Source organism: Miniopterus natalensis, chromosome 20 (assembly GCF_054644295.1).
Source record: "Miniopterus natalensis isolate mMinNat1 chromosome 20, mMinNat1.hap1, whole genome shotgun sequence".
NCBI lineage: Eukaryota > Metazoa > Chordata > Mammalia > Chiroptera > Miniopteridae > Miniopterus > Miniopterus natalensis.
In genome coordinates this window covers 19,438,452-19,496,331 of record NC_142100.1, presented here as the reverse complement: position 1 = coordinate 19,496,331, position 57,880 = coordinate 19,438,452, and the positions used below count along the sequence as shown (strand labels likewise).

Genomic DNA, 57,880 nt, shown 5'->3' with positions numbered 1-57,880 from the left:
CCGGGGCTCCTTTCATGAGTACAGATACCCCGCTTTCAGGAGGGAGCCTGGGTCGTTTTCATCTTTTTGGCGTGGAGAGGGCGGCCTCGGCCCGAAAGCGGCGTCAGGCCTCTGGCGGCGAACAGCGTTAGTTATTTCTGTCGTCAGAGTTGCTAAGGTCGCAGAGAGAGGGCCTTTACCGAGCGTGTGACACGGCCCATCTCTGACGGCATCAATAGAGAAACTATTTAAAAATAGCCATCAAATTTATCTTTTACTTGGGGGCATTGCTAAGCATGTCACATGCATTATTCATTCACAGTCGGTCTTCGGGCCAACCGTAACATTGTCTGCATTCTACATCCTCGGAAACCCAAGAACTTTAGAGAAGTAATGTCTTTTGACACAGCTTGTAATTGGAAACATGATCAGCAGTCAACAGTGCTGTTCAATAGAAATATAATGCGTGCGGGAGGCAACCAACTGATGTGTCTCACACGGGTGTTTCTCTGTCTCCCGCTCCCTCCCACTCTCTCTAAAAAATCAAGGGGAAAAATATCAAGTGAGGATTAACAACAACAAAAAGGAAGTTGGTTAAGGTAATTAAAGGATACGCTAAAGGATGCAGATGCTTCCCTGCAGTGTTTCCCTAAGTGTTTCCCTGGGCTCTAGGGAGTTTGCCTGAACAACTCTAGCAAATTAATCGAACTTGAGGAGAAGGCCATGGGAACCTCCAATTGGTAGTCGAATCAGAAGTTTTGGGTAACCTGAGGATCTCCTATTTGCAAGTGGCATCTGAAGTGAGGTGGGAGTGGTCTTGTGACGCTGAGCCCTTGGCCTATTGGATATGACACTATCTCCGGGTAGATAGTGTCAGTATTGACTTAAATTCTAGGACATCCAGCTGGTCGCAGAGGGAGTTGCTTAGTGAGGGGGGAAAGCCCACTCGTCTGGTGTCAGAAGTGTTGGTGCATGACACTCCAACCAACTGACCCACCTGGCAGGGATGCCTTGACATTTTTAAACAAGGGCTTAACCTCCTAGCCAAGCCTCGCCTTTCTGTTGGCTCCTGTGGTAAAGCTAAGAGGTACTTACACCTCCCAGCACAATGCCAGGGACCTGGGAGTGACTCCAGGTGGCAGTGCCATCCCTTGGGCATGGCTAGCAGAGCAGAAATCTACCACCAAAGTTTTAGTTTTCCCTTTCAGTCTTTTATCCAATGTCAATTCTCAAAATAAAAAAATAAAATCTCTATGAATTTAAATCCATGGGCTTGCCTTTTAAAATTAAGTGCCATTGCCTGGCTGGCGTGGCTCAGCAGTTAAACATCGACCTATTATCCAGAATCGCTGTTCGATTCCTGGTTGGGGCACATGCAAACGGGCTTGATCCCCAGTGGGGGCCATGCAGGAGGCAGCCAATCGATGACTCTCTCATCAGTGATGTTTCTATTTCTCTCTCCCCCTCTCCCTTTCTCTCTGTGAAATCAATAAAGACATTTTTTTTTAAAAAATAAGTGCCATTTTTATAACTAGTAGAATTTTGTCTTGATAAAAATAGGGTTTAAAACTCAGCTGATTGGAGAACCGCTTGTACGTAGCACATGCTTTTTACATTCAGTATTTCAGGCTCTATTCCAGCCTCTATTCTAATTTTTTAAAAATTCTCACCTGAGGATATGTTTTTTTATTGATTTGAGAGAGAGAGGAAGAGAGGTGGGGAGACTGAACCCACAACCTAGGAATGTGCCCTGACTGGGAATCAAACCCACAACCTTTTGGTGTATGGGACAATGCTCCAATCAACAGAGCCACCTGGTCAGGGTGCCAGCCTCTATTTTAAAATATTCACTTAAAAAAACACACACAAAAAGCTGATGGGGGAAATCATGGTGCATTACACCAACGTGAAATAAAACCCATCTGGCTTTTGGCATGCCCCCATTTCCCACACAGATGGGTAATGTGGTTAGCTGGAGGCAATGGCCTTTATAATATTCCATCTGCCCAAGGATGTCTCAAAGATCAGAGGTATAAAAATATGAGCCATGTTTTTCTTGGCTGATAATATCATCCAGATGCAACTTTAGAACAGGGATTCTCAATTCTCAGCAGCATCAGTATCACCTGGGACCCTATTAGAAATGCAAAAGCAGGTCTCACCCCAAACCTGCTGAATGAGAAACTCTGGGAGTGGGGCCCAGCTACCTCTGTGTTAACAAGTCCTCTGGGGGATGCTGACCCACCATTGCTTTAGGAAAATATAACCACATTTCTAAGAAAGAAGAAAAAACATTGTATTTTATAAATTTAAACAATACATATTAATTTAATCCTCTAAGATTTTTTCAATGCCTATTTTGTACTAAGTATTCTCCCAGTGTTCAAGGGGTGCACCTCAAAAGTCTCCAGAGAGCAGGCAGAAAAGAGAAACGTGCAAAGCTTGCTGCGGCCAGGCTATTTTGAGGCCCCAATTGCTAGTGGCCAGAGAGAAAGGAAGACCCAGCGGAGAAATGCTGCCCCCCTTTCCCAAGAAGCTAATAATCCAATTACATAAAAAGCTCTCTATTTAAATGTTGGAAAAATAATTTTTATAAAAGGAACAGCTTTATTGATATATAATTCACACGCCCTATAATTCACCTTTTTAAAGTGTCCCATCCGATGCTTTTTAGTATAATTCATATATGCGACTGTGGAACCTTTTTTAAATCTAATTTTGGAACACCTTTGTCCCCTGTAGAAGAAATCTCGCGTGCGTTCGCAGTGACTGCCCGCTGAACCCGATGGGGGGAATTCTGAGGGCAGGGATGCCCTGTCACTGGTCTCTGCTTCTCAGCGTCGGGGCTGTAAAAACCGCACAGTAAGGCTGTTGGATGAATGCATGAGCGATCTCTGGCCTTCTCATACTTAACCTTTTTTTCTTGGTTCCCTTCACTAGACTTTCAGCCCCGCGAGGACAGTGACATGTCTCACCCGCTCTGTGTCATACGCCCAGCGCCTAGGACATTGCCTGGCGCACAGCAGATGCTCAATACACAGTCACTTAAATGCATGACCACGTTCCAAAAAATACATATATTTTTTCATTCTCCGCATTCGTCATGGCAGCCCGCGTTTGCAGAATGTGACCCCCAGAACAGTAACGGACCCCTGCCGATCGGCGCTTGGAGAGGCGCCGTCAGCCGGAGCGCGCTCCCCGCGCGGCCCCCGCACCGGCGGCCGCGGCCCGGGCGCCGCCCCGACGCGCCACCAGCGGCGGCCCCGGGGAGCCTGTGGATCCCTCGGAGCAGGAGGGCTGTCCCCGCGCCCCGTCCCCGCGCGGCGCGCCCCGCCCCCTCCCGCCGCTTTGTCTCGCGGGCGGGCGCCCGGCTGCTGGGCGCGGACCCGGGGCCCGGGGAGCGCGCGGCGCGGGAGCTGTCCGGCGCCCGGTGCTGAAAGCGCGGCGCCCGCGCCCCGCCACCACCATGTGAGGGCCACGCACAGGGCTCGTCCCGGCGCAGCGCCGACATGGACCAGGACTTATTCCAGCTCAGGCAGCTGCCGTGAGTACCCGGGGGCGGGGGACAGGCGGGCAGGCTCCCCTTTGAAAAATGGAAACCCGCAGGGGCGCGGGGGGGTGGGGGGGGGAGGATCGCTGCGTGGCCGCCTGAATTGCAAGGGAACCGGTTCAGGGCAGACAGGCCTGCAGGAGAAGATGCAGGAGAAAAGCCATCTTCCTACCCCCCGAGCCCAGCCTCTGCCCCTCTGACTCAGTGCCATTTGTTTTCGGTACCGCCTGAATCTTGGGGGGTTGGGGGGCGGCCGGGCCTACAGGGCGTTATGTTTTCCCCTTCTCGTTGCTCTCGGTCCGAGAGGGATTTCTGAGATGTGCATTTTTTAGGAAAGCATCAGCCGCTGTCTGGAAATGTGGGCTGCGTTTAGGAGCCCGGGCAACGACACCGGCTATTTCCAGCCCTCACGCCTATCCCTAGTGCTGCGAAATTCCTAATTTTCCTGCAAGGTCTCTTGGAAGGGGATGGTGACGGATGTTGCCAGCTGGTTTCCAAACACGCTGAGAGAGATGCCTTCCTAGAGGGGAGGCTTGGGCTGAGTCCAGTTGTTTACGAAGAGTGTGAATGAGAGGGCTGTGCACCCTCCCCGAGCCTCTTGCCTTCTTCTGAATGGGAGGTTTTTGTAGCAGCTGGAGTGGGACTCGCTGTCAACAGCTTCCTTGGGAACATCGGGGATGCTCTGCCTCGAGGACGGGCATTTTAAAGCGATACCAAGTTTATTCTGAGAATCTTAAGGAAATAGAACCAAGCAATGGAAAGGACGGGGCCTTGCAGAGGGGCTTAAGGATTTCTCCTGCCACAAGCCAACGGGGATTTGTTAAGCAAATTCTGAGAGTATGAGATGGGGCATTAAAAAGAACACTAAGGGGACTGTTGTTTTAATTTTTAGAAGCACCAGCCATCCAGATGGGAGCAGTAGACATCATTTGGGTTTGTTGGGAAGGATATTATATTGTTGGTACGTGTGTATTTTCTTGACTTGAAGATTTTTTTTCTCTCTCTCTATGCCACTGAGGAATTCTCCCAAGTGACTTTTAGTGTGACTGACACAGCTCTCTGAGGCTCTGAGTACTGAAGGATATTGCAATATTTACTTCTCAATCAGTGTAAAATTAATTTTCATTTCAAGTGTTTAATTAATTCAGATTTTACTTTTAAGCTTTTATTAATTGATCCACAAATAGCATAGCTTATATAACACAGCATTATTTCACAAGTGCTAAAGGATGCTCAGTTATCATAGCCAGAGGTCGACGTACGAACACATCACAATGGACATAGCTGAGTGCAGATCTCTCAAGGAAAACACACCACTTCCATTGAAAATAAATATCATGTTAAAAAACCAACCTATTACCTCAAAATGAAAAAATAATTTAGAAACTGAAATATGAAATTTGGTACTCACGATAACAATACTATTCATATTAGAACTGCAGTTTTACTGGGATAAATTTTCGAATAATGTCAGAGCATGCGAACCTTGTAAATTACTCAAAGTGTATATTTAATTCACTAATATACAGGAATTGTGACAATTCCTTCCTTAATTAAAAAAGGTAAAATAATAAGAGGTGTTTACTTATTTAAATTTAAAAATTAATTCATTTTTATTAATATATAAGATAATGTACTATATCATCCAAATAGGGTAAAGGTAAAAAAGAAACATAAGAATGGAAAGTAAGTTTCTCTCTTCCCACAACCCAGTTTTATGTTTCTTAATTATTCTTTCTGATATTTTATGCACATAAATACATAGAACATCTATTAGAGAGGCCAAGTTGTGTACCTGTTAAGAGCATTGCCTGCTGAGTAGGACATATTTGGGTTCAGATCCTGACTCTGCCACTTCCTGGTTATGTGACTTTGAGCAAGTGACTTCTCCTTTCTGAGACTCAGTTTCCCTAGCCATGAAATGGGGGTTACAATTGTATTTGGTTCATAGGGTTATTGTGAAGCTCAAGTGAGACAGTGTGTGCTATATACCTGACAGATACAAAGCATTCAACCCACATTATTATTATTATTATTATTACATCTGGAAGATCATTGATAAAAACAGAATATATAGGCGCCTTACGTTGGACTTCCAAAAATTATTATCTGAAAACCCCACTCTACATTTGAATAAAGTCAAAATTAGCCCTGAAATGTGTTGACCTTGACTTATTTAAAAAATAATAAAGTAAAAGGAACAGCCACATGAATCCGAGTGGGTTACGAATCACGACTGAGATGATTTTAAACCACACCCTATGTTATCCACAGATCGCAGGTAGCAGATTTCCTGAGAGCAATATGGCTTTTAAAAATCAGAGTGCCTTGCGGAGGGTTGGCAAGAGTGGGGTTTGGAACAGGTTCAGTCCCGTGGGAGGCCAAGTGTTGCTAGATTAGAAGCCACTAAGTAGTTTACAGGGTCAGGGGAGGGGAAAAGGGGGTGAGGGTACTTAACAAGATAGTCCTTCCTGTACTGGGGGGCTCCTTCACATACAGGCATGGCAATTCCTTACTTAATTTAAAAAGGTAAAATAATAAGAAGCTTTTACTTATTTTTTACTCCTTAAAAGGATGGTTCATTTGAGACCATGAACAACCTCTGCTTTTTACCTGCTGTCCACTCAGGCACAGCACCAGGTACAGGAGATTCAGGAGGCTGAGATTTTGTATCTAGTTTTGCCTTATTGTGTGACCTTGTGCAAGTTAGAATTTTCTGAGTCTTGCCTTTCTAGGATGATTTCTTGAAAGCAAGTTTTGCAGACAACATTCATTCATTCATTCATTCATTCATTCATTTTACTTGGGTGCCTTCCTTGATGCAAGAGACTCTTCAACTGAGTAAGAGAGACATTATCCTGGCCCTCTAGAAGCTTGTAATCTAGAGCTGCCATGTCCAATACAGTAATCACTAGTGACATGTGGCTACCTACATTTAAACATGAATCATGTAATTCGTATTTGAAATAACTTTCATAATATAATATATAGTATAAATGTAATTTATAAATAAAATATGCCAAATCTGAAAAACCAATCCCTCGGTTGCACTAACATATTTCATTGCTCCAGAGCTCCATGTGGCTCGTGGCTGCTATATGAACAGCCTGGGTCTGAAACGTTTGCGTAACTGTGGAAAGTTTCGTGGGACAGCACCGGGCTAGTGGGAGAGGCGGACCCTGAACCCATAACTGCACAATAATTAGAATTGTCTTACAGGCTACAAAGGACAAGCTCAGGGTGCAATGAGGCTAGTTCTCGAAGGGGGAGGGAAAGGATCAGAAAGGCTTTCTTGAGGAAGTGACATTGGAGCTGAGTCCCCAGAGATGGGTAGGAGTCGTCCAGGAAAAGAGATGGGATGAGCAGCGTTCCAGACGCAGGGAGCCGTGCGGGGAAAAGCTCAGTCAGGCCGGTCAGCAGCAGGGGTCAAAGTGTGGGTTCTGGGTTAGACAGATCTGGGTTCAAATCCCAGCTCTGCCAGTTATTATCTGGGTGGCCTTGGGGCTTCTAAATGTCTGTGGCCACCATCAACATCTGGTAAAATTTCAGGCCTATTCTGCAGAGATGCAAAAGCATTAAGTGCAGAAATTGGCCCAGGAACCAGCATTTTAATGGGTTCGCTAGGGTGTTCATGGCCTCAGAGAAGCATCAGCGGATTGGTTAAGATCATGGGTGCTGGAGCCTCTCAGCCCAGGGACCTAGTACACTGCATACTGTCTAGGGGACCTGGACCAACTGGTGTAACCTCTCTGAGCATCAGTTTACTTGTGTATAAACAGAATATTAATACCACCTCCCTCCTAGGGTTGTTGAAGGGATCATATAAGAGTAAGTAGAGGCCCTGGCCGGGTAGCTCAGTTGGTTAGAATGTTGTCCCGATATACCAAGGTTGTGGGTTTGATCTCAGGTCAGGGCACATGCAAGAATCAACCAATGAATGCATCAATAAATGGAACTACAGCCCTGGCCAGTTTAGCTCAGTGGTTAAAGTGTCGGCCCTTGGACTGAAGGGTCTTGGGTTTGATTCCTGGTCAAGGGCATGTACCTCAGTTGCAGGCTCAATCCCCAGCTCCGGTCAGGGTGTGTGCAGGAGGCAACCAATTGATGTGTCTCTCTCACATGGATGTTTCTCTCTCTCTGTCTCTCCCCTTCCCTTCCACTCTCTCTAAAAAAAAAAAAAAATAGCAATAATAATAATAAGTGAAACAACATATCAATGTTTCCCTCTCTCTCCCCCCCCCCCTTCCTCAAAACTCAACTCTGATGATCTTTTACCCTCTCGCCCTGTTTGAAACATTTCAATGGCATTCTGTTGGCCTCAGGATAACACGAAACATCCTCACAGTGGTCTCCAGAGCTCTGCATGATCCAGCCTGAATCCCTGGCCTCTACTCCTTAATCCTACCCCCGGGCCTTTGCACTAGCTGTTCTCTCTACTCTTCCCCCCTCTGTGAGCGACTCTCCTTGTCCTCTTGACCTCAGCCTCCTTGGGGAGGTCTATCCTGATCGCTCCTCACTGCAGCTGTTCTTTATCTTAGCATCCTATTTGTTTTCTTCTCAAGACCGATTCATTTGCAAATTTGTTTACTTGTATATTAACCATCTCCTCAACTAGAGCGCCCACTTCTTCTTTTTTTTTTTTAATACATTTTTATTGATTTCAGAGAGAGGGAGGGAGGGACAGAGAAACATCAATGATGAGAGAGAATCATCGACCGCTGCCTCCTGCATGCCCCCCAGTGGGAATCGAGCCCGCAACCCAGGCATGTCCCTTGACCGGGAATCGAACCATGACCTCCAGGTTCTTGGGTTGATGCTCAACCACTGAGCCACGCCATCCGGGCTAGAGAGTCCACTTCTTGAGGACAGAGGCCAAGTCTCTTTTGTCTCCCTCTGTCCCCCAGCACTCGGCGCATACTTAGCACTCAGTAAACACTTAGTGAAATACTGAATGACTGTGCCAAGCTCTGCATGATGCTTTCTCTCTGTTGACTCCTTTCATCTCCATGGCAACCCTGTGAGATATGAAATTTTCATCTCCATTCTCCCAGGGAGGAAACAGACTCAGAGAAGTAAAGTAACCTTCCCAGGGTCACATAGCTTCTGGATAGCATGGGCATGGGACTGATTCGTATGCCAGGTCCATTTGTATGCTAGAGCTGGCCTTTTTCCTTACGGGGGACCACCTCTCCTCACGCGAGGCTGTAAATGGCACCCTGAGATCATCACGGTTAGATTTCAGCTCCCTCTTCAGTCTGATAGACTCATGAACTCAGGGGGATAAAAGTCCAGAAACTCAGATGAAAAGAGGGGAAAAAACACACCTTCCTTATCCAAAATACCCTAATCAAGTCTCAGACCCTAACTTAAGGTACGAGGTGAATGAATTTCATGATGGGACAAACAAGATCTTCATATTGACAGCTATTTCCTCACGCTCCTCTCTCCTTTGAATAGCAAAATTATGTAAAATAAATGTTCCCAGCTATTTTGGTGGATTATATGCTATCTATACCCTACAAATGACAAGGAGCTGTGCGCCAGCCTGTTCTGAAGCCCTCACATATTTAACATATGCCACCGCTATTTTCCTTCAGATTTCTTTTTTCTTTCCTTGGGAAAATCTTGGCTCGTGGGGTTGATACATACTTTGAGAAACCCAACCCATTCAAAACGGAGCCGGGCTCTCTGAATCTAATTTAATGTCAAAGGTCTCCTTTAATGTCTGTCTTCAAACAAATGTTCACAAATAAAGGCGCCCTGGCTCCTTGCGGTTTGCCAGCGAAGGAGTGTGAGCAGATCCTGGCTTATAACGGCAGGGAGCTAAGTTGCTTTCTCAAAGTCACATTCCCCGAAGGTCAACGTACTCTGTGCTCAGGGCAGAAAGGCGACCTGAGTGAAGCCAGGTGGGAGAGAAACTAATATCAACTCCATGCCCACAGTTGCCTGTTCATAAAGCTCATTTCATCTTCACGATGGTCCTGCAAGCCAGTCACTGTCCCTATTTCACAGGTGTGATGTGCTTAGCCGGTGCTGCCCACTGAACAAGAGCTCTGTAAATACTCGCTGTTGGTATGTGTATTTATTATCGAAGTATAGATGCCCAGGTTGAAAATTGCAAACATGACAGAAGGGCCCAAAATAAAAAGTAAAGAATGTTTCCCATCCCTCATAACACCTTGTTTCCATCCTCTCCTCCTTCCCACAAGCAGCCAGTCTTCAGCTCTTATGTATCCTTCCAGAATATCTGGGCTGTAGAAGCATAAATAATCTACGGCACTTCCCTGACCCGACGTGCACACATTGCCTGGGGACCTGATTAAAATGCAGATGCTGATTTAGTGGGTCTGGGTCGGGGCCCAAGACTGCATTTCTAAGAAGCCCTTAGGGGAAGCTGGGCCTCTGGTTTGAGACTGTATCTCAAGCCTTAGTAGCCAGGACCTCGATCACGGGATCATATTCTAACATATCTAATAATGAGCCCCCACTTTTTTTCTGTCGGCTCTTCCGTAAGATCAACGCGTGTGTGTGTTTATGTATGTGCGTGTGTTGTGATAAAATATACATGACATAAAATTTACCGTTTCGACCATTTTAAAAGTGTAAAGTTAGTTGCATTAAGTACATTCACACTGCTGTGCAACTATCACCACTACCCATCTCCAGAATTCTTTCATCTTCCCCGACTGAAACTCTAGACCCCTTAAACACTAACTTTCCATTCTTCTCTCCCCCAGCACCTACTTTCTATCTCTGTGAATGTGACTCTTTTGGGCCCCCTCATATAGATGGATAATATTTGTCCTTTTGTGTTAAGCTTATTTCACTTAGCGTAATGTCTTCGAAGCTCATCCGTGCTCTAGCATGTGTCAGAATGTCCCTCCTTTTTAAGGCAGAATAACACTGCATTGTATAGAGACCATACTTTGTTCATCCATTGACTCATTCATCCACTGATGGACACTTGGATTGTTTCCGTCTTTGGCTATTGCGATACAGATCAACTTAAAAAACATCTTTTAAAACATTTTCTTAAGTGAATGTGCCATAATCCCTATCATTACTCCTCTCCTGATGATGGTTCCTCGTTTCGTGAATACTTATCACATTTACTGAATAATTATCACATGCAGAGCTGCAAACAGCCTGCAAGCTTCAGAGGAGAACAGCACCAGCAGAGTGGCTGGGGGCTGGGACTCTGGGAGGGCAGGTGGCTTTGCCAGAGTCTGACTTATTAGACACCCACTGTGTGACCTTGGACAAGCTCCCAGCCCTTCTGTGCTTGACTGTCCTCATCTGGAACATGGGATAGTGAAAGTGAAGGTTAAATAAGATAATCAATGTAAAGTGCACACCCTGGACCTGACACGTGGCAAACTAAGAATCCATTCCAGCCGTTATTTGTGCGGTAAATCGTCACCTACTTGTGTCTATCCCTACGTTGATTTACCAGCACGACCATTCTAGGTGGGCGCACAGAGCATTTTACATTTTGAAAGATATCACAGATTACCTTCCAAAAAGGGTGCAGTGGTTGCTATCAGTCGCAGGAGGAGTATGGAGCCCTGGACAGTCCTTGAGGAGAGGATTTGATCGAAGCAGAAGTCAAGGAAGATTATCAGGTCACATAGTCATTTCCTTCTCTGATGTGACCCTCAGAGTCGAGGGTGATCCACTGGCCTTTCTTTCATCCCTGAAGATGAAGTGATAATATGCATAAATGTTCATGCCCTTCCTTTGCCTAATACTTATTTATGTTTTTATCTTGTACAAATATCTTGGGGGACTGTTTATGGGTGTGTTTTTTTCATTTTGGGGTTGCTTCTTGGGGACAGAGAGCCCCTTCCTGGAATAAGTTGCACACCATCCCTTACTCAGTGGGTTGCAGAGTTGAAATGTCCCATCTACAGGGACCACACTGCCCAGATCTAGCCATACTGTTCCCTTAGACTCTTAGAGGAATACGGGCCCCACATGGCCAGATAGTCTATGTTTTAAGAGACATCAGAAGTCTTGCTTTTTAAGTGAATTCTTTCAATTAAAAAAAAAATTGGCAACCACTTTAAAAAAATACCATGTAGGCAACTTTTTGTGGGCCTAACGTAACCTTTAGGCGACCAAATTGTTATCTCTGTTACAGAGAGATGAGCCTAAATTCTGAAACACGTGTGCTTCCAAACAGTATTCAAGTCTAGAATAGAGATATCTTCAATCCCATAGCCTACCATGTGAATAGAGTCCCTTTGGAGTTGTGCAGTGCCCAACCTGTACAACTGTAGGCCGCTGCCCTGACGCACAACTTTTGAAGTTGTCACCCCCCTACAGTCCAACTCAGTAGACATGCCAGCCTCCTACCCATTCAACTCCCTTGACCATGAGAAAAAAAGCCTTTCACCTGTCTTGGGCACAAGAGCTGTGCAGCAAGGCTGTTGAGGGGGAGCTGTAGCCTTCATGACCAGATCTGCTCTGTCCTCTAGGGTGGTGAAATTTCGTCGCACGGGCGAGAGTGCAAGGTCAGAGGACGACACGGCTTCGGGAGAGCATGAGGTCCAGATTGAAGGGGTCCGCACGGGCCTACAGGCGGTCGAGCTAGACGATGGGGCAGCTGTGCCCAAGGAGTTTGCCAATCCCACTGACGGTGAGAGGGCCCTGCGCTTGAGGCATCAGCCCAGCCACAGTCAGGGGCTCTGAGATGCCAGGGTTGCGTCCCCAGTTGGCACTCTCAGAGGGATCTCGTGAAGGGACAAGTAGGAGGGCTCAGAGGGCCCACTGGAAATGTGAGCTGAACCTACATGGCTTACTTCAGCAGGCAAGGTGACATCACAATCCCTGCCATCAGCATCACCGCATAACACTTGGCTGAGGCCAGCACAATAAATGATGATGATGATGATGATGTTGATGATGATGTAGTAGTGGCAATGATGGTGATGGTGATGATGGTGGTGGTGATGATGGTGATGATGATGATGATGATGGTAGTAGTGGCAATAATGATGATGGTGATGATGGTTGTGATGATGGTGGTGATGATGGTGATGATGGTGATGATGGTTGTGATGATAGTGATGATGATGGTGATGATGATGGTTGTGATGATAGTGGTGATGATGGTGATGATGATGGTTGTGATGATAGTGATGATGGTGATGATGATGGTTGTGGTGATAGTGATGATGATGATGGTGATGGTGAGGATGGTGGTGATGATGGTGATAGTAATGATGATGGTGGTGATGAGGATGGTGAGGATGGTGGTGATTTGATGAAGGTGAGGATGGTGGTGATGATGATGAAGGTTATGGTGGTGATGATGATGATAGTGATGGGAATGCCTGACATTAGCTGAGGATTTACTCTGTGCCGGCCACTGTTCCAAGCACTTTACTCATATCACCCACCTCATCTTCACAACATTTCTAACTGGAATTATTACAATCATCTTCCCCGTTTTACAGAAGAGGAAACTGAAGCCCAGACAGGTTAAACATCTTTCCCCAGGATTCCACAGCTAGAAATGAGCCAAGCTGGATTTACACCCAGGTGATCTGGCCTTGGAATCCACATTCTTACCCATGACCTTGTGCCGCCTCTGAGTGGAGCTGGTCAGGGACTAAATGAGATCATGCACATCGAGCCCCTAGCTCAGTGCCTGGCACATGGCGAACACTCCACAGTGCACCGTCATATCATTACTACTCCTTGAATTATTGATAGTTACAGGGCTCACTCTGCTTTCTCAATATTTTTGCTGGAAAAAAACCACAACCTGCTGGTGTGATAAACATGAGCTCACGCTTCTGGAGAACATTATGGTTGACGTTAGAGGCCCATGACTGAAATTCCGAAACGATGGAAATTGCCAGCAGGAACCATCGAGATCCTGAGAGGCAGCCCACAGAAGGGCCACCAGCAGGCTCCTTTAGTATTTTTATTGTTTAATTAACTTTTTATGTTGAAATCACTTTAGATTTATAGAAAAGTTGCAAAGATACTACCGAGAATGCCCATATAGCCTTCATGCAGTTTCACCCCGTGTTAACATCTTACCTACGTTTGTCACGGCTCAGCGATGAACTCTGGTGCGGTACTTTCTACTAAACCCCAGACTATTTTCCAATTTCACTAGTTTTTCCAGCAGTGCCGTTGCAGGATACAACCCCGCATTCCACGCTGTACTTAGTCTTTTTGTATTTTTCAAAAACACTCGTTCGCTTATAAATTCTCTCCTTGTTTTTTGAGCATACCAGTAACATGTGTTTATTTGGAAAGCATTCAGACGTTATAGAGATGTACGAAGTAGATGAATACTGTCCTCAGAGATAACCCGTGGACACTCAGGCTTACTTCCCCTGCATGGCACATGCACTCACACACATATCTAATTTTATCCCAAAGACAGTTCTTAGTAGGCACCTCTCCCCAAGTCTTCTTTTACTTAACAATAGAGTGTGGACATCCTTCCGTCTGAGTAAAGATGAAATTCTACTTTTACAAAGTACTTTGTTTTCCTGATTAGGGAAGTAATACATTTAAAGGGAAGAAAGCTAAAGTCTCAAAGGATTTCTCCCTTCTTCCCTCCAAAGACAACAAAAATAAAACCATAAAAGTTTTGTATGTACTCTATGCGTATGCACATATGCTACACAGACACATGCGTCCATTTCCAAGAAGAGAACCATACTAAATATTGTGTTCTCTACCTTGCTTTGTTTTTAAAAATTAATTAACAATATATTGTGTGCATCTTTCTACATCTGCACGTGCTTTTTAACAATTGGGTCATATTTCATAATGTGGCCACCTAAACATCTATAGAAAATTATAATGTATGTCATCCTTTATTTAACCAACCCCCTGTTACGTGTTTCCCTTTTGCAAACAATGTTGCAGTGGATTTTATAGCAAGATATCTTTTCACACTTGGAGGAATGTTTTTCTAAGATAAATTCTAGAAGCAGCATGTGCTCCCTTTAAAGAGCGTGGCTGGGGACCCCCCCGGACACCCCCACACTAGGACAACTGCAAGATGTCCTGACTCCGTCTTCCCCTCCCCCTTCTTTCCAGATACTTTCATGGTGGAAGATGCAGTGGAAGCCATTGGGTTTGGAAAATTCCAATGGAAGCTGTCTGTTCTCACCGGCTTGGCCTGGGCAAGTATTCCTGGGGCAGTGGCCTCCCGTTCAGGCTCCAAGAAACGCTTAACTTTGCTGCCCCAGTGGGTTTCCATGATCTGCGAGGAAGGATACAGGCCTCTACGTAGAGCCTTAGCTTGAATCAATGCGGGTTATATTGAGCGACCCTGGCGGTAATGAAGGTCGGTGCCTGGGGGGAGCTGGGTAATGTTGACAGTTGCCCTCAAGGAGGAGTTGAAGCTTCTGGCTAATTAAGTGGTTCTCAATCCTTTGGGGCTCAGGGCTACGATGAGATTATGATGTCCTGTGTGGAGCTCAGCCTAGAGAAACATGCACGGGTCAAAATGAGCCCTTCGCTTCGTGAGGCCCGTGACCTCTTGTCCAAATCCCCTCAGCTACCCATGGCAAATAAGGCGCCTAGACCGTTAATACAGCCGACATTGATTTTTGTGAATGGTGCAAGAGGGTGACCTAATTAAATGCTTTTCCAAATAGCTCTTCAGTTTCCCCATGTCGTCCACCTTCCCTCGGCCACATGGGTCTGCTTCTGGACTCTCGTTTCTGTCCCATTGTTCTATAAAGTCCTATAAAGGATGTTTTAATTACTGGGGCTTCCTAATACGTGTTAATATGTTAAAAGGTTACACTTGTTAAAGAGGCTGAGAATTCTACATGAGCAATGACCTCTAAACCAAAGATAAACTAGTCTTTAGTTGAACTAAAGAGAAAAGATCCTTGCGTCTCTACCTCTGTAAAAAAAAAAAAAAAAGCTTTTCTCAGATTTTTGAAATGTGAGGTTTTCCCATTTCATTGAAGAGAGTGCCTAGGTTTTTTTAAATACAGAAAAACACAGAGAAAGAATGTTGAATGTCTAGTTGTCCATTGCGGTATGGTAGGCCCCACACCGTTTTAACTACTAGGGGTTTCAGTGTTTCGATGGGTGGTAGGGCAGAGGAGGGGTTTCTACACGCTCTCAGGGGTCAGTGAGCGAGGGGTCAGCCATCCGGGCACCGGGCAGCATCCTGGCCTCACGACATCTGCTTCCTCCCTGCAGATGGCCGATGCCATGGAAATGATGATCCTGAGCATCCTCGCGCCCCAGCTGCACTGCGAGTGGCGGCTGCCCAGCTGGCAGGTGGCACTGCTGACCTCGGTAGGCAGCAGGCGGCTCTCTCTTGTTGTGTACAGTTCCGGTCCCCTGGGGTGGTCTGTGGGGGTGTCCCCCTCTTCCTGCTGCTGCCAAAGGCTCAGCAGAAAGGAATTAAACTGCATGGAAACACCATGACCTCAGCTTCCTTCACTCCCCAGGAGGTTGGCAGCCAACTGGACTGCACCCGGGGATCCACAAGTTCCTGCCCCCCCCCCCCCCCCCAGGCATCCTGCTCAATGGCTGGGAGGTTGGAAGCCACCTGGGTATATCACTTAGACCTTACACACCTCGCTCATTCAGAAAGGAGATGCCAGTACCTCCCACAGGAGGGTGATTTGAGGATTTTATTTTTTGATGGCAGTTTGTATGCCACTTGACTTCTTTTCAACAACTTCCAAGTTCTATGCCAAAGAGCACGTAGCAGTTGCTTCTGAAACATTATTTTTTTAGTGATCTGATTTGCTGACTGCTCGATGAGGCTCTTCTTCAATTTGGTAAAAAATAATAATAATAAAAAGGAATTGGAATCTGGATGACTTCCACAAGGATTTGTGGCAGGGTCATTGGTGTCCCTTTTGAGGCATCCTGGAGGGTTTAAGCTCAAAGCAATGCGATGTGAGGCGAGCTGCTGAGACTGGGGTGGAGAAGCGGAGGGAGGGCGGTTGAGAAGCGGGGACTGGAACAGGGAACAGGTGAAATCTCTAACCTGTGCTCGGGAAAGAGTCTGTAGGGAAGTTGAGGACCTGGGAAATTAATTCCTTTATTTACTTACTTATTTTAGTGTTTTCATTGATTTTAGAGAGAGAGGGAGGGAGAGAGAGAGAAACACCGACTGGCTGCCTCCTGCACGCACCGCGACTGGGGATCGAGCCACGAAAGCCAGGCGTGTGCCCTGACCAGGAATCGAACCTGTGGCCTTTCAGGGAATGTTGCCTCATTATTATTATTATTATTAGGGTGTGACATCACCGGTTCAATCGGTTGTCCCCTTTCTCCGTGTCGAGGTCTAACAAGTAACCCTCTTTCTACCCACAGGTGGTCTTTGTCGGCATGATGTCCAGCTCCACCCTCTGGGGAAACATCTCAGACCAGTACGGCAGGAAAACAGTAAGGCGACCTCTCCTACATGCATGTCCCCTAGGTCATCTCCGTGACAATGGCAATTCGTAGTAAAGCTCATGCTGCTCGAGCGCTTGGGAGGCCTAATTAGGAGCTATGTTGACGCGCTGTGAGGAGACATGGCCCCGAGGCCACTGTGGGTTCTTGGAATCACGCATTCCCTGGAGGGGGTGGGTAGGCGAGTGCATTTCATGGTAGAGAAGATGCTGTTGGCCCCACGCGGTCGCCGTGGCTCTTATTCACACAGCCGAGGGTTGGTAGAGAAAGACATCAGCTTTCAAACCCAGCAGGATTGAGCTCTGGGGCCACCAGGGGAACCTGTTCATTAAGGCACACTCGGAATTTTCCTCCTTCTGCACCCCTGCTGGCTGCATGACCTTGGGCAAGTCAATTGACCTCTCTGAGCATCAATGTCCTCATCTGTATAAAGAAGAAATAACAAGCTCTACATTGAAGGGTTAATTGAGGTCACCGGGGTGACTCGCTTTGCACAACGCCAGGCAGAGACCCACATGAGCCGGCTTTGCAAGAATCGCATTTCTCACAGGCTCCCAGGTGATGCCGATACCGCTGGTCCGGGGACCGCACTTTGGGAACTACTGGCTTAGACTAATAAAAATCTACACCTGGGACTAGGACGGGGGTAGAGAGCTGAACAAACTCAGAATTTTGTTAGGATGGAAGAAGCGAGATGTGACTGCTGGGTGGGTAACTGACAAGGTCCGTTACGGCCAGCAGGCCATGGACCACTGTTGAAGCAGGTCCTGTTTCCACCCTGATTTTATAGAAGTGGAAACTGAGGCACAGGGAGTGTCACCGAGCCAGGTCTCACTCTAAGTCTACACCCTTCACCATGATGGTAGGGGCTTGAAGCTGTAGGTGCTCAGTAAATATAGGGGGGGCTCCATGAGTGAATGAATGGATGTTTGAACAGTGCTGTGCAGGAAGGAGACCCCAGCCGCGGCCCCTTCTCCCGTGATGACAGGAAGCATGTGGGCCAGCAGATTCCTGGGAGATGGTGACTAGGAAAACCACGGGGAAGTGGCTGTGGCAGGGCCGGAGGAGGCACGTTGGGAAACTAGCTGTAGGCATCGTAGCCCCAAAGATCTTGGTTGGTTTTAGGGGCTGGGGAGGTTAGTTGGAAAGACTTCTCCGGGCCTTCCAGGGAGAAGAGAAGCTGGATTACTGTGGTCTTCAGGGGGCAGCTTTCTAGACTCTGCGCCCATCCACCCTCCCACCCACTTGGAACTGAGAACCTGTGGCCGCCTGGCTGGCTGCTGCTGGACCTGACATTAACCTTCAGGCCTATTCAATAACAAAAGGGAAAAGCTCTTCTGAAGTCTTCACGTGGCTCCGTCCTGAGCAGGCTGGGCGTGGGGGCGGACAGCTCATTTCTCTGTCTCCGGCTAAAAACATGTTTTATTTACTTGTTCTCGAGGAACCTGTTCTGAGGAATTTTACTGTGCCCCAAATTCTGTTACCCGACTGCTAAACACTGAAGCGGTGAGCAATACAGGGAAAAGGAGTAAAAATACCTTAATTTGGGGCCCGAATCTGCCGCTGGGTGACTAAAGCAAGACATTCCCCCATCTATGGCCTCAGTTTCCCTATTTATATCGAAGCAGGTTGGGTTAGATAATAGCTGATATTCACAGATACCATTTACTGAGTTCCCCCAACTCAAGGGCAAATGGTTTTTTTGTCCCTTGGGTCTGTTCTAATTGCTCAGTAGGGGATGATGGAGACTTGGACCCGAGGAGCCGGATGGCTCAGTAGGACAGTGCTGTGATTGATTAGTGATGTCTGCTCTGGGCACAGCACAGGATGGTGCTTAGGTGAGTTTTAGTAAATTCCCCAAGGAAAGGGGCTGGTTTTGTTCACGGAGGTGGCCCCAGTGTCTGACACAGCACCTGGCGTCTAGCAGGCACTCAATAAATATTTCTTGAGTGACTAAGCTGGATGTTTCTATTTTCTGCCCTCTCTCCAGACCAGACCAACCACTGACCTTACTGATGAATTGTCCCGACAAGTTCAGGAAGGTTGTTAGCTTAGGATCCTGACTTCCCCTGGAAGAGCACATTTATCTACCAAGGGCAATGATTCATAGTGTTCCCAGGAGGTCGCCCTCTAGAATACAGATGCCTTTGTGCTTATAATGGGCATCAGAGGAGAAAGCTGTAAGCTTGGAGTTTAAAAAGATTCATAGACAGGTTTTCAGTGGTGCCATTTACTGAAACTCGCGACTTCTAAACACATCTTGGCACCTTCTAGAACAGCGGTTCTCAAAGGGGGGTGAATTTCGCCTTCCCCTTCCCCTTGCCCCCGCCACTTAGCAATGTCTTGGAGTGATTTGCGTTGTCACAACTGAGGGGAAGGGAGCTACTGGCATCTAGTGAGTAGGTGTCAGAGATTCTGCTTAGAATCCCACAGTACGCAGGAGAGTCCCCACCACAGAGGATGACCGCATCCAGGTGTGGATGGTGCTGAGGTTGAGGAACCAGGTATTGAGAAGAAATGAGCAGAATTAGTTCTTCATCATCTTCCCATATCACCTGGGGACTATCAACCCTCATTTTAACATTTGCCTAAGGGGCTCATTTGGACAAATGCAATATTGACGTAGCATCGTTGTGAAAAGCATGTGCTCCGAGGCCAAACTGCTTACGTTCAAATCCCAGCTCCTCCACTTAGAGGCTACGTGACCTTCAGCAACTGACTCGACCTTGCTGTGCCTCAGTTTCCTCATCTGTAAATGGGATAATGACAGTATCTCTCTCTCTCCGGGCTGTTATTAGGAGTAAATGGGCCCTTCTACAGAAAGCTCCTGGCCCAAAGGAAGCATTTCAAAAGCGTTCATTATCAGTCCTATCATTTGCCAAGCTCGTGGTGCCAATAAATGGTAGTGCCAGTGTTCAAATGCAGGCTCCAGAGTCAACATCCTTCCCCCTGACCTTGGCTGTTGGGAGACATGAGTGAATTATCCCCAGAACTCAGTGGATCAGTAGGACATTCATCCATCTCAAATAAATGAAGCTTGGGGGGCTGCCTAGAGTGCTTCTCCAGCTCTCTCTCCTGACGGGCTTGCTAAATCCCCTAGCTAATGGAAAGCTGGCCTGACCAGAGACAGAGGAAAGAAAGCACCCCGAGATTGCAGAGCCCATCATCCTGTGCATGGGATTCAGGCCCAGCCTCAGGGACGACAGATCAGGTTCTAATTATAAACCTTCCCCAGAGCTCCTCCAGGAACAGCGGGCGGGCCAGGCAGCTGGCGAGCTTTGGCTGAACATCTCAGCTCCTTGGTCTGCCTCCGCCCAACTGGAGGTTTCTGTGAGGGCGTCCGCTGCGTGACTTTGCAGGGGAGTCACATATGGGGTTGGGACTCAGCGGGCCACTTCAATCCCCACAGAAGTTCCTGCAGCCTGGGGGGGCCTGTGGCAGCCACGGAAAGGAAGGGAGCTACAGGTGTGTGGCCTTGAAGGGATGGAAATGAACACATCCAGGTCATATCCTGGTGAACCTTGAGCAAGTTACTTCACGTCTCTGAGCCTTAGCTTCCCACCTGCAAAATCGGGGCGACAACGTAGGAGCTTCCAGGGCTGTTTCAATAAGACGATGTACGTGAAGCACTTAGAGCCGTGTTTGCTGACGCATGGTTAGCCCGTGGTCAGTGGTAACTGTTATTGGTTGGAACTCAAAGAAAAAAACAGTTCAGAATATTGACATGAAAAAGAAATCACTTTCTTGCAAGGTGATTCAAAGTCATTTAAAATATTCTATTACTTAAAGTGTTCCCCAGGGGGCTGGAGAGTGAACTCACCCCTGGAGATCTGGAAGGAGTGCTTCGGAGAGAGGCCTGCCCAGACCTCTTATTGTTGCAGCTCTCAAATGCATGTAAAATTTGCATTCTAGCCCTGGCTCAGTTGGTTGGAGCATTGTTCTGCTCACCGGAAGGTGGTGGGTTCGATTCCCAGTCAGGGCACATACCTAGGTTGTGGGTTTAGTCCCCGGTCAGGGTGCATGCAGGAGGCAAAAAATCGATGTTTTTCTCTCTCTACCTTCTTGTCTTTCAAAAAATTTTGCATTCTACTCCATAATAGGGTTGGTGTTGGTTGTTATGTAAAAGCTATCATTTAAATTATGTTTACCCTCAACTCTTTCTCAATCTCTAAGAGTAATTACACTCCAGGAAGATACACCAGGTTTTTCTTGCAGCATTGTGTCCCTAGATAGTTCTTAACCTTGTCAAACACAATGTCCCCTTTATTGTTTTTTTTTTTAATTTATCTTTATTGTTGAAAGTATTACAGATGTCCCCTGTCCCCTTTATTTAAAAAATTATTAAAATTTTTAATAATGTTTCTTAATTATTCAGAAATTATTTCAAAGAGAAAATGAAATAGCCACTCACATAATTTAAAAAAAAAAATCAGTTATAACGCCCTGTTATATGAGGGAGGAGATAATTAATCATGTAAGATTTCTTTTCAATATGCAAATAAACGTTCATGTACAACTCTGCCTAGATAATAAAAGGAAGTAGTGAATATTTTGCCCCTGATCATAAACAAGCTTGAATTTAACTGAATCTTGTTGATGTTTTTTCTTTAGAGTTGACATTTGGAAATAAGATCCAGATCTATTCATAGGTACACACCGAAGCCCTGTGAATGCAGATGAATGCTCAAGTGTTGCTCTCTCGGTGACTCAAACAACACAGCGTTGCCATTGACAACACGCTTTTCTGAGATGAGCAATCTTGCCAACTTCCAGATAAAACAAAGCACAATCTCCCTTTGATTTACCTGGAAGTTGCCCTCCTAAAACATTAAGTGTAGTGTATTGGAACTAGACCCCTCCCCAAATCCTGTTCATATGTGAAATGGAGCGAAGATGTAGGTTTAGATCGTCATAAACAGAATTGTCAGCTGCGTGACGGTTGGGTGGGGAGTTTGATTTGAGCTGGCGTAGGAACAGGACGAGTCTTATTGGGTCTCATGCATGGTGGGACACCTCACACCTCTGGGCACGGCTGTAAATGCCAGTCATTGGGACAACCGAGAGTGCCCCACAGTTTTGCCACGTAGCCCCTAGGGCTTGGCAGCAGCCACACAGAGGGCCCTTGGTTGGATGGGTTACCCTTTAACAGGACCCCATCGGTGACTTTAAACATGGGGGGGGCCATGTGTCCTGGAGGCGCCGAGCAGCCCTGTGACTTGGTGTCTCCCTTTCGCGCAGGGGCTGAAGATCAGCGTGCTCTGGACTCTGTACTACGGGATCCTCAGCGCGTTCGCGCCTGTGTACAGCTGGATCCTGGTGCTCCGGGGCCTGGTGGGCTTCGGAATCGGAGGGGTCCCCCAGTCGTAAGTAAATACACAGCTCTGGCCTTGTGTTGATTGTGTTCATGGCCTGGGGGGATGTGAAGCCGGCTGCAGCGGGGCCTCTGGTACCAGGGAGCCGAGATGTCACCAGAGAGTAGCGTCATTAGCAGTATTGTCACGATGAACAACAAAAGCAGCGCAGAGCCTGGAAGGTTGTAAATGCACAATAATTATAAAAATAATAGATCCAGCATGGATTGGACTTTACGCTTTGACACATCTCAGCAGCCGCAGGAAGTGTGCTGTGGGATTATCGCAATCTCCAGCCGAGGAGACCGAGACTCTGTGGGTGAAACCACTTGCCCAAGTCACACAGCATGTAGGCGGGACTAAGAACCTAAGTTTATCTGCTTTTAAGGACCGTGGGTGCTGCCTGTCACCCCCTTGTTGTGCAAGCTGGAAGCAGGGGTTGGGGCTAGCCATTTTCCAGTTGGGTGTTGTTTTGCCATTGCTGTTGTCCAGGACCCATTGCTCACTCTTTTCCTTGCTTGCTTGTTTCGTGACACAAGGAACCCAAAGTCACTAAGTGGCAGCTGTGGTGTAAAGTCTAATGGGACTCTGGCTGTGTCCCCTGGGTGAAAGCATGCCAGGCACAGGACCATGTGCTTTATTTTTTTTTAAAATCATAAAACCTTAAGACATAGGTATTATTATCTCCATTTTACAGGTAAGAAAACTGGGGCCCAAGGTCACACGGCTAGTAACTGGCAGAGCGGAGATTTAAACGTCACTTGATTCTCCAAATGTATTTTCTTAACAACTCTATTCTATAGCTCTTTTGTCTATGAGGAAAGCAAATGAAAACCACAGACAAAATTACGGAAGAAATATTTAACCACCCAAGAGAGCCACTGGCTTCCCAGCTTTTCACATGAAAATAATCGTCTTAATTATGTAATGTTCTTATCTAGTTATAAAAATGGCTCCCCTAAGTTCATGATTTGGAAACATTTAGTTGAAGATATTTTTATGTAATTAAATATAACTAAGAGCTTCCACTCATTTAGAATAAATAGCTTTACCCAATTACACCACCTCACGAAACCAAATGAGTAGGGTTTTGCTGTGTAATTTTTAAGAAATATTTTTTATTGATTTCACAGAAAGAGGAAGGTAGAGGGAGATAGATAGAAACATCAATGATGAGAGTCATTGATCGGCTGCCTCCTGCATGCCCCCGACTGGGGATTGAGCCCCAACCCGGGCATGTGCCCTGACCGGGAATCGAACCCCAATCTCCTGGATCCTAGGTCTCAACCGCTGAGCCATGCTGGCGGGGTTGCTGTGTAATTTTTAAAAGCCCAACAATCAGAAGTCCTTATAATGTACTCTAAGTTTTCAGTACAAATACAAATTATATAATTTAAAATTTTTTAATTAAAATTTTTCTCTCTCAGTTTTGACATGTAATTGACAGGCAGCACGCTATAAGTTTAAGGAGTGAGCATAATGACTTGACTTACATATCTTGCAAAATGATGACCTCAGTTAGTTTAGGTAACATCCATCATCTCATATTATATTATATTATATTATTAATAAGGAGCCCATCCCTCTGCCCTGATCTGTGCCTTTCTGTGTCCCTCCTTCTCTCTTTCCTCTTTCCTTTCTTTCTTCCCCCAAAGTAGGGGTTCACATTGGTTCTTGATGAGCAAAAATAACATTATTTTGTTATTATTTAATAATAACATTAATAGTGATGATGGTGATGATGATGATGTTAATCGAGTGCTCACCAAGTGCTAGGCCTATGCTAAGTGCTCTCTTCATACTGAACAATTGAATAATCCTATTACCCCCATTTTACAGATAAGAAAACTGAGGCTCGGAGGTTGTAAATGACTTGCTTAAGGTCAGATGGTTATTCAGTGGAGTGTGGAAGTTACTTTTGCTTCATAACAAACCATCCCATCACGTATGGCTTAAAACACTGATTTATTTAACTCGTGATTCTGGTTGTTCTGGTCTCAGTGGGGCTTGCTTATGTGTCTTTGGTCAACTGGGGAACTGAATGGCGACTGGCTAAGGTAGCATGGCCAGGGCTGACTCCTCCGTGTTGCACAGCCTCTCACCCTCCGGCTGGCTAGCCCAGGCATCTGGTCGCATGTTGCCTGGGCAGGGTCCAAAAGCAAGCAGAAGCCACACAGCCTCTTGAGGCCCAAGCTTGAAACTGGCACAGTGTCACTTCTACAACATCCCTAGTGATCACAAAAAGCAAGTTACGAAGCCCAGATTCAAGGGATGGAGTGAGTGAGCTGCAAAGCCTCATCGCGAGGGAGCATAGATTCAGGGAGGGAAAACGGTGGGGCGATGTTTGCAAACCATCTGCTGGTTCAAATCCAGGTCGCCCAAATGCCAAAGCACTTTCTGTCGTTTAAACAAATATTGGGAAAGAGTTCTGGGCTTACATAGCCAGAGGTCCTGGTAAATCGTTAATGCCCATGGGTCCCGAGCACTGATTTAGAGATGATTCTGGGAACATAGAATGGTGGTTCTGAACAGCTGCTGTTCTTTTTCTTTAAAAATTTTTAAAATCGATTTTAGAGAGAAGGAAGGGACGAGAGAGAGATGGATTTGTCGTTCCACGTATTTACGCATTCACTGGTTGACTCTTATATGTGCCCTGACTGGGGATCGAACCTGCAACCTGGGCGTATCCAGACAATGCTCTCGCCAGCAGAGCTACCCAGCCAGGGCAGGTGCTATTCTTTTAATTAAGGTAAAAAGAGGAATCACATTTAGAATACCAAATAATTCCATTTTCTGTCTATGAAGGAGCTTTAAAAGGAAGGGACTTTAATTCAAGCAAGGGAGCTAAATGCAGCTTGGTTTTTATCATTACAAACAATACATTTTTGCTTTAGAAAAAATTTTAAATTATTATTTTAAATAATCTTCCTCCCTCCCAAACGTTAATTGCCTTTAATTGCACCTACCCCCTCGCACCCGAAGAAGAACATCAGCTGCAGGTGGGCCCCCTGGCCGATCATTTCTTATTTCCAGCAGAGGGTGCTGTGTCCTTCAACAAAAAACGCCACTAACCTCAAAGGCTGGGTGGAAACCTTCCTGCCCTGGCATCTGACTTGGGTTTTAGCCGCTCTTAAAAATGCGGGCACCCCCCCAGGGAGCTGCCCACCCGCTCCACCTGGAGCTCGCCTCCGGAGGTCCTTCAGGTTGCTGCCTGCGAGGAGCTGGCTCGCCAACCCGTCCTGGGCCCGGCCTTTTCTTCCGAAGGTTCAGCAGAAATGCCGAGTGGCGATGGCAGGCCGCGTCTTTCTGCGCGTGGGATCCAGATGGCTAATCTCTAACTGCCACCGAAGCGCTATAAATGCGATTATTTGCAGCCGGGGTTTATTTGCGCCGGTACTGGCTGCTTCTTGGCGCTGCTGATTTTGTTACCAGCTCCTTTATTTTTCAGTGTCATTGTAGTCATAATCGCCACCCTTTGGATGAAGACCACACAGCTCGCTTTCATTATAAACTGCTGTGAATCGCGGGGCGGGGCGGGCGCAACAATTCCAGGACAAGATGTTTCTGTGGCCTGGGTTGCTGCAAACACAGGACATTGCAAACCATCTACGTATCGATCGCCTGGGTTGCAGCTGTTCAAAAAGAATGTTGTAGATCTACGTATAAATAGGGAAAGATTCCCAAACTGTCCTGTTGGAAGCGGATCCTGACATAGACTCAGGACCAAGTACAGTTGACCCTTGAAAAACAGGAGGGGGGGCGGTGAGGGGCCCCACCACTGTGCAGTCGGAAATCTGAGTATAGCTTTTGACTCCCCAAAAGCTTAACCACGGTCGGCCCTTTCTATGCGTAGGTTTCGCATCTGCAGATTAAACCATCCGTGGATGAAAAGCACCTTCTGCTGGGAATGGGAAAATAGTTTTTGACCCAAGGGGGGTTGAACCTGCGGATGTGAAACCCAAGGATGCGAAAGGGCTGGAGTCCGGGTGTAGGTGGACCCGCCTCATTCAGGTTCGTGTGGTTCTGGGAGACGGTGGCATACATCTCCAGCATGGAAGAAGGGTCATGAGGAAGGGAAGGATTGTTATACACTACAAATTGTATATTTAGGTATTCCTACATTGTTTTCCCATGAAAATGCATCCATGTACTGCTTCAACTTAAAAAAAAAGACCGCATGGTCTAGGTTCATCAGCCCAGGAAACTCTGATGTAAGTGGCCCACGGCTGCACTCAGAGTAACGTTGGCCTAGAAATTCGGGAAGCTGTAGCCATCGTCCGCCTCAGTCCCCACCTTCACCCCCTGTCTGTCTCTTTGCTCCTCAGGGTGACGCTGTATGCTGAGTTCCTTCCCATGAAAGCCAGAGCTAAGTGTATCTTGCTGATTGAGGTAAGGGTGGCTGGGTTTCTGGAGAGTTCTGTCTCTGGCGTGAGGTTCTCAGGTGTCTTGAGTCACAGAGCAAGGAGAAGGGAGTTGGAGAAAAAAATATAACAGGCTCAGTTTGCAAAAACTTAGATGGATGTTCTGCTGATTTTGACATAATTGTTTTGAAATATGGATAAGTTCTACAATTGACAAGAAAATTCAGTCTACCATCCCTTTAATAATAATAATTTTTTTAAAAAGGGTCCCCGGCAGGTGGTATGTCCTTCTTGAACTGGAAATGACTTTTATCTGAGAGTCGGTGCTGAATGGCACAGCGTGAGAAGACCAAACTCCCTATCATCACACTCCACCTCCCCGGGGTCTTGTCGGAGATCTCCATGCATGGCCATCTCTGTGGCCTATGGGCTGCCTTAAAACTCTCTTGGTCCAGCCAGTCCCTCTCAGGCCCTCTTTCTGCCAGGATCCTGTGACCCGTTTTCCAGCCAAGATCTCAGGGCAAATTCATTGCTGGCCTCAAGGACCCCTTACCCACATGGGTTACCCCGTCTCCCATAACCCTGAAATTGCTCACTGTGTTGACCAGTGCTGACCCTGTCACTAACCCCCATTCTCTGTGCCAGGTGTTCTGGGCCATCGGGACAGTGTTCGAGGTCATCCTGGCTGTGTTTGTGATGCCCAGCCTGGGCTGGCGTTGGCTGCTCATCCTCTCAGCCGTCCCGCTCCTCATCTTTGCTGTCCTGTGTTTTGTAGGTACCCTTTACGAGATCTCAGCCTTCGCTATGGGACCTTCTGCTGTTCGAGATATTTTGGCAGGGAGGGCATGGAGGAGGGCACCTAAGCCACCTTTTAAGATGATTTTTTTAATCAGGAAATGAGACAGAGGAACCCAGCCTGAGGTGGGCTTTGTATGGGGGACTGCGTTTCCTCCAGACAAACACCGCTGGGATGTTCTTTAGGGAGATAACCGAGGATGGAGGGTTACCTAGGTCCCACCACTGCAAGATGTGCACTTAAGGCAACTGTATTAGAATAATTGGGACTCTTAAGTTGCAAGTGACAGAAACCCAACTCAAACTAGCTTGAGTAAAAGAGAGAGAGGCACATAATAACACAGGATTAAATATTTGCATGGCTGGGCCCAGAAGCGCAAATGATCGTTCCATCTCAGCTCTGCATAAACTACACCCCCAATGAGATCATGCCACACCTTTTGTCTGTTCATGTGTAGACAACATGCATGAAATATTTTAAAGCCAGTGAGCCCCCAAATAAGCCTTTAGGTGGGTGGGCCTCATCCATGGTAAATAATATCATAACTCCTGGTCATGACAATAGGTGTTGATAATTACTAAGTGAAACTGAGTAGCAGGCTCTGTGCTAGGCTCTTTACATGCATTATCGTATTTATTCCTCCCAATAACCGTAGGAGGGGGAACTGTGATGAAAACTTACATTAGTTAGGATAATACCAGCTGCTGTAACAAATAAAGCCCACACATTCAGTACTTAATGCAATTGTTTCTCACTCACTAGTCCAGGATGAGTGCTCCCGTTTGGCAAGTATGATTCCCAGCCCAGCCAGGTTCCTTCTAGCTTATAGCTCTGTCATCCTCTAGGGCTTTGGCATCATCGACATGCAGACTGGGGAAGGGCAGGTGGAGATGCACATTCACTTCTTAAATACCTTTGCCAGGAATATTCTGCCCATATGCCATTGGTGAAAGTATGTTCTCACCTAGATGCAAGGGGGGCTGGGAAATGTAGTTCCTGGCTGAGCAGCCGTATCCAAGGATAACTCTATAAACTACGGGAAAGGCAGCATGAATTTTAATGGACATTAGCAACCTCTGCTACATTGCCATTTTACTCACGAGGAAACGGAGGCCCAGAGAGGTTGACTGACTTGTCCAAAGGCACACAGCGAAATGAACAACAGAACTAAGTCAAAGGAGGTCTTCTCTCTCGTTTCACAAATGGCTGTTGCTTCATTTTGCAGAAATATAGTTATCTAGTCCCACTTGGGGTCTGGACTCTATTAGGCCTAAAGGGCTTTCTGATTTCTTTCTGTCTCTTAGACTGAATTTACAAGATGATGCTGAAGACAGGTGAGGTAGTTTCTTGAGAGATGGGGTTGGTGATGATGGTCGTGAGAGAGGCAGTCTTTTTTGTTTTTTCTTTCTTTTTGGTGGCATTCTTCATTGCATTCAGCCTTCAGCTGGAACTCCGACACCAAATAACAGTAATAGGAACAGCAACAGCAACGGCTGCCCTAACCCATTCCAGGCACTGTGCTAAGCACTTACCTGGGCCCCCTGTTTAATACTCTCAATAACCCCCAGAGGTAGGATCTATTATTAGCCCCATTTTATGGATGAGGAAAGGGAGGCACACAGAGGTCAGATCATTGCTCAAGGTCACACAACCAACACGCTCCGTGGCAGAGCCAGGAGCCCCCGCCCTCATGGTCTCCACACATGGGTGAGTGTGCGGCTGGAACACAGAACTGCCACGCCTGGGTCTCCTGTCCCCACAGTGGCTGCCCGAGAGTGCCAGGTATGATGTGCTGTCCGGGAACCAGGAAAAGGCCATCGCCACCCTAAAGAGGATAGCCACGGAAAATGGAGCCCCCATGCCGCTGGGGAAACTCATCATCTCCAGACAGGTCAGTTTCTGGGCCACGGGCCCAGTGGCTTGCGTGTCCCTGCGCGTGCAGGGGGCAGGGTGGGGCGTGCGTGTGTGTGATCCCGGGTGTACATGGAGCGGATGGGGGTGCGGGGAGGGGGGCGATCCTGCAAGGGGAGCCTGGCAGCTCCCATCGGTGTGTTTCCACTGCCAAGTCCTGAAAGCGCCACCTGGAGAATTCAGCCAGCGATTAGGGGAAAGTCATGCGCTGTCGCTAATGGATCCTGTGGCGACTCCCGCTCCGGTTTCACCTCTCAGCGCCTGTGAGGTCTGATTAGCAAAGGTGATTGATCGCCAGAGGCTGGACAATCAAACCACATTAGAAAGTGCCGTGATAGGCTTAGATCCAGGGCGCCAAACTGCTCTTGGAAGATGTCCTTAATGGATGGGGCATGGCCGGGATGGCGACACCGGCAGGGACCCCGCAGCGGTGAGACTTTCTGAGCCAGCCCCCGCACATCCGCATGACTTTTGTCTCGCTACAGGAAGACCGAGGCAAGATGAGGGACCTTTTCACACCCCATTTTAGATGGACGACCTTGTTGCTGTGGTTTATATGGTAAGAGCCATCTCTTGACACTTTGATGCCCTTCTTCTGTGCCCTGTTTGGGGCTTTGTCTTCACACAAAGCACAGAGAACTTTTTGATCTCAGGCAGCGTTTGCAAAATTCAGGTGCTCGAGCATCACTCTCCCGGCCTCTGTGTTACCCAGATATCGCCTGGACTATTTTTTTCCTTGTTGTTTTCTTTCATTTGACTCACTTGTTACTCAGATAAATGCTTTTGAAAGGGAAACTTTATATGTCTTCTTTAAAGAAAAAAAACACCAAAAACCCAAAACTTAATTTCAGGCCATAGATAGAAGGCGCTCTTAAAGATAAATACAGTGAAAAGTTGCCAGTTGATGATTTGCCAGGGCCCTGAGTGCCTGTATTTATGGGAGGGAGAAACAGAGAGGGGAGGTGCTAAGGGCTCATTGGCAGAAGTAACTCATCACTTAAGTAAGACCCGGATACAATCAAAAGAACTGAAAGGAAACTTAAAAGGGATCCCCCCCCCAATGAGATTTCATATTAATGCTGTATCAGTTCCCCGCTCCACCCCTATTGCCTTGGGCACCAGCCGTGGCACAGGGCCCATATTTGGGGAACCACTGATTTGGTCAACACGGGCCTTCTTAGAACTTTTAGTCAGGATCGTGTTCTGCTTTTCTTAAATAACAGCCATTGGCAGGGGCTGGAGGGGGAGGCATTTAATTCCACAACTATTCCCATTTCAGCTATTCTTTAACTCTCTTTCTACCAAATCCTGTACATCGCGTTACCAGTGCGGGCGGTTGACCCGGTAAGGCCTTGTGTTCAATTTGAACCTGGTCTCGCCTTTCCTACTCACCTTTGAACAGAGGTGCCAATTAGCAAGGGAGTGTCAGTGAAAGGGGTCAATTGGAGGGAGCAGGAGGGAAAGGCTTTGATGGCATACAGAACTGGGCTCCCTTTACAGAATCCCACATACAGAACTCTGCCCCCGCAATCCTAAGAGCTGACTCAACTCACCAAGCATATATTAAAGACCTGCTGTGTGCCCAGCACAAGGGTGGAGTCTGCAGGATTTTTGAAGCATGGGGGGGGTGTTTGTTACAGAGCTGAGGGTATCTATCTTTACGTGCATGTGATTCTGTTGGGCCGATACTATTTAAATCTGGAAGCAATTAAGTAGAGGCTTATTTTAGCACACTATAGAAATCACTAAATTTGCTAGCACGTATTGTAACCTGAAGAAATTAATCACCAGCATCTGATTGTGACTGAGTTCCCACATATTGTATTACCCTGGATGTAACGTTCTGGTCTTACAGACTTGGGTATTCTGGTTCCTGGGACAGTCGGGAATTAATTAACTGCATTGTTCGGATCTGAAATTCTAGTGAAGTCTGCAGACGCCACACTTGTCCTGGGCACACAGCAGGTGTTTGATAGATGCTTGGTGCATTGATTTAGCTCTCAGGAATTCAGGGAAAGAGCTGTATATTATTAAAGTTCCCCTCTCCCCTCCTTCCCTGTCCAAGTTGACCAGACCAGCTCAACCCAGAAGCCCTGACAGGTGTCAACACTGTGTTTTCTTCCAAATTTGGGTCCCCTCATTTTTCCCCCCTATTGCTAGTTGAGTAAACAGCCTAGGGGTGGCATGTCTGTGATATAATACAGCTCTTGGTCTTTCAAAGGACACAAGATTAATTCCCTTTATCACAACGCTGTGGTTTGCAACCTGCCATCTTCCTGCTCGGGGGGGGGGGGGGGCAGGAAAGCCCCCAAAGGCCCATCCCATTACTTTTCTTGCTTCCTTCCTGGCAGGTTTTCCAATGCGTTTTCTTACTATGGATTAGTTCTGCTCACCACAGAGCTCTTCCAGGCAGGGGACGTCTGCAGCAGTGAGTATCGCAGCCCCGTTTGCCAGTTAACCGCCCCTACTCCCAACACACACCGTCACGCACACACTCCCACCCCAGGTTCTGCCCTTACAGGGCCTGATCTTGCACAAATCCCAGTGACTTTACCCTACAAAGTCCAGGGAGAAAGTTTCTACAAAATCTGAGCATAGAAAATCTGGGCTGTGGTTTCTAAGGGGCTCTACTGAAACCTGGACCATCCTGTCATTATAGAAGTGACATGACAGTAAGTCACATCTTATAGAGCTCCCTGAAGTGCAGCACTGGGTTTGACAGCTGTGACCCTGTGCAGCTGTTCTCGTGTGCACATTAAGCCTGAGAACCAGGTTGGAGCTCAACCCCGGCCACACAACAGAATCACTGGGGGAGCTTTTAAATAATGCCAGTGCCAGTTAAACAATGCCCGGACCAATTCAATCAGCATCCCTGGGGTGGAGCCCAGGCATTGGTGGGTTATAAAAGCTCCTCAGGTGATTCTATTGTGCAGCTGGAGGTGGGAACCATCGGACAAAAGGAATGAATTAAAAACAAAGTCTATAGGCCGATGTCTGGGCTTTCAAATCATTCTGTCTTTAACAGAACACCGACTTCCTAGCACTGAGCCCAGGGTGGGGGGTAAAAGGGTCAAGTTCTTGCTTGTCTGCAGGATTTGCCCAATTACCTTTTTTGTATTAAGCCTCTTTAATCTCAGTTAATAGTTTTGTTTATTGGTATAAGGATTTAGTGAGCCAGTGGAGTCACATCTCACTGCGGGGCGTGGGAGTCTAAATGAACGGCTCTGAGGAAAGCAGATCGATTGTAGATTTGGGGTTTGGTATTGATGGAGCATAAGTTGCACGCCCCTAGCAGTGGACCTGCTTAAACAAGTAGGGGATCCAGTGGAATGCTAGAAAGCAGGGGTGGCCACTTTTTCTATGAAGGGCCAGGTAGTGAACATGTTAGGCCTGGTGAGCTGCGCAGCTCTAACATTGCAGCAGGGAGGCAGCTGTGGGCAACTGTAAATGACAAGCATCGCTTGGGTTCCCATCAAACCGTATTTGCAAACACAGATTTGAGTTTCATATCATTTTTTTATGCCATGAAGTGTTATTCTTTTGGCTTTTAAAACTCATCTCATTTTATTATTTTTTTACATTGATTTTTAGAGAGAGGAAGGGAAGGGGGGGAGAGAGAGAGAGAGATCGAGGAAGTAATGGGGATCAGATAATATAGGTGGAGCTCCTTGGGGCCACCCTGGAGTCTGTCTGCCTTAAGAGCAACACCTTGCCCAGTGGTTTTATTAGCCCCAATTTTTTTGAAGAAACTGATACTTAAGGCGATGAAGCTATAGACTGTTGGTCGGGACTCAAACCGGAGTCTGTCTGACTCCTGAGCCTGGCCTCTTTCCACGGCACACCAGCCAAATTGTACTGAGAAGAAGGTGTGGGGAGCAGGAGGGTGTGATCCAAGGCTCTGTACATGCCTCATCCTCTCTCTCGGTCTCCCACCTCCCAGTTTCCAGCAGGAAGAAGGCAGTAGAGGCCAAGTGTAGCCTGGCCTGTGAGTACCTGAGTGAGGAGGATTACATGGACCTGCTGTGGACCACCCTCTCCGAATTCCCAGGTGCGGGATGTGTGGGAAGTGGGGCTGGGGCAAGGAAGCCTGAGGATGTGGCAGCTGTTCAGTGTCACATTCCTGGTGCCACCTGGAGGCAAATCCCATTTCCAGGGGAACCGGGGATTATTTTTTCAACTCTGAGGTACAAATTGTTGAGAACTGGGAAGGGGCTGAGATTTTACTCTACTTGAAGGCTAGCAAGTTAGGCTGTCCAGTTTCATGCCTGCTGGCAGACGACATGAGACTCCTGGGTCAGAGACAAAAGACTCACGAGCATAGCAAATAGCACGAGTAGTGTATTAGTGTCAGCTCCCCTTGCCCCAAGTCCCATGGGGTTGATGACAAAGGGGCCAGGTAGATACTACAGTGCAATGGATTTGCAACACAGCTGCAGAGTCTCAAGCTTCCGGAACCTAAATCTTTTATACTAGGCTGCCGGAAACCTGCCAGCCTTTGTCCCAGGGAGAGACACTGTTTTTATTATACTGGACAGTAAACAAACATGCCCTTTGCCTTCGAAGAAGACAGTATCTCTATCTCCCAAGGCTGTTTCTATACCAACAACCTTGAAATGATAGGGTAGCTAGTACCTCCACTCACAAGATGTAGAGAAACATGAGAGACCAACGGAGAATTGTCCCCCGACACCAGTCACACTGGAAAGGATCAGTGGGATGTCAAAAATCCAGACCTGCACATAAAGCAACGGTGATTTATCTTTTCACTTTAGAAGGAATAATGATTATGATAGTGATAAAAAATATCTAGTATTTATTGAGTGCTTGCTGTATAGCAGGCACTGTGCTCAATGTTTTACCGACAAGTTCTCATTTAACCTTGTGAAGTTGTATAATTACTCCCATTTTGCAACTGGAGAAACTGAGGCTTGGAGAGGTGTAGCAGAAACTGTTCCTGCAACTTGCTGCTGCCAGTGTCCGCGTTTCTGTAACTAAGGGTTGTTTCAGGAGGAAGGGAAAACCTACAAGCAAGCAAAGTGGTCAGAAGTACCAGGGAATTAACACCTGGGAAGAGCCTTTAACCAATACCTGAAAGCTCGTCTGGGGCAGGACCTGCTCCCACGCTCACTCGCGTGGTTGCTGGCAGGATTCAGTTCCTCCAGGGTCATTAGATCCAGGGCCGCAAGTTCCTCACTGGCTGTTGGCCAGACGCCACCTCCAGTTCTTTGCCAGGTGGCCAACAAGGCAAGCACATGAGAAGAGCCAGGGAGAGAGAGAATGCAAAAATAAAAATCATAATAACCCCAAACAGTCCCAGCCTTTTATAACCTCATCTCAGAGGTTAAACCCCCATCTCTTTGGCTGTATTCTAGTCCTGAGAAGTGAGTCACTAGGTCCGGCCCACTCTCAAGGAGATTGTACAGGGTGTGGCTACCGGAGGGTGGGGGTCAGTGGGAGCCATGTCAGACGCCGCGTGCCCTGGCGCCCTGCTCCCCTCCAGGTGTCCTCGTGACTCTATGGATCATCGACCGCCTGGGCCGCAAGAAGACCATGGCTCTGTGCTTTGTCGTCTTCTCCTTGTGCAGCCTCTTGCTGTTCATCTGTGTCGGCAGGTGGGTGAAACCAGCTCGCTCTGGCCAGCAGGCTCATTTCTCAGGCCACGGGCAGTGGCTCTTCGGGCCTGCAGCTGGAGATTGCACCCCTCGGAGGTCATCTGAAGGATTCCCTCCAGCCCGTCACTAGGACTGAGGCTCTTGGCTGCCTTAAAACTAACCAAAGGATCAAGCTCAAAGTTGGGGCCTCTGATGGGGGGGCGGTGTGAGGGCGCTTTGATCCAGGTTCTGCTCCAATACGTCATATTTAGACTTTGGATATCATTTCCCAGTGAGATCATGTGAATAGCTGTTCAATTTGTGTTTGGGTTAAAGTGTTCATTTGTTCCATGGAAATATTTTAAATCAGCCCTGTTTTATAATCCCTTTTGGGCTCAAAATATGGAAGTGGCCCGTGTCTCTCTTGACCTGTGAGAGGCCCCAGAGAAAACCTGATGAAGGATCTGGGGAAGGTCTGAAGATATAGCTTAGACCACGAAATGCTGATATCCTGAGATATTTATGGGCACAATGGAACAGGATTATCCTAAAAATACTGAATAGAAGTTTACTTTACTTGGCTCAGTTGGTTCCTGGCTCAGACCCTGCCCCACTGGGTCCTATCTAGACTTTTGATGATTTATATCACTTCTGCTCAGTCTTGCCCCCAACCCGGGCGCCGTAGATGTCTCCATCTCTCAGCCTGGTGCTTTGGGGAATGATACACTTTTAAAAAGCAGGCCTTTAGAGAGGGAACCAGGATGTGAGTGCCTACATGCCTGCATCCATGCGTGTTGGGTAGAGGTGGGCTTTGCCAGTTTCTGGGGTGTAAATTCTGCCTGAGCAGATAGGACTTTGCTGAAACAAGCTGATGGAAAAAATTCCTGCTAATCTTTTTTCCTCTCCCTAGAACTATGCTCACTCTGTTACTCTTTATTGCAAGAGCGTTTATTTCTGGAGGCTTCCAAGCAGCCTATGTTTACACGCCTGAGGTAAGAGGGGGTATCTGGGAGTAGTTGGTTTGGCTCAGTGATTAGAGCATTGGTCCTCAGACTGAAGGGCCCTGGGTTCGATACTGGTCAAGGGCATGTACCTCGGTTGTAGGCTCGATACCCGGCCCCATTGGGGCACATGCCGGAGGCAGCCAATCGATGTGTCTCTCTCACATCGATGTTTCTCTCTCTCTGTCTCACCCCTCCCTTCCACTCTCTGAAAATCAATGAAAAAATATCCTCAGGTGAGGATTAACCAAAAAAAAAAGAATGAATATATGGATACAATCACAGAAACCCTAGAATATACATGGATATGTGGCAATGGTCTCTGAGTATTGGGATTGTGTATGAGTTTTATTTTTCCTCTTTAGGCTTTTCATTCCTTTTAAGCTTTCTACACTGAGCCTTGTGTTCGTTAGAGGCATGCTACCTCCTGCAACAAATAACTCCCCCAAACAGAATGTGTTGACACAACAGAAGTTTCTCACTTATGAAACAGTCCAATATAGGTGTTCCAGGTTGATGGACAGCTTTCCTCCCCACAGTGATTCAAGGACCCAGGCTCCTTCCATCTTGTTACTCCCTTATCCAGTGATTGTGAACCAAGGGTGATTTTTGCCTCCCAGGGAACATTTGGCAATCTTGGTATATTTTGGGTTGTCACTACTGGGATGGCAGGTGCAGAAGTGTGACCATATTGAGTGGGTAGAGGCCAGGGATGCTGCTAAACATCCTACAGCACACAGGACAGCCCCCTACCCCACCTCCATAGAGCCAAAGTTGAAACACCCTGCCCTAGGGCCTCAGAGTCCTCCTTCCAGCCAGCAGACAGGGAAAGGGAGTGGAAAAACATGCTTATTTTTTAATCACTGTGTCCTGGAAGATGCATAGTTCCCACTCAATTTGCCTAGAGGAGACTAAGCACGTGGCCCCTTCTGGGTATGAGCTGAGAAACCGTGTAAACATTTTAGTCTCTCTCTTTATGAAATGCCTTGAAAGTCCATGACCAGTGCTTCAAGGTCAACTAGTGGAAAGTGGCAGGTAGGACAGTACCTGGAACCTGGACGGAGTTCCTGGCAGAATCTTTGGTGACCACCAGGGCAGGAGGAACCTCTTCCTGGGTTCCCACCCACAGCTCATCCTCTCCCCTTCTTTCTCAATTCAACTTCCTATCCCCTTTGGGGTAAGAATCTTCACCCCAGGATCCCTCCCCTTAGTGGGATCACCAACACCTGAGGGATTCACCCTAACTTCAGGCCTGCCCATGAGGGTCAGTCCCATCATCATGGGGGTCGGTCCTATCATCCCTTTGCTGGAGCAGAAGGAGGGACCTGCATTTTTTCAAGGCTGCATCTGGTGACTGTGTTTCAGGTCTACCCCACAGCAACGCGTGCCCTGGGCCTGGGCACCTGCAGTGGCATGGCAAGGGTGGGTGCTCTCATCACTCCGTTCATTGCTCAGGTAGGTGTCACCCCAAATACAGAGGGGATGGGTCTGACAAAAGCCAGTGCGTGGAAGGCACTTACTATATGCTGAGCCTTCGGGAGAGCCCTCTATGTGCATTAATTTTATCCTAACAATCCATTATGAGAAAAGAAATGCTGCTTGCAGATGAGGAAACTTAAGCTCAGAAGGGTAAAGGGACTTGCCCAAGGTCACACAGCTGGGAAGTAAAAAAGCTGGGGATCAAACCCAGGCCATTCCCATGCAGAAGACCCCTAGGGTATCCTATGATTTGGCCAAAAATAATTTGTATGAAAACAAGTCAGCCAACATGATTTTGCAGGAAACAAATGCCCCTGTCCCCGCTTTCTGAGTAGGATCATTCGGTACAGCTGTAGAATTTTGCAGCTCTCTGTGTGTCTTGAAGCATTCTGACCCATTTTTAGGGATCTTATTTTGAAACCTTTTTACTTTTTAAATATCTAATTGATTTCCCCCCTCTTTTTATCACTTTTAAAAATTGAGAGAAAAGTTCCATCACACAAAAATGAACCATTTTAAACTGAACAGTTCAGTGGCATTGAGCACATTCGCAGTGTTGTGAACCGCCACCCCTAGCTAGTTCCCAAACATCTTCATCACCCCAAATAAAACTCTGTACCGGTTGAGCTGTCACTTCCCATGTCCCCTTCCCTGCAGCCCCTGGCAACCACCGGGCTGCATTCCGCCTGTGTGGATTCACCTATCCTGGGTGTTTCGTGCACGTAGAATTCCTCCACGTGCTTTAGCCGAGCAGCGCTGCTCTGGGCTGCTGTGATGGCCATTGTATGTCACTGCTAACTAATACTGGTTGAGAGCTTGCCATGCGCCTGCGTGGTGCCAAGTACTGCTACGGTATCCTCTCATTAGGAGGCGGACACTGCCCTTAGGCCCATTTGCCAAGTGAGGATATGAGGTGCAGCCCTGCTGGGTGATTTTCCTGGTGCCATCAAGCTAGGAAGTCAGCAGAGGTACTGCTCAGGGAGAGAGTGTCGTTATAAGGAACACAGACTCTTGGGCCTGATGGGGTCTGGGTTCAAATCCCAACCTCATCCTTAGTGTCTGTATGAACTTGGTTTTGGTACTTAAGCCTCTTTGAGTCTCAGTGTTTCCCTCTGTAAAATGGGGACAAAGAACCTACCTCATGGAGCTGTCATGAAGGATAAACGGGACAATCACACAGTGTTTACAAGAGGGCCTGGCGTGATCGGTGTCATCTGAATGGTCGCCGGTCCATTCCGAATAGAGGCTCTCACTGACATGCATCTTCCTCCCCAGGTGATGTTGGAGTCCTCCGTGTACCTGTCGCTGGCGGTTTACAGTGGCTGCTGTGTCCTGGCTGCATTGGCCTCCTGCTTTTTGCCCATCGAGACCAAAGGCCGCGGACTGCAGGAATCCAGCCACCGGGAGTGGGGCCAGGAGATGGTGGGACGAGGGGCCCACGGCACAGGCGTCATCAGGTCGAACTCTGGCTCTCAGGAGTAGTGACCTGGGGGGGCCGAGCTGGTCTTCAGGGCTGTGGAGCGCGGAAAGCCGGGGGAGCCTGTCTGGGGCACCGACCATCACTGCCGACACTAAGAACTCATCCAAAAGTACACCCTGGACCCCAGTTGCTCATATTCACTGAGACCCACCCGCAGATGGGGAGGCATTTGCCCCGGGGGGTTTCTGTATGCGTGGGGGGAGGTTTGTTAATAACCTGTGGATCTGCATGGGAAAACTGCCACCCTGGGAGTGCCTGGGGACACCATCCAGAGTTAGCCAGCCACACCTTTGGTGAAAACAACCAAAAGATCTCCATAGATACAGTCCAGGCCCAGGCCCCGTGAGACCTGCCACCCACCAACGGGACCTGTCCAGTAGGTTTCTCCTGCACCCCAGGCCCCCAGCTTTCTTCTTCAAAATTGCAGGTGACTCAGGTAGGGCCTGAGCAGCATTTTCTTGGGTTTGAGAAACGCTCCCTCGGAAGGGGCCTCTCGGTTTGCCTCCCCAGGCAGGGCCTGACTCGTGGAGACTCTGGCAGATGGACATGCATTTGAACTTGAGCCACGTGCCCCACCTGGCCCCTATGGAGTTGCCATCCCTGGTTCCAAGGGATCCAAATGTGTTCATGGGGACAGCTGGGCTTGCAACAGATGATAACCCCAGAAAGCTGTTACCCCAGGCATTGGGGACTGAGGCCAAAGCCAAAACGGGGTCTCCTGGTTCAGAAGCAGTGGCGGTCACGTGGGGCTCCTTCCCTGGCCCTCTCCTCCAGCAGGTGGATTTGGTGACTCTCGGAGAAAGAAAACGGTTAACTCAGGTCTCAGCGCTTTGGATTTTGAGCTTGGGCGGACAGAGAAAACAAAAATGATGCTACACCCGCCACCACTCCCGGGAGGTCAGGGGACCAGGAACCCTTCCCTCTGGTTTCTCCGTCTCCCTTGCTAGCAAGGGTTGGCTCAGTCTTTACACAGAGGCAGCTCTTGGGGTTCCAGCAGTGGACCCCACAGCAGGGATGCCCGAGGAGGGAGGAGGGGGGACCCAGATACGTGAAATGTGTACATTGTCAAAGGAAGAGAGAGGAGGCTGGCTTGGGGGCCAGCCTTGGAAGGAAGGGCCGAGGTGTCTGGCATCACCCACCTCCTGGGTTTGGTTTATGGGAGCCTGTTCCCCATCGGGAAGGCAGGGAGCCTAGAGGAGGAAGGAAGCTGCTGGATCCACCAAGGCCAGGGAAGCTCGACGCTCTGCCTGGAGGGACCTGCTTGAAGTCAACATAGCGAGGAAGCCAAATGTGTACGTTCATCTCTTTATTAAAACATGTTGGTGATGGACATCGCAAGGGGCGAAGTTTGTCCGTTTGTCATAATGTCCCAGTGACAGTTGGGCCTAATAATGCCTTGCCACATTTGTCCATCTAGGGTCATTTCAACGCTTGAATATGCTTTAATATGATCATTCCCATCGGGGGAATGTTGTACAGTTGGCTGCCAACACTGTGGTTTTGAGTCTGTCCAAGGCGATGCGTTCTTCTTATGGTATTGAGGTCACCGTGGGCAACTTCTTCAGGCTCAAGTCCTAGGTCGACTGCAAACAACCCCATGTCCCTGAAATAGGGGCTGCAGCCCCCTCGGCCCAGGCTGTCCGTCAGAGAGGAGGCGGCTTGGCAGATCTGCTCCCTGGCAATGCGGGTGTACCCTTGAACCCCCAGTGGTTCTAGCTCTAATTACTTCTGGCCTGCTGAACCCTCCTGGGTAACACAGAACCTTCGCTTGCCTTCCAGCTGGCCAGACACTGCCGGATGAGCATGTCCACTCCCTCTACCCTCAAATAACCTGGAGGAACCGGGGACTGAGGTCGGGGGGAGTGGTTGGTGGGCAGAAATGTTTTCCAGGGGCTGGGGTAAAGAGGCCTGCAATTGAGAACTTTCCTTCTTGAGAAAATGAAAGTGAAAAGTTCGTTGCCTTCTGAATCGCCTGCCCTTTATTTTAAAAAATCAATATTACTGAATGACACAAGAGCTGCCACAGAAGTTGCCCAAGCCTTTTGCTGAGGACGTTTGTATCTAATTTTGAACTTTCCAAAAGCGTCTGTTTCCATTAATGGAAATGTCATCTATTTCTCTGCGTATTAGGAAAGATTTCAGAAAATGGCAAAAGATGTTCAGTGTAGCAGGGGTTATATAGTTTCTTGCCCTTACTTCAGATCCTCTCAGGAACACCTAAGTGACCCTGGCAGTGTTGGCAATGAGATGAAAGACTATCTCAGGGGTGGACTTTGAAATGAATATGGACAGTCATTATTTTTAATAATATTAAGCAACAGAGAGGCTTGAAGGATGAGATCAAGAGTCTCCCTTCGTTACTACTAATAGACATCAAAGGCCTGGATACCTTGAGCTGCAGTAAAACTAGTCAATGGCAGCTTAAACCATTAAAATATTAATGGCTCATTTAACAACAGGCCCAGAGTCAGGCAGTTCTAGGAACGGTTCAGCAGCTCAACAATGTCATCAAAGACCTAACTTCTTTTTGCCTTTCTTCCCTGCCATCTTCTGCATGTTGGCCGTTTGAAACCTCATGGTCACAAGATGGCTGCTGAAGTGCCAGGCATCGTATTTATTTTCAAAGGAGGTAGAATGGGGAAGGAACAATCACAAAAGGTTTTCCTTTAAAAGGGCCTGTTGTTTTTGGTTAAAATGGAAACCCGTCAGCCGATTTACCATTGCTTTGCCTTGGTCAGACCTGGGTCCCGTGCCCATCCCAGCATGAATTCTTCCCTGGGGCTGGGGAAGGAAGGACCTACTTCCCACAGGATCGAGGGATACCCACAGCCTCTTGGAACAAAATTGGGGTTTGATTCCGGCCTAGTGCACGTGCCTCTGTTGGAGCACACAAGGGAGGCAACCAATTGACGTGTGTCTCTCACATCGATGTTTCTCTCTCTCTCTCTCCCCTCTTCCATTCTCTCTGAAAAGCAATGCAAAAAATATCCTCAGGTGAGGATTTAAAAAGAAAAAAATGAATAAGACATGGTCTTCATGGATTTAGGGTGCAATGGGGGATACAGGCATAAAGAGGTCGTTGTGATACAGTGTGATCTGGGCGCTGATGGAAGGGTGCGGAGTGTTGTGGGAGGGACACAGATGCCAACCCTGAAGCTCTGGCAGGTCCTGAGGCCCCTTCTGCTCCTCAAAGACTCAGTGGTTTCAGCCAGACTTGAGCCTCTGGTGGTGCTTTACTGTATCTGGATTCTTTGACATTTGAACATACATCGCATACAATCATTCTCAGTTAATCAAGCATGTTTGATTATGAACCGCTTTAAACACCCCCTCCCCCACCATGCCAGAGAATGTTTTCTAAATTCGCCAGTAAGAGCAATTCCACTCACAAGAGCATCGAAAAGAACAAAACACTTAGGAATAAACCTAACGAAAGGAGTGCAAGATTTTTATAAAGTACAAAACATTGCTGAAAGAAATGGAAGGCCTAAATAAATGGAGAGACGTTCCAGGGTAGTGGACTGGTAGACTTAAAACTGCTAAGATGCCGATCAATACTCCCCAAATTGATCTATAAATTCGACACAATCCCTGTCAAAATCCCAGCTAGCTTCTCATGCAGAAATTGGCAAGCTGATTGTAAAATTCATATGGAAACGCAAAGGACCTAGAAACATCTGGAAGCCTGTTTGCTATCTCAGAGGCAAACATCTCGGATAGATGTTAGGTCTGCCCCCAAACAACGAGTATGCTTAGTGGGTTTATGCTCTATGAAGGGGTTCCTTGTGGGTCGATCCTTGCAGTGGCCCCTTCTCAAGCGTTACATGGTGCCCCTGGGGCCGTTCAGTGGGCCGTCAATGCCATTTGGGATCCTGGATGTGGAACGGGCATCACATGTTGCTAGTTTCATGCCTCATCTCTTCTGCCTCCTCCACGCTCCAGTTCTACGTATAACTTCCTATGAAATCTGTTAAGCATTCCCTCAAGTTCATTCTCTGAGCAAAAGGTTTCCATAGCCAGCTAGGTTTAGGAAGACTGGATTAAACAACATCAGATACATGTCTTTGCTGCAGGCCTTTTCAGAGCCTTTAACATGTTAGTGTGACTTGTCATCAAGTTACTTAACCTCAACTACCTCAATTTTCTGCTTGCCTCTTGATTTTCTGAGCTTCCCGTTCTTCTGAGGGCTCATGGAGTAAGTTTTAGGGATGTCAGGCCCAGAGGGAGTGGACAGACCTCAGTGATCAAAGACCTCAGATGGGGCCGGACTCACCTCCAGGAATGACCTTGTGGTTCCCTCTCACCTCCTGCTGCTTGTGGACAGGAGCCAGGGGCGGGGTGGGGGGTAAGCGATGACTTAGAGAGAAGCACATTGATTAGCTGGCCCAGGAAAGCGGGAAGTCCTTGTAGGGGAGGCGGTGGTCACTGGCATCTTCAGAGGTGGGATGGTGGCATCCTGAGCAGCTTTCTCTCTTCCAGGACCTCGCCAAAAAGCTTGGCTGCCTCCAGGGCACAGCCCCAGTGGATGGTAAGCCCATAGCCTCCATGGCCATAGTTGTGGATGACCTGGGAGAGGAAGAGAGAAGGTGGCCTGGTCTGCCCTGGAGGATTCAGGAGCTCTCTGAAGAGTCCTGGGCAAAGCCAGATGACTCTGGAACTCTTCTCGGCACCCTGTTGGGAGGGTAGAGCCCCCAGGGACAGCAGTAAGGAGACTGGGGAGCTGAGGTTGACACCCTAGACTCCTCTTCTACTTAGGAGATGAACCTGCCTTAAGCACTCAGCACAGGAAATGTAGAATCATCTAGAACTTGAGGTCAGAGATGCTCCCCCACACACGTCAAATTGTTTGAAGTTCTCTAAGTCACCTTCCTCATTACCATCCTCCGCCGGGCTGCTGAACTTCCCGTGTTGGTAGGCGACTCTTCTACCCACCCCGAGGAAAGGAAACCAGGGGCACTGTGTGAGTGGACTCTGGGTAACGTGCTAATTCATCCTGGGGACAGAGACAAGGCCCTGGGGCCTTAAAGCTAAAACTAAGGTAAGAAAGGAAGGGTAACCTAGATAGGAAGGATTGCTTTCCTAATGGGAGCCCACCCCCACCCCCTCAGGTCAGTGCCTTCAGCCCAGGACATCTCCCACCATTTCAGTAAGCCCAGTTCCTACCCCACGAGAGAGGACATGAGAGGGGACCCCAGAGAGTCAATGGAGCAGCTGCAAATGGACACTGGGAAATGGGGCTGGAGTCACATTCGGACCACATCCCAGGCCTGTCCCTCACTAGGGGTCTGATTTAGGTGAATGGCCCACCTCTTGGAGCCCCAGGTGGCTCATCTGAAGCATGGGGAGAACAGTCCTGACCCCAAAGAGCTGTAGGGGAGGCCCCACAGGCCGTTCGTGTCACGGGCACAAAGTAGATGTTCAATAAGTGCCCATCCTTCTGCTTGACCACAGCCTCTAGCCAACCAAGGCGCTGCCCTCTATGTGACCTTGAGCAGGCCCGTTACCATCACCGAGCCTCCGTCTCCCCGTGTAGAGAGGAGGGGGTAGTGGCCACCACAGCCAAGAGCCCTCTTAGGAGTGGGGATGGCATTGCTCCCCTCGCCAGGGAGCGCACCTCTGCGTTTGAAGATCCAAAGCAAAGCTGTTCCCTCTCCAGCCGAATCCGGGGGCGGACTGGCCGGAAGCCAGTCAATGCAGCAACGACTGTGGCGTCCTGGAAAGCAAAGCGCCAGTGACCCATCTCTGCATTATCCTTTCTGCTGCCGTTTTCAGGGGACAGAGAGCTCACTTTGTGAGACTCACTATCGTTACCACCACCTAAATGAACACCATCGCTGTTTCACCCATCACCCCTGCCATCGTCACCACCTTCGTCAGCCACCAACATCATTACTGTCACCAGTCACCATCTGTTCTACCAACGTCCCATCGTTATCACCATGAACACCACCAGTCACCACCACGATACTATTAACAGTCGCCACCTTACCACCATCCTTACCACCACCCTCAGCGTTTCCCTCGCTGTCGGTGCCAACCACGGCCTCCCCCGCGCCCCACACCCTCGCCACCATCAGCACTGTCATCGCCACTTGCAGGCAAGTGTGAAAATGTAGCTCTCTGCTCCTTGGGAACACAGACTTAGGTGTTTTGAGGGTGTCACCTCAAGAGAGAGCAACTCTTAGTCATGGCCATTCAGGCCTCATCAGCCCATAGCAGGACGGCCCTGGACATCACCAGATTCTGGTGTATTCCACAGACCCTTGCTGGAATTAGGTCGCCCAGTCATCCAGTGGCGGAATCTTCTCTCCTCGAGCGTCCTCATGAGCAAGCCGCCAGGGTCCTGGCCTAGGGAGCGGCTCCCTGCCCCGCCTTACCTTGAGCGTGGGCTCCAGTCCGCAGCAGCCTTCCCAAATGCTGTTGTGGTCTTCACTGTTGTTCACCTCACTCCAGTTCCCCAGCTGGAAGATGCCCCCAAGAGTCACCGCCTGGATCCTACATAAAATCAGGAGGGTCAAGAATGAAGGGAAACAAAGCCTTTGAGATGAATGGGGGTCATCACCATGCTAACCCTCACCACCGTCTCTACCTAAATCACTACTTCCGTCAACGCGTCATCCCCGCTCACAGTGCCATCAGCACCACTGCGATTGCCATTGTCACCACCACCTCCGCCATCGCCATTCTTGTCACCTCTTCCAGTGTACAGCATGGGGACTATAGCTAATAATACTGTGTTATATACTTGAAAATTGCTGAGAGTAGATCTTAAATGTTTTCACCATATCCCCCAAAAATGTAATTATGTGAGGTCATGGATGTGTTAACTAACCATATTGTGGTAATCATTTCACAAGATATACATATATCAAATCACTTTATGCATCTTAAATGAGCACGTTATGTGTCAATCATATCTCAGTGAAGCTGGAAAAAATATTGTTATAGCCATCAACAACATCATCTGCACCACTTCCTTCCAATCACCATCCACTCCAATCACCATTTCCACCACCATCAACCCCAGTCACCATTTCAACGGCCACCATTAGTGGTGATATTGTCATCTCCTCCACACCACCACCATCGCCATTGAGACAGTCAGCACAGTCACAAAATTAACACTGCCCTTGAGACTGTCATCTCTGCCACTCTATTAACATTATCATCGACACTGTCATCTCCATCAGCACCGCCTACCTCCCCCACTCCGGGTCACCGCCGTCATCAACATTGATCTCATCAATGCAATACTATCATTACCACACTATTTCACTATCAACAATGTTGTCATCCCATCAACACCACCACCACATTCACGAATACTATCACCTCTGTCATTAATACGGCCATCCACTCCAATCGCCATTCCCACCACCATTCCTATTATTGCCATTCACACCACTTCTAGAGCCACTGTCATCACGTCTCTGTCTCCAGCATCACCTTTGTCTCTTGCATCACTGCCATCCAAATGCATGCTCAAGGTAGAGTCCAATTAAGCCTGAGTCCTGCCTTCCCAGGCATTTAATGGCTCAACCACACTTAAAGAAAGAGAAAAGCCGAAGGGACCAAGCAAGGGGCCTGGGGTGGGAAGCAGGAGCCTGACAAGGGCATAAAGATGCCCTGTCCTCTGCCTCGGGTGTCAGATTTTTACCCTGGGATGATGTACGGGGACTTGTAGATGCCTCTCTCTGGGTCATGGGTGATGATGAAGTGCTTCAGCCAAGGAGCATCCACCTGGTGACAGAGGACAGAGAGGTCTCATCAGGGGAGATGGACCAGCGGGCCCCCCGCCCTGCTCCCCTCCAAAACCAGATGATCTGAGAAGAGTGGCCAGTTCCTTAGCCAGGATCCCCTGCCATAAGTCCGCACCTGACTCTCACAGGAAGAGCACCCCGACTGAGAGCCAACCTGCTCCCTGAAGCGTCGCGCATTTTCACCCACATGGCCACAGAAAAGCCCAGCACACGTGCAAACACACACACACTGGCCCACCTCAGGAACACACACGCCCATCCCCACACACCTGCACACCTGTGAATGCACCCATGCCCATTCACGAATAGGGAGGCATGCCCCACGCCCACGCACACGCACACAGTGAGAGGCGCGTGGGCCAGTGCTTATACGGGGCTGTTCAACCAGGTTGCCTGGGTTCTAATCCCAGTTCCACCACTTACTCCTGCGTGAACTTGTGCATGTTACTCAAGTCCTCCGGGCCTCAATTTCCCCATCTCAAAGGGCTGTGGTAAGGATTCAATGACGGACACAATAAAGTGCCTTTTTATTATAATACAGACATGTTTGTACATGTATACAGCTCCCACATATGTACAGACATATACACACACGCTTTGCTATTAAGAAGAAACCTCAGCCTGGCCCACGTGGCTCAGTGGTTGAGTGTTGACCCATGAACCAGGAGATCGCAGTTCGATTCCTGGTCAGGGCACAAGCCCTGGTTGTGGGTTCGATCCCCAGCAGGGGGAGTGCAGGAGGCAGCCGATCAATGACTCTCATCATTGATGTTTCTGTCTCTCTCTCCCTCTTCCTTCCTCTCTCTGAAATAAAAAGAGAACTTTGGGTGGCTTGTGTTGGTCTTTCTTGCGCCTCCAAGGTGCGGTGCCTCTAAGAGGTGTCCCCGACACATCCTCTATCTCTGGAGATGCAATAAGCAGGCAGCTACAATCTTCCTAGCAACAAAAGGCAGAGGTCTCTTCCCTCCTCACCTCCACACTCACCTTGATGATCTGCCCCCGGCCGGGCTGCAGCAGGGGGTCGGGTTGCAGCGCCCCGGCCCACACGCCAGTGCAGTTGATAATCACGTCGGCGCCTCCTCTCGCCACCTGGAGGCAGCCAACAGGGCAGGTGGGGTGGAAGGGGGTGAGGACCCTGGTATCCCCTGCCTCCTCCCCTTCCCTCCTTCCACCTCAGAGCTCTCAGCTCCCTGGGGCACAGCAGGGCAGAGGCTCAATGAGGAATTCATGGGCCTGGCTCCAATGTCTGCTCTGCCATTTACCTGCCGTGTGGCCTCAGAAATGCCCCGTCACCTCCTCAAGGCTCATCTGCCTCAGCTATAAAATGGGGCTGGTAATGCATGTTCATAGGCTACTGTGAGGACCCAGTGTGGCTCTGGGTGTAAAAGTGCTCAGAAAGGGATACTGCGGAAAAGGGGGGAACTTTCTGGAACCTTCCAGAAGAAGTCAGAAAGCAAGCAGAGATAGTTTTCTTCCTCCTTCTGATTGCTTTTTATTTCATTCTCTGGCCTTCCACTCTACCAAGTCATCTGCAGAAGGCATGTGTGAACCCCTAGTTCTGGGCATGGATGAGATACTCGATAGGTCCCAGATATAGCCTGATGGGCACCCAGACTGCCAGCCCAGCCCCCGGGCCTCCCCTCACAGGTCAGTCCTGGGACACACACACATGTCACAAGGCACCGTTCTTGCTCATGAGCCAGTGTTTGCTACGCTGGGCTGTCATCTCCTTGGGAATAAGGGCTGTGTCTGAGTCAGCTGTATTTCCCAGGTGCCCATCAGGGCTGGACCCAAATGCCAGCAGCCGCGTGTACTGAGCGCCTTCCGTGTGCCAAGCACTATCCTAGCTGCTGGGATTGAGTGAAGTCATAGAGCAAAGCTCCTGGTGCATGGTCAGTGCCGGATGGTGGTAGCTGCTACTATCATTATTATTGGCAGTGGGGTTACTCTGGGGGTAAGTCAGCTGGGAACCGTGACTTTGCAGAAACATCAACCCAGATGTGGGTAGGAGGCAATCCAAGTGTCTGGAACCTGGGGGTGGGGTGCAGCTGATACCAGGAAGAGGCAGCCAGCTCTCTGGCCCTACAACTCACTGAAGCTTAAATATAGATCAGCCACCATTGTCCCACTGTCCCTTTACTTCTGCCACCAATATCAAGGCAAAATGCCGGAGTCATTCTGGGGTTGACAAAAGTTCAGTCTCAGATGGGCCTCAAGGGGACCTTGGAAGGCTGAGAAAGGGACCCTCAACTCAGCAACAGGAAGCAAAGGCCTTCCCTCCTCCGCCTCCCCCATCCAGCCCTGAAGCTCACCTCCTCAAAAGACTCCACCTTCTGATGGAAGAACTTCACTCCCCTCTCAGTTAACCTGGGGCGGTCAGACACATGGAAAAGCGTGTTACTCACTTCTCTATCCTACCTCTCCAAGGGACAGCGTGGGGGACATTTCCCACAGGATGCTCCTTGAGAAAACAGCTATATAGGCAACTTATGTTTTATAGGTGATGTAAGTAGATCTGGAAAAGGGAGTCCACTTAAGGGAATCCACTTAAAGCTATTACACAAATATTATGGCTCTTAGTGAGGTCGATAATAAATATCACATGTCAAGAGCTGCCCAGGTGGTTCTGTTGCCCACCCAGGCATGGGGACCGTTGTCTTAGTGCACAGGACCAAGGATAGCTCCCACCACGCCTAAGGGTTAGCACCTGGGGCTGGTCGGTACACAGACGAAACCCACTAACAACCATCTACCACCACCCTGGTCCCTGGGAGCTGCTTTCCTGAAACTGAAGTGGAAAATCTCACCTTTCCGTCAGCCACTGCAGATACCTCCTCCCCTCCAGAGTCAGGCTTGTGTTGAACCAGCCATAGCTAGAGTCACAGGAGGCAAGGGTGGGAATAAAGGGTCAGGGTCAATGCTATCTTTGAAGGCTCTCAAATGGAGACGGGAGCAGTGTCAGGTGTTGGGGGGGGGCAAGGGTCGAGGCAGGACCTCTGGGTGAAGTTCAAGGGGGAAGTGGTTTTGAGCTCAGTGCAACGGAAATTTTTCTGTCCTACAAAGTCATCCCTGACATAGGGAGATGCAACTGGAGGCTGGATGGACATTGGTAGAGGGGATTCAAGCATGGGGTGGGATGAGGAGAGGGCCGGAGAGACACTGGGCTGTAGGGAAAAGTATAGAGGGGTTTGGAGTCACGCCGACTGGGTTGGAATCCCATCTCTAAAGCTCAGTTTCCTCTTCTACCAAAGAAGAGGGTGCTATGGAGCTTCTGGCCTTGGGATCTGTGATTCCACCCCCTCCCCCACTTCCTTAGCCCAAGGCCCAGTGTGGGTGGGGGTCTTCTCCGAAGGAACTGAACAGAGCGCCAGGAGACCAAGGTACGTAGGGCCCTACGTGTAGGATGGGACAGGACTTCATCTTCAGCTGCCTTCTGGACAGGCCTGTCTGAGTTGTTGGGCCTCTGTCCCTTTGTCCTTGACAGTAACCTTACCTGTAACCGGGGAACATGTCCAGCTCCCTGGGCGTAAGCTTCCGAAATCCCAGAACTATGTCCTTCCAGGAAGGGTCCTGCAGAAGAAGGAGAGAAGGGGACACAGGGATGGGCGAAAGTCAATAGTAACTATAATAAAAATTTATATAATGTTTACTGTGTAGAAGGCTGTGTTCCAAGCATTTTACGTACGTCACTCCATTTAACCTTCACAACGACCCATTGAGGTAGATACTATTCTTATCCCCACTGAAGAGATGGGCCCACTGAGGCTTTGAGAGGTAAAGTAACCTGTCTAAGGTCCCACAGCTAATAAATGGTGGAGCTGAGATCTGAACCCACACAGTTTGGCTTCAGAGTCCAAATTCTTAACCATTATGCTATATTAAAGGTAAGAGGAAGACTTGGGGTGAGTGATAGAGTAAGGATTAGAAATATGGGAGAAATAAAGGGCGACAGTGAGAGTCACCAAGGGCTGAGAGTGGGAGGCAGCAGACCATAGGGTCAGACAACTTAGATGGAGATTTCAACCTCACCACTGACTGCCTTAAATTCTCTGAGGCTCAGTTCTCTGGTCTGTGTCATGGAGTTAATAGTCACTCTTGGTCCCACAGAAGGTAACATAACATGGGTAATGCTCTTAGCACAGTGCTAAATATTGACTAAACCTCGGAGAGCCGGCTTGGGGTTGTGGGCACCCAGCCAGTCACCCTCTCCAAGCAACCTGAGAGCATCCACTAGAGGATGTGACTAAGTTTTACCCTTACCAATCAAAGGCTAGTCCCCCCTGTTCCTCAGAAGATTCTTTGGTCTCTGACAATTTAATCACAAAATTGGAAGCAAAAATAATTTTAAAAGAAAAAATAGGATTTAAGGTAAACTTGTTTTGGACACAGGTGTCTGTCTCCTTGGAGTCTCAAAGTACTGCCCAGACTCGAGGCCCCAGCCCTGGTCTGTGATCAAGGCTCTGCCCCACGGTCAAGGACTCCTCACTCACCGGAACAGCTTCACGAAAGAGGTTGTAGCCCGAGATCGGGGCCAGGCCCATGTTGGCAGCATTGGGAGAGTGGATGTGGCTCAGGAGATAGTTGAAGGTCTGCTGGTTCCAGTGCCTGGAAGGGTCCCCCAGAGTCTCATCACGTAATACCCTGAGCTGGATAAGACAGCTCTGAAGGTCAGCTTGCACAGGGCTGTGATCAGGCTGGTGGGGATGCATCCAAATCCAGAAATCTACCACGTTCCATTCCTGCAGCACCCCAAATGCCTACAGGTCTTCCCCCTCCCCAAACTTTCCAATATTTCCCCAATAATAGAATAGAGAAGAGGGAAACAAAGGATGCTCCTACCTCTGGCTTGGGATCATGTAGTTGCCAAGTTTAAATGAAGGCTTTGAACTGCTTTGGGGACTGTGAGCCACATGGTTCATACTCTCTCTGGGCACCACCCCCCCGTTACATGCTACACACACACACACACACACACACACACACAATGTAAACACCTGCTTGCATTCCCAAATGTTTAAGTACTTCCCCTTCTCCCTGGGAACACAGCTCAACTACATTTTCCAGACTCCCTTGCAGCTAGGTGTGGCCATGTGACTGCATTGTAGCCAGTGGATCCTAAAGACCGTGCACACGTGGTCCTCATGCTGTGCTCCCTGTGCAGGCGCCGCTGTGAGAATGGCAACCTTGGAAGCCACAGAGGAGGATGGCAGAGCCATGAGTTAGAGGGGCGCCGGATCCCTGAATTGCCACCTGCTGATCAGGAGCATTGGCTTTGGAATGTGTGGGAAGTAAGAATAAAACTTCCCTTTGAGCCAGTATGCACCCGAGGCTGCCTCTATTGAAGCAGCTAAGGGTTTCAAAACTACCATAATGACACTTGCGACTTCTTTGCTAAACCTGAGCATCGATCGACCCGCTTAGAAGTACCCCTGATTCTCCGGCTTACGCGGCATCCACAGCCACCTGGCTTAGGGGAGGAATGGAGACAAAGCCTCCATCTGCCTGGCACACATCACTTCTGTCACTGCTAAGATCAAGCGTAGCAACCGTCTAGCGCACGGGAGGGGCTTAATATTGATTGTTTTCTTCGCATCATGCCAGGCCATCGCATCCACAAAGGGCCTGTAATTGGTGACAGGGACCCTGAGAGGGGGCATCCCCTCTGCAGACTCAGCTCCTCTGGCCACCTGACCACCCTCTGGGACCCTCACTCACGCCTCCTGTGGGTCGCTGGGGTCGGAGAGGTAGGGCTGCCAGAGGCCAGCAGCCACGTCGGTGTTGGTGAGCGGGGTGAAGCGGTCTGCGTAGACCTTCAAGTCCAGCGACGGCAGGACTGAGTGGTAGCGCTCGTGGATGCAGAGGGCGGTGGACAGACCAATGACGCCCGCTCCAATCACTACCACGCGCATTGTGCCAGCCTGCAGGAAGGAAGGGTAGAGGCGTGCCACCATCATCTCCATCACTGTCGCCACCATCGCCACCATCCACTGAAGGCTTAGAAAGTGCCGGCTACTGCGAAACCCTTTTAATAGTCGATCCTCTCTGTGACCCTCACAAATGGAAAAACGGAGGCATGGAGAGGCAAAGCCACTTGCCCAAGGTCACACAGCTTGTGAACTACTTTCCCAGAAAAGCCTCCCCAAATACACTGTATCCATCTGAGAACATAGAAAGGGCCTAGCAGAGTACCTGGCCAGCTCTAGGCTGGGGAGTCTAATGGTCAGGACAATGGGCTCTGGCTTCAAACCTCCAATCTCAGCTCTGCCGCCTACTGGCCATTGATTGACCTTGGGCAAGGTGCTTTATACGCCTCAATTTCTTCTTCTGGAAAATGGGGAGATGAACTCATGCCTCAGAGAGTAGATGGAAGATTTATTGAGATGGCAAATGGAAAACGTTTAACTTAGTGTCTAGTACAAAAGAAGCTTACTGACATTCACAGAGTACCTACTGTGTGCCAGCCTCAGCACTAAGTGCTTCCCATGCATCATTTCATTTAAGTCTCCCAACATTCTTATGAGGTAGGGACCAGTGTTATTGGCTCCACTTTACAGATGAGGAAACTGAGGCTCAGAGAGGTAAAGTCATTTACCCCAGGTCACAGAGTCAAGAAGTGGTGCTGCTGGGATTGAATTTCAATTGAAGTAAACTCACATGCCCTTTTTGCACACCTACTGTGTGCCAGGCTGGCAGCTAGTGGATGCAGCTCTAAGAACATTAGATGCATCAGCTGCAAAAGCTGGTCTCAGAACTCAGGTCCTCCAGTGCACCCCCTCAGAAACTGCCTTGGGGTGCTGGGCTGCCTGGGTCCTCAGAAGTTTAGAAGGCCTAGCAGCTTTTGACCTTGAATCTGTTTGGGCCCGCACAGCAGGGGTATATTCTACCGGCTCCTGCTGAGACAGAACAAGGGGACATTTGTGCCCAAAAGGGCCAAATTCAACTTTCCCTCCTCTTTACTCACGACTCTCCTCCCACAGACCTTGGCTCCCAGCCTGTGGCCCTGAACGGCAGGACATTCTCAGTATGGCCTAGTTTTGTAAAGGGGGAAATGGCTCCAGCCCACAGAAACTGGACTCTGCTGGGGTTTCACCGGCCAAGTTGGAGATAAAACCCCAAAACAAAAATGTGTCGTTGCTCTCAGTGATTCTTCGTCCAGCTCTGACCCCGGGTGTGGTTGGGGGAATGTGGGGCCAGACCCTCTCAGGGACCCTCAGCCTTCTCCCCAAATCTCTTCTCTCTAAAATAGAAGTAACCTGATCTCACAGGGGCATCCAGCAAGGCCACAGTTCCTGGTACACTGCCTGGCACAGAGTAGGCCCTCAATACATGGCAGCCTCCTTCTGTCCCCCAGCACCTTGGAAATAACAAAGAAAAGGACACTGGATGCGGAGGAGGAGAGGGGAAAAAGGGAGAGTCAAGCCTGGCTTCTCGTCTAGCTCGCTGTGTGACCTTGGCTAAGTTACTTCCCCTCTCTGGGCCTTCTGTCTCTGCATAACTGCCATAGAGTTGACCAGTTTTGTACATTAACAATAAGAAGGCAGGGATAGAGGGCTTTTCTGTACTTTCCAAATTCCTCATGATGAGTCCAGGAGATGGCACGGCATGGGGGGACGCCAATAACAGCTCAGGCTGTGGGGCACACACATCCAGGTTCACAGCTGGCTCTGGCGCATACCACCTGTGTGACCCTGGGCAAGTCACTTAACTTCGTTGAGCAAGGGTGACCAACCTCCCCGATTTCCCAAGACTGAGGGTGTCCCCGGGATGTGGACTCCGAGTGCTAAAGACAGGAGAGTCCCGTGGCAAACCAGAATGAGTTGCTCATTGTAACTGAGCCTCGGCTTCCTCTTCTTTAAACTTTTAAGGGTTAACAAAGCTCCCTGACTATTGTCTCCCCACCAGAATATCAGCTCTGGGAGAGCTGGGACTTTTGTCTACTGCTCTCTTTCCAGGGCCTAGAATCAAAATTTGATAGTGATTATAGCAACTTTGTGTGTGTGTGTCTAACTATAATGTCTATGTAAGGGTGGAGCAGGAAGGGGATCATTCTGGTCATCTGCGGCTTGCCAGACACACGTAGATACAGTATAGACACCCTCTTCCTTAATACTCTCAACTGTTCTAGAAGGTTCTACAGAGGTGGGACTGAGGTTCAGGGGCAGGAAACCACTCTCCCACAGTCACACAGCAGTGTGGGCCAGGGTTCAGATCTGATCTCTGCACCGTGCGGTAAAGCCACTCAGGACGCTGGCAATAAGTCAGCGCAGACACCTTCTGCCTGCCTTTCGGCCCTGTGTTTCTTTGCTTCTAATCTCCCTTGTCCCTAGAAAGTAACTCAAGGCAGCTCCTGCCTTTGATGGCAGCAAAGAATAAGAAAGATGGTTCTGAAAAAATCACAAGTCACGGGTTAGGTATCTGAATGAACATTATTAGCTCTTCCAAGTTGCTCCATATGGCTACTGCTTATGAAGCTGATATTTTCAGAGTTTGTCTTTATAATGGAACAGATTTTATAAATACTTGACAACCAGGCTACCCAGCTCCCTGCCCACAAAATAATAATGACCATGTATTGAGTACCTGCTGTGTGCCCAGTTCTGTGCTAAGCAGTTTACATTAATCACCTCTTTTTTAAATGGTTTTTGAAAAAAATATTTTTATTGCTTTTTTAGAGAGAGAGGAAGGGAGAGGGAGAAAGAGAAACACCTATGTGAAAGCAGCATATCGACTGGCCTCCCGCACGCCCCCTACAGGGGATCAAGCCCATAGCCCGGGCAGGTGTACTGACCAGAAATCGAACCTGCAACCTCTGGGTGCATGAGACTGTGCTCACCCACTGAGCCATCACCTCTTCTAATACTCAGATTGACCCTGTAAGAGGCGAGTTATGATCCTGCTTTTCATATTAGAAAACTGAGGCTTGGAAAAGCGAAGGTGCTTACCTATGATCCCTGCCCAACTCCACGGCTGTCACCTGCCTCAGGCTCTAACGTGGAGCCTTCTCCGTTGACACCGGGAGGACATGAGTTTTGCTGTACCCGGCCCCCCCAAAAAATCCCCACTCACCCGGTGTGCCCAACTTCTGGAGAAAAGAGGCAGCTGCTGTGGGTGCAGAGTCCTGCTTTCAGAGGGGAGGCTCCCGATTCGGAGGCGTCCTGTCCTCAGCCCTCTGCCTGCCAGCAGGACTGGAGCTCAGGGTCAAAGTCTGGAGTTATAGACGGGGCACTGCTCGGCGCTGTGCTGCTGACAGGCCGGGCTGGGAGACCTCCCCTCCCCTCACTCCCAGTCCCTGAAAAGCTGCCTGACTTTTCTGGCTGATCCCAAGCCCCTGGGTACAGGCCTCGGTGGAAGGGAGGGGGCAGGCGGGGGTTCTTGGAGGGCTGATGGGCACAAGCAGGTCTGTCTCCCGGGCCAGCTGGAGAGAATCCTCCTTCTTTTCTCTTTCTGCTGCTACCCTGAGGGAGGGGAGGGTCGTTCCCTGGCCTGCAGGGTGGGGGTGGTCATCCTGGCAGCCCCTGAGTGGAGACCAGAGGTCCAGGACCAGGGCTCCCAGGGCCAGCCGGCCAGCCCAGTGCCATTCTGGGACACTAGGTGGATATGGCCAAGAAGAGACTCAAAGTGATGCCTGTTCGGGCCATGAGGATGAGTGGCTCTTTGCTCCGTATCCCAGAGATGCTAGCAGCAGGACCCCAGACCCCTCCTCTGCAGGGCTAGACCTGGAACTGTGATTATTAAAGCCCAAAGATCATCAGGCACATCACTGTCTGGGGGGGGAAACTGAGGCCCAGAGAGAAGAACCAAGATACCTCGGTGAGGCAGCCTTTGGGTCAGCTTTGACGGTCCAGCCTCCAGTCCCCATGCCCCCACCTCCAGCATCATCAAATAATAAGGTAAAGATGAAATAAGAAAATGTATGCAACATGCTTAGTGCATAGTGTTTTTAATTCATTCAGAAAGGATGGGCTGAGCTCTGCCTTTACTCTATACACTTCCATTTTGTTTGATTTTTTTAAACAATAGTATTTATCACTTGTATATCACACAACCTTACGAAAATTCCTCGTGCCTCTAGTTCAAGGTGGAAACGCTTAAATGTTAACAAAGTTTAATCGGGTATCTTCATGCCCCACCGCCAACTCCCATCCTAGCAATGATTTATGTTTTGTGAATTTCAATGTGCCAATTTTAAGTACTCAAATTATCTCATTTAATCTCACAAAAGCCCTGTAAACTAGATGCTGTTATTACCATCCCTCCTTCAATCCAAAAACTTGCTCCCGGTATCCATAAAAGCTAAACATATGTCTCGTCTAAAACCCAGCAACTCTAGCCTTACGTTGGTCCCCAAGAGAGATGAAAACAGTCAAGCAAGAGGCTTGTACAAGGACATTCACAGCCCTAAACTAGGAACAACAAAATCTCTATCAGCTGGAGAATGCATAAACTGATTGTGGTTTTCTCAGGCCATTCACACTGTGGAATATTATACAGCAATGAAAAAGACAAATACTGCTGCATGCAACAGCTTGGATGAATCTCACAGTCAGCATGTGGAGCAGAGGAAGCCAGACAGGAAAGAATCCATACCACATGATTCCACATATGTGAAATTCAAGAAAAGACAAATCAATCTGGTGGTGATCAAGGATATGGGAAGAGTGACTACCTCTGGGGGAGGCTCTGACCAGGCAGGAGGAAGAGGAAAGCTTCTAGGATGCTGGAAACATGCACCTTAATCTGAGTGGTGCTTATAAGTGTGTGTATTTGTGAAAATTCATCGAGGTGTACATTTAAGATTAAGATTAGAGTACTTAATACAATCAGAAAGAAAGAGGAAGGGAGAGGGAGAGAGAAAGAAGAAAGGACTTGCTCATAGTAACACTGCCTACAAAGCAGAAGCTCATATTCGAAGCCAGGTTAGAGTTGGCAGGTTTAGCAAATAAAAATACAAGGCGCCCTGTATTTTATCTGGTGACCCTCACCCAGGCAATCTGCACCCAGAGCTGGAGCACGAGGCCATCACCCTGGAGCCTAGAGAAGGGTCTCAGGGACCATGCAGGGACCTCCCACACAGCAGGGCTGGACGTGGGCTATGGTTCCAGAGAGTCCTCTACTGTATGTAAAAGTTATATTCAGTATCATTGTTTAATTTCAGAAAATGGGGGGGGGGGACACCTATTGTTTTCAGGATATGAACTTCAGAAAATAAAGTTCCACAGA

General features: G+C 48.5%; 2 protein-coding genes across 2 annotated transcripts; one reads left to right on the top strand and one right to left on the bottom strand.

Annotated features, from left to right (window-relative positions):
• The first annotated feature begins 3,488 nt into the window (after window positions 1-3,488).
• Window positions 3,489-38,902, top strand: SVOP (SV2 related protein). The gene is made up of 16 exons (XM_087828815.1): window positions 3,489-3,523; window positions 12,007-12,167; window positions 14,597-14,682; window positions 15,719-15,817; window positions 16,850-16,921; window positions 22,169-22,293; window positions 26,607-26,670; window positions 27,288-27,413; window positions 29,201-29,329; window positions 29,835-29,908; window positions 31,701-31,777; window positions 33,290-33,397; window positions 34,850-34,961; window positions 35,851-35,932; window positions 37,307-37,396; window positions 38,696-38,902. The coding sequence occupies exons 1-16, from the start codon at window positions 3,489-3,491 to the stop codon at window positions 38,900-38,902; spliced, it is 1,647 nt and encodes a 548-aa protein (XP_087684941.1).
• A 4,432-nt stretch (window positions 38,903-43,334) lies between these two features.
• Window positions 43,335-55,650, bottom strand: DAO (D-amino acid oxidase). The gene is made up of 11 exons (XM_016208712.2): window positions 55,603-55,650; window positions 52,376-52,578; window positions 51,151-51,265; window positions 50,154-50,230; window positions 49,468-49,533; window positions 48,973-49,027; window positions 47,645-47,749; window positions 46,558-46,640; window positions 45,278-45,395; window positions 44,515-44,613; window positions 43,335-43,466 (listed from the first exon to the last, which is right to left on the bottom strand). Exons 2-11 carry the CDS (start codon window positions 52,567-52,569, stop codon window positions 43,335-43,337), a joined length of 1,044 nt encoding a protein of 347 aa, XP_016064198.2. The 5' UTR covers window positions 52,570-52,578; window positions 55,603-55,650.
• Between the last annotated feature and the right edge of the window lie 2,230 nt (window positions 55,651-57,880).

Excerpts from the sequence above, each read along its gene's own strand:
- SVOP (XM_087828815.1), top strand. The coding sequence starts at position 3,489 with ATGGACCAGGACTTATTCCAGCTCAGGCAGCTGCC. Across the intron at positions 15,818-16,849 it reads AGGTGGCACTGCTGACCTCG|GTGGTCTTTGTCGGCATGAT; the intron begins GTAGGCAGCAGG and ends TTCTACCCACAG. Across the intron at positions 33,398-34,849 it reads CACCCTCTCCGAATTCCCAG|GTGTCCTCGTGACTCTATGG; the intron begins GTGCGGGATGTG and ends GCTCCCCTCCAG.
- DAO (XM_016208712.2), bottom strand. The coding sequence starts at position 52,569 with ATGCGCGTGGTAGTGATTGGAGCGGGCGTCATTGGTCTGTCCACCGCC. Across the intron at positions 47,750-48,972 it reads AGGTGGAGTCTTTTGAGGAG|GTGGCGAGAGGAGGCGCCGA; the intron begins GTGAGCTTCAGG and ends GGCTGCCTCCAG. Across the intron at positions 45,396-46,557 it reads TCCCCGTACATCATCCCAGG|GATCCAGGCGGTGACTCTTG; the intron begins GTAAAAATCTGA and ends GATTTTATGTAG.